Raw genomic sequence first — 72089 nt, 5'->3', positions numbered from 1 at the left:
CAGGTATTCTACTGGAGGTTTCCATGAGTTAACAGCAATAACTTCAGAAGGCATTAATTAAATTCAAAATGTAATAGCTTTAGAATTAAGTGGCAGTTTGGTAGATGAAGATTCACTGCAATGATCTTTTAAAAAAATCTGAGGAAATTAAGGCAACTTGTTTGATTAATGAGATATTAATAGAGCTAACTGCGGATTCTCTACCTTTTCCGCTATATTTGCATGGTTTTGCTTATGGCAGGACACACAAGAAGTCACTTTGAAATAAAAAAATACCTGGCTGGCTGCTGCAAAGATCATTTGTCAAGAGAAGAATGCTGTGGAGGGAAACTCTGACCCCTAAACCTGCAACAACAACAAAAGACAGTGTTTTAAAAAGTTATTCTGAAGCCTAAATAAACCTTGACAGACTCCCCTTAAACTTCTTTTACAGTGATTAACTTCCAACTAGGGAAATATTGACTCTGAGAGAAAATGAAAATATTTCCATCTTCTTTCTTTCTAACACTGCATTATAAGATCATTTGACCTACTAGATAGAGTGGAAAATCACTATCAGTCTTGATGTTATTAATGGATCGGGTTTCACATCTCTCTCCCTCTGTTTTCCTTTGCTTCCCCTGTATCAGCATGTCCTCTTCCCAGCTCCCTCCCTTTCAGTCTGGCTGGAGGAGGCAGAGCCCTTGGTGCTTGCCCCACCTGGCAGGACAGGGTGGCTGCTCTTTTTGTGGGGTGATTGTGAGGATATAGGGGCAGTCAGAGGCTTGTGGAAGGCTATGAGGAAGAAATCGGCCTTGCCCAAGATATTAAATGGACCTGGTTATGATTACTCATCTTTGCGGTGGTTATATTCCCTCTCCCTGTGGGAGGGAGTGCTCCATTTCAAGAAAGGCAGCCATTTGTATCATCATCCACACAGCCTTCCTGCTTCCCCAGAGATGTCCTCTCATGGGTTTGACTAGATGCTACAATACTATAGGAATCTTCCAGAGGGTTTTTGATCACATGATACCTGTGCACATACCTATACTTGAGCCTCAGATTTAATAGAAGGGTAAATAAATTATAGTCACCAACCCAAAATATTCCATTTTACATAACACTGATACTTTTGGGTATGACAGATATCCAGCATGGCAAGAGTGCCTCCATCCTCTTGAGCTGTGCTCTGAAGTGCATTTACTGTCCTCTGAACTGTGATGGAAGAAGGAGCAGAGTGCACCAACTGGAGAGAGAGACAGGGCAGAGGAGCAAGCTCGAACACAAGAGCTCTTCCATTTATTATATGTCCCGCTGAAAGTCTTCTTCATGAGGGAATCCACACTAAATTTCTTAGAATGGCTACAGGCATTGCTCACAAAATGTTCTCAGCCTGTATGCATATCCTATTACTTGTTTGGCTTCAGAAACAGCAGGACACAGAGTATCTTCAATGGCAATTATACGTTTGATCCTTGCAATTTCCAACAGAATTAGCCAATTCAAACATGATGAAGAACAATTAAAAAATTAATCTCGCTCAGATCTTTGTGTCAAAACAGGCAAAGAAAACATCAGTCAGTCCCATGGAATGTCCTCCGAACTTTCCTTGAAAGGATATGAAATGTAAGTTGCCCACAGTTCATTGCTTTAGTAAAAGTGGTTGTAAACTACTGTGTGCCACTGCTCTGAGGATTTGCCTCACTATGCATCCTTCCTGCAGCAAACCTCTGAAGGAAAGATCTGGTTTTGTATGAGTCAGAAATAAAAATGAAGTTGAGGTTTCTTGTAAAGGCAGGGGACATTAGTGGGCAATAGATACTGCATAATATATTCACCCCTTCACAGCAAACACAATTAGCATCCAACTGAACTCATGTGTAAATAAGTAGATTGAAAAATAAATATTCTTCTGTTACAGAATCCTTCCATAGGGCGAGGCACTGAGTTCCTTTCATGGCTAGCAACCAAAGCAAGGCTTCTCAATGCACACTACTTCCCAGAGTCAGGTCATTAAGATAGGGCATGGTTTATGAAATCTTCCCTTTGGAAACTTCCATCATTTCCCTTTGAAGGCAGAGTAGTGAGCCCTCAGAGAAAGCACTTCCAGAGCTAGGATCTGGTCTGACCTTCATACACAGCAGTTGACACAAACCCTTCTGGCATCAGCCATGACTCCAGCCTTCAGTGTTTGATATAATGAATGAATATGACCATTTAACACCTTTCATGAACAAGACACTGCAAGATCATTTCAGGTCTCATCTTGTTTCACATTAAAGCTTTCCCATTCGCATTTACAAGAATAAATAGGATTTTTTCCTCAGTCAGTTTTCCCATTTTGTCTGGAAGGCACCAGAGCCTTCTACAGGAGAATGGAGTAGCAGCCACTGCTTTGCATCACCTCAGTGTAGCTCAGTTTTGCCCTGACATTGATTAGCCAGGGAGAGAAATGTTTTACCCAAAACCAATTATCACAGAGTTGTCTGTTTTCTGGGATGAAGGTTCCCCATAACATATGATACTGCCTGGCAATACTGTGCCTTAATGGGGGTTTCAAGATGAGACAGGGATGAATGAGGGCGGGGTGGTCCTGCCAGACTGAATCTGAAAGGAAAAGGAGGATTTTCCTTTGTGGTAAGGAAATCAGAGCATGCCTGTTACAACTTTTCACTCTGCCTAGTTAGAGAGAGCAGCAGAGGCTGGTCAAACCAAAAGGAACAATGAGTATAAGGAAATGCTCGAAGTCGGATGCTGAGCTGGCAGAAAGCAGCATAGATCCACTGAAGAAAACCAGTTGATTCATATTAGGCCTGGATGCAGAATTCAGATGGAGTATTCAGAGCTGAGATTTACCATTGAAAATTGACAGTTTTGTGTGGGCAGGGGAAGAAGGCCTGCCAAATAATTCACAGAAGATTAGGATAACTTGTACTCTTAGCAGCGCCAAACTACACACATGTTCTGCTGTTTCAGATGCACCAAATTCTAGAGTTCTACATTTCCTATTGGCAAATGTCAAAACGTAGCAATGGTGCTTTTTCTTAATTAGCTACTTACGTGTTGAAAGCATTTGACAACTGATTTATCCTCCAAATGGCTGTCGAGTTCATTATCTTTCCACTCAAAACACGACATTTTGGTAAATTAGTAAATTACCTGCTAGGACCACACAGCAAGATGGATATTCTTATGTAGCAACAGGATGCTACTTCTTCTGGGCCAAATGTACCAGAGCATTGCTTTAGTGAAAATGTCACATGTGCACAAGCCCAGATATGTTCATGGACTGTTAACATGTGTAGCAGCTGCAGTAAGTGCCTCTTACAGAGAAGTAAGAGTAACCATCTCTCATCCATGTGTATTGCCATTATATTTTTATTGAAATAATCTTTGTTGCTCATTTAAAAAAATTAAGCACCTTTTACTAGGAGAAGTAATAAGAACTTTTCATAATATTGTTAGAAAAGGAGCTCCTGTGGCTGGAAAAAGCAGAAAAGCTCTTGAACACAGAAGGTCCTCTTCAGCAATGTGGAAGATGTATTTCTGAGGCAGACACAGCAGTCTCCAAGCTTAGTATATGCTAGAAGTTACTGCCCTGTCTTCTGAAACATAAAACCTACTGCTTGCTTTCCCTCTTCACTCCGTATCTACCTTCCAGCCTATTCCACTCCTGTCTTTACTTCTCCACTACCTATTCTTCACAGCCAGCTGGCCTTCCTTGTCCATCTGTTTCACATACATAGAACAGTCACACTGAAAAAAGTGTAATTTCCCTTAAGGTATCTAGAACCAATACTCCAATGTTTGCAGTCTACAGAATAATTTCTATCCAAGATTAGAGCATAGCTTCTCTTCCTGCCTCTTTCATAGGCAGCTTGACTTTCAGAGAGGGACCTTGTTGCATCTTCAGATCTGCATCTGTAGAAGCAGTTGAAACCCAAAAGATACCATTCCTTTTCAGCCAGTTTGTCACAAATCCCTTCCAAGGACTTGTACAGCCTGTGTGCTGTGTTTTTTTGGAAAACTGCTCTATGTTTTGTTGTATTATTACTGCTATTGGCACTACTACAGGAATTACATAGTGCATCCAAGGGCTCCAAACAGAAATAAGGGCTTTTATTTCAGTAGACGTTGTGTAGATAAAAATCAAAAAGGCTCTTGCAGATGCAAAATACTGTGGCTCCTTCATCTACTCGATAACAAGAGGAATAGCATGAAACAGTGACAAAACAAATGACTTTTTCATAAATTATAATAATTGCTCTTGTTTTCTGATCACTCTTATTGAGATATGTAAGCATTCTGGCATGAATGAGAGTGAATAAGCATTTAATGAAGAAAACCTCAAGCTATTAAAAGACATACTGTGTATGTAGCAGGGAAGATGAGGAACAGTGCATTCAGCTTCATGTGTCTGTTGTCCTACTGAAGTTGCTCAAAGAGACTGTCTTGACAAAAATAAAAGAAAAAAATAAAAATAAAAAGAAAAAAAACCTTAATTTCTCCCGTTTCCTTATAATCTAAAATTAAACTTAATAGTGATAGAAGGGTTGAGGTCCAACCAAACAGTGACAACGTGTCTTGTGCCATCAAGGGCACAGCTCCAGTCTGGAACTCAGGTTATTAACTGGCACAGCAACAGATCCTCCCAGGCAGGGCAACAAAAGGCCTGAATGACAAGAAAAAACAGGAGGGGAAAGTGCAGCAGTGTCTCCTTACCACCCCTTCTGTCGAGGAGAGGGGGATGCATGCCAAGTGGAAAGACAAGGGGAGGCCAAGTAGAGAAGAGGAGGATGGGTATCTCCTCTTCCAAGAGTATGGGTAGGGCAGGAGAAAGCAGAAGAAGCATTTGTAGAAGAGGAAGAATGAAAAGCCAGGGCATGTCATACAGGAGGCACAAAGTTAAGAATGGGACAGTTTAAAAAAAAAGGAAAAAAGGAACCCTTGAAGTCACCAGAGCTTACAAAGAAGATCATTACCCTGGCTGTGTTGTCGTGCCCACAGGGGTGAGCCCACAGTCATCAGTGTGTTTTTTTCCTCCGAAGCAGCTCCTTTGGCAAGGCCTTTATTTACTATTTTCTAAACCCATAAGGAACCTAAACGATGTCATTTCTACTTGCTAATTTAACCACACTAAATTCACAGAAAGCATTTTGTACGAGGGACATGACCTGACTTGTTAGCACCACATATTGTAAGATACAGAAAAGGATCTTTCATACTTCAGAAGTCTTGTTTCTCAATTGCTGGTCTCTTACTTTTTAACTTCTTTGCCGTTTTGAATGGATTTCAAAACAAATCAACAGACACATAGAGTCTTTGGTTATTTTTGGCCAGAGTTGGATAAATGAATGGTCCAGAAAATTTCTGACATTGTGCCAAATGTCTATGTGCCTAAAGTTTAAGAGTCCAGGAAACCTTGAAGTTTGCCGAGATTTATGCTTTTGATATTGTCATCCATTACTGTATTCAAAGGAGTTGTCTGCATAAAGGTTGATAGAGGGCAGTCAAACCTTTTGCACTGAACAAATTATATCATTAGGTGTCTGCCTGTGGGTCAACTTGTTCTCAAGCCCCAAAAACTAAACACAGCTGAGATCTAAATCCCCTGACAAATGAAGGCTGTGAGCAAGGATCATGAATAACATATGGCAAATGGAATTTCCAAACACCGCGCTGCCATACAATATACACCTGATAAATGGTTGTCTACAGTGATGCTGTTGAAAAAGGCACTTGATGCAAGCCTCATGCATGGCAGAGAAACATTAACAGAATTTTACAAGATATATCAAAGCTGGCAAAGCATTTATCCAAAAGTATTGTCTGGTCTTCCCTTCCCCAAGTAAGGATAGCATCTTTGTTTTCTTGTACACAGGGACAAAAATAATTTGACTTCTTGTGCCAGAAGCTGGTGGGCCAAGAGGTGTTCAAATAAGAACAAAAGATAGAACTATGGTAGAGACAAGAAACAAAAAGAGAATATGAAGAAAATGTCAGCAAAATATTACTCAAGATTAACTTTTAGGTGCATTTGTAGCCACAAAAATTTAAAGATTACACAGCACTGTCCTAGAGAAACAGCAAAAAATTTTGCCCAATTGAATAAAAATGTGAATAAAAGAACCACTTTCCCATGTCATCTAAAATGCAGCCAACTCTGGGGCAAACTTGAAGTTGGACAGCACAGAAATCAACTGGTTATGGAAATTTAAAAAAATAAAAAAGGTGGGATGCCGCATCCAGCCCCAAATGGGCAGCATCACAGCCCTAAAGTCAACATGTGCCACAAGGAATTTGGCCACGACCCTGGAGCAGCACTCAGAAAGTGACAAGAAAGTCTTTTGACCAGAAGCAAGTTTATATATCACTTGACATGGATAATGTGGTGGTGGTGTTTGTTTTGTTTTGGTTTGGTTTGGTTTTGTAATGATTTCTGGAGTTGTTAGTAACCTTCAGAAATTTATCTCAGTGAGAGCTCCTCCTCACAATAACCTGTAAAACCACCCGCAGCCTAACTATATATATGCACATGCACAAATATATGTGTTTATTACTGCTGGCTAGCCTATCAAGGTCCTACTAATCCATTAATGAGGTCTAGACAAATAATAGTAATACTTATAATTACATAAATTATGAAAACGGGCTATTTTCAGGGTGTCAAAAAAATAATAATTTTTCATTGTATCAAAGTAATTTTTTTAGCTAAGAAAATAAATTGTAGGATAATTGGAATGTTTCATTATCAAAATTCTGTGTTCTCAATGCTTTCTTTGGAAACAGTTTCATTTCAAACATGAACAAAATGTAATAATTAGAAAGTGATTAAACAGTGCCAAGGAGTGAAAATAGTCTGTACATCTATTGAAACTATTTTTTTCAGCTGCAAATAATTTTCAGTTTTTCATTACTGTGATAAAAGCAGATAATAGGAATTCCTTTTGTGCTGACTCCAAATTATAGTTCTTTTTCTGAGTGTATCAATGCTCCTTGAAGAAGGTCTCTCACTCTTTTAATAGAACAGGAGAATAGATGGATTTACTTCTAAACTTTATCCACTTTATTTCACAACCGTGTAAACAGCTGCTTAAGCACAAATGAGAAAGTGGCTTAAGGTGGGGAAGGGGAAGAGAATAGCTTTTCCTTAAGCCAAAATTGGCACCAAGAATGCAGGAAAAGGAACTATGTATCCACGGGTTGCCTGCACCAGCTAGAACTGGCCACTTAACTGAGGTTAATGGGTTAAAACAGCAGTCATATAGCAAGAATCACCATTGCTCTGAGACCAAAGTTACAAGTAAGTCTGGCTGTTCGGTGTCAAGTTCAGCTCTCACAGATTGCCCAGTGTGGTCTGAGAGCCGAATTTTCAGATGTTCATCCACACACAGAATAACGCACATGTCACTCAGGGTCTGTGCTTGCTCAGACAACACCTCCATTAAGGCTTCAGAAGAGAGATTTTCCTGCCTAGAGGTCATGTGGAGTCTGTAGTCAGGCTGGTGTGTAGTTCGGGCCATGGCTAAACCCAGCACCATTCACAAAAGGCAACGTGTTAAGAAGGTAACAGCTCAATATTCACTAATTGCATAAACCTAAGCCTAATAATTCTTGTTTCTGCTACAACCTTTTACAGTTTGAACTAAAATGAATGGACGAGAAAGTCAGAATTGCCTGGGGAAATTCTACAGTCTGCATTATGTAGGAAGTCAGATTAGATGATTGTAACACTTCCTTCATGACAGAAAAATTCACGACACTGTTAGATGTTTTGTTAAATTGGAGCCTAGGTGATAAGTAAAATTAATAGATTTTTGTATTTCTCTGGGTGGTCCATCCATAACATGGGAATATTTGTGTGTCTTTGCTCTGATCTGCTTGTACATGACATACATATGTGTGTGCATGGACCTAATGCTGATAAATAAATAACAGTTTTCTTAGTCTGATTGCTTAAAAGCTCCACAGGAGATGGAGGGGATATGCTTTACCTGCTCATTTTCTACATAAAAGTAATTCTTAATCCAATTAGCCATTCTAGAGAAAAAAGCAGCCCCTTGCATTTCAACAGGGACGTTCGCATGAGTAAAACTTTGCAAAATTTGTCTCTAAATGTTGCTTAGAGTTGCGAAGAACCCAAAGTGTTGAACATGTCTTCTGTGCATGTTTCTTTTTAGCCTGTTCCTGGCCCTATACCATCACATCTTCACAGGAAACATCTATGCTAAACATCACTGTCAATTCCAAGACAAGAGACACATTCAAAAGCACATGGAAGCTTTTTTTTTGTTACCATAAGTTGCCCGCAGAGGGTCCATTCATTCTGTTTGCTTGTTCCACTGTGTAATAGCTCAACTCAAGTATCAACAAGATAAGCTTTTAAAAGCAGAATATTCCCAGCTGTTGTGGTCAGGCAGCAGCAGCAGGTTCCTATCTGAGGACAGCAGTACAATCCAGTGCACTCGCAGCGATGGCAGTGTCGAGGGGAAGCATGTGTTCTCTGTACACAGTAGCGAAGGGTCCAATAGACAGCAATTAGCACCAGCAGAATGAAGATGAACGGTCATATACATAACCTTAATAAAAATGTCACAGAAGAGAAATCTCATACCATATGGATCCATGCTGAACTTTTTTTTTCCCCTTTTTTTTTTCAAGAAGCAAGACAGCTTCATTTCTTTATAGTCTTTTGCATTAATTTCTCTCCCTAGGTTTTTTGCAGCTTTCTTCCTCCATAAGCAATATAGGGCTGCTGTTTCATGTGATAACACCAGAAAATTACATTTTCATTTCTGTATTTTTATATAGCCACTCAGATTTCCATCAAAATTATCTTTTACTCATTCTCAGCAACCTGAGTAGATTACCTGAAGGTCATTTTATACCATTTCCATTCACTTTTTAAAAGAGCTCCACTATAATTTGCAAGATTTCCTCCCTGTCAAATTAGTGTAGCATGAAAGTGGATATTACTTGTTCTCAGGTCTGCTATTTGTGTTTTGGACATGGCAAAGAATATAAATTTCATTATTATAAACATAATTGTTAAAATTAATAGTTTTTAAATTATTTTGCCAAAAAGGTGTGAACTAAGAAGCTGCTTTAATGTCATATTGGTGATGTCATTTCCATTTTTCCACCTCCAGATAAAATCCAAAGATCAGGAGGAAAAATTATAAAGGAATGCTGGAGCAGGAAGAAAATCTTTTCCCGAAAATGTCACATTACAGTTTTGTGCTTATTCTTTTCAATTTGCTCCTTCATCTTTCACTAATCAAAAGAGAACATAATCAGTGCTTCATAAGATCCCTTTGAGGTCTGAAAACAGTGTTTTTGTCCTTTCTGCCTTTTCTCTACTCCTGGGAGTAAGACTTCTGCCCCTGGAATTTAGCTGTGAATTTTGTTGATGACAATATAGGACTGGAGAGGACCTCACAAGGTCTTCTAACCACTCCCTTGCCAGTACACAGGACTGGCTATTCATAGCTGGAGAAGTTTTTCTGAAGGCCTTCAGTGAAGAAGATTCCACCATCTTCATCCTTCTTCTCCAAACACAAAAGCTGACTGCTGTCCTATTTCTAAAACAATGAAGTTATTAAAATATTAAGGGATATCAGTTTCCTATTTTGCAAGTGAGGCTTCTCTCTTCTTGTCATATGCACATAGAGAACAGATTAAGCCTTTCCTCTTTGTGATAGCCCCTTGCATACTTGCAGACTGTTGTCATGCCTCCCTCTGTCTTCTCTAGATTAAACAATATAATTTCTCCACATCCTCTGCAACCATAGTGATGTCTTCTAGAATTATGATTATTTTACTTACTTACCTCTAGTCTCTCTGTTCACTTGATTTGTAGACTTCTTAAAGTATGATGCCCAGAATTGGGCACAGTACTCAAGCTATCAGTGCCGAGGTAGGATAGGAGGATTATTTTACGTCTCACAGGCTACATTTCTGCCTATACATCACATCTTTTTCAATAGACAAGAACAAACTTGTTGTCTCCATTGGCTCTCCAAGGAAAAGCTTGGCATGTCAAGAAAACGACAGGCAATGACTTGAAAACACACAGAGGAGAGAAAAGTTGTAGAAAACACAACCAGTTTAGACAGGATTCAGTTATTCCAACACTTAAGTTATAGGAACTATTTTGCTGATTCTCACTGAAGTTACTGATCATGCTCATGTGTACAACATTTGGTTGCATAATTAATGATTGAAGGATCGGGGCCAAGCTGTTTCAGAGGAAACACAATGAAAAAACCCAAATGGGAGTCAGGAATTCTCCTGTCTCATGAGGCAACCCTCTCCTGTTAATCTGGTGTAGCATTTCTAAGGACAAGGACATGAGTGGACAGGGAGGCCCTGATCCAGTTCCCGGAAGATTTCTTGCAGGAAAGCAAATCTAGCAAAACTTCATTTAGAGAACAAAAGCATTATTATCTCAAGGAGCAAAGTAGAATACAGAAATACCTGCAGGAACAGAAGTGTAGACAAATGCTAGGATGAATTCTTATCTTCTCCCTAGTCCCCCTAGCTCCGTTTTAGTGATGACAGCAATCCACTTGCAACATGCACTGAACCATGACTATCTTCTTTAAACTGTGCTCACTTGTAGTTATCCTGCTATATACTTCTTTAAACAGGAGGGAAACAGACACATGCTTACAAAAATTGTCTTTGACAATTTTAAATTGAGTGAATAATGAATCAGTTCAGTCTCAAAAGCCATAGAAGTTTCACTCCCTTCCCCAACCCCTTACTACATACTCCCTCTGTGATCTGAACATTACCTCTTAGGGACTATTGACTTAACATGGTTCAGGGGTGGCTGGTTTGCATCAATATTTCTAAAATCCATCTTATTATCTTGCATATGTCAAAATTTGATAAGAAAGAAGAAGGATTAAGCTATTTATAATTCAGAATGACTGTTACCAAAAGGTATTTAAAACCAAATCACAGTAAGTCAGAGTTTACTTTCAAATCAGCTTAAACAAAAGACACAGTTTGAAAACAATTAGTAAATCTGACAAAATTAACTTTGACCTTACAATCTTATAAATGCCAACACAGCTTTTCTTCCAATGTCAGTACGCATGTGTGTCTGTATGTGTGTTTTCAGCAGTGCAGTGATTTCACAGCAAAGAGCCATATTGAGGTTTAACTCTCAGGCAAGAATTGTGCTTCACTGCTCAGGAGCTTCCCTTGCAGGAACATGCTATTTCATTGCTCCTTTATGCTGGAAATCCATCTCTACAGACAAGTCAGATTAGTGTTTCATTATTCTCATTATTTCTGGTAAGCAGATATCACTTTCCAGCCCAGCCTTTCAGTCATCCTCACTCCTCAGCAAACAGACGAGCATCTTTTTAGGTTTCTTCCTAATTTCTCTTAGTCTTCCTTGAAACCAAACCAACTATACCAAACCAAAACCCACAAATGAAAATATAACTCTCTACCCTACACCTAGCCTGGGACAGGAGATTGCAGCATTTTGGTAAACACACAATGAACCAATGTTTCAATCATCCCTGCCACGCAGGCTTCAGTTCTCACCACAGCATTAAGTGACCGAGGCTGGAAACATGTTGTTCAGCTTTGGCTTGCTTGGGTGCAGATCAGTAAACTTGGTTCCCAGAGTTACCTGGTCCATTGTAGTTTCATTGAGTTATTTCCTTGTCCAGCCACCAGGCAGCAAAAACAGATAATTTGCTGGCATTTCAGGGGTCTCAGTTATTTGGAGCCAGTTGACTACTGGATGACACACATTTTTGCTTTCTGCATGTCTGTGCAGCTATTTGTGTGTTACTGGGTCAGTTCTAATTCCAAAGACTGGGTCCATGCCCTGGTAGTTTGTTTCCCAGTTGGGATGGCAAAGCCTGGGCAGGATCAGCCTCATCCTTGTAGTCTCCCATCTGCATGCCAGTTTTCCACAGTAAGGAGACATGGGGTGACAAGCCATAAGGGCACCAAACTGAATTCCCCAATGGAAGAGCTGGAGCCCAGATCTCTGGCCCTGCAGTGGCACATCGCAGCACAGGGGGTGTGACAAAACCCAAAAGCTATAGGTGAAGCACGCAGGCATACTCTTCTTGATGCTGTAGGAAGCTGTTGCTGCAGAGCTTCTGCTACAAATTTGCAGTTTCTCCTATTTTGCCTTCTCATCATGATCCTTCCTTGCAAGCTCACAGCAAAGCTCAGTGAATCCATTTTTCACAGGCTGTTAAAAATTTCTGGATGCTCAATGGACCATCATATCCCCCGATGGTCTTTTGTCCAGAACTAAAAGACATGACATGTTCTCCTGTTCTGTCAGTAGTTTTTTTACTGAGATAACACATTTAAATTCACTTTTTCTTATGCAGAGGAACCCACCACCCACCTTCCTAGACTTTTACACATGTTCCCTCTTCGCACACTGAAGGATATCAGGGATCTGCCAGCTGAGCTGTCTGCCATATGTCCCTAGCCATCTTTTTCAGCCTGCTCATAACATTTTGAAGTGTATTCCTTGATCATCACCCCTCCCTGGACATGCTGGTGAGATTACAGCAGGTGTCTGGACCTAGTTTGTCCATTGGTGGCAAGCAAAAGATGAATGCCCCAACCCCTTTAGCCTGAGAACTTAATCCTTGAAAATGCATGCGATTCATGCAGTCCATGAGAGCAAATTGCCAACTTTGATTTGTAATGGTTTTAAAACCTGCCCTTTTATAGCTTTAGTCCTGCTGACAATTGTATTCCTGATCTCTTTAGATAGAAAATAGTCTTTCATGTAGGTTTTAGAGAAATCTGATGTGCGGACTGTTTTTGAAGTTTATTAATCAATTTAAAGATTAACCTATTAAATTAAAATGAATTATACTTTGCTTTGAGTCCAAAACTACATTTATCCATGTAGTGACAGTCACTTATTAATGCTTTTGTTGAAACGTACTAACCCTCCTGGTATATTTATCTTCAGAAGACAGCTCCAGAATATGGGGTTTCATTAAAAGAAAAAAAAAAAAGTCACCCATTATGGCACTAAAAAATATTCTGAGAACCTGAACCAAAGTGTGATGGCTTGCCTTCCATAGCCTGGAAACAGCATGAAATTATAGCTATGCTGTGTGAACCTCTTCATTCATCTCTACCTTTACTTTGACTTTCTCATTTATTTACATGCTATAGGCTAGACTCTCCTGTGCCAGAGCTTCACTCAGTGCAGTTTGGAGATGGGTCATAAGGAAGTCATTACAGATCTCCCCGGTTTCATGAGTGCTGCTGGCCTCCAAGGGATTTCTCCTGATTGCTAGGCAGTCCTACATTAGACCTCAAGCGAGGCTCTTAACAGCACATTTACTTCAATGTCACTTCAGGATATGTCAGAATTTGTGGCACATGCATATTTTCCTGGTGCATGCAATTGTTAATAAAAGCGACCTGATTTTATGAAGACCCTGACAGCTAAGTTTTCTGAGCTATCATGGTGCTTGATACAGCAAAAATTAGGCCATTTTTAATGAAGATGCTTAATCCAAATAGAGATTCAGAATTATATGCAGCCATCTGTGATGGAAAATAATTCACAACTCTGTTCAATGCTTGGCGTGACCCAGATGGAGGCTTTGAGGAATACTTCTGTAATATAAATATCACTTGTAAAAAACGGCATTGGAAAATCTTCCCAAGATAAAAGATTAAAAGTCATGGCAGGACAGATACCACTACTGGAAGTCCTTTTTGGCTCCCTCTCGCTTGGTCATGGACACCACTGCCAAGGCTTTTCCCATACAACTGCAGGACGTTAGAAGAAGACACTGGAGAGCGGCTGCTGCAGCCTGAGCTCATCCCATCCATTTCAGGTGCTGCAGGCATGTGCCTGGTCACCACAGGCTCCTGCTGTAGTTGGGAGAGAAACATATCTCCAGAGAGCAACTCTGGCCACTTGAGAACATCACCTACTTTAAAGGGAGCTGAAAACAACTTGGATCCTAACATATGGGTTGCTGTGAAGGTTAAGTGAATGGGCATTTTAGCTATTTGTCTCCTCATCTGAATACACTGAATACTCTTTTGGAAAGATAATTATGAATTTCACCCTGTGACTTCCTTTTTGGATTAACTTAAATATTTATTGTCTTGATTGTTTATCATCCTACAAATATTGAATTATTCTTGCAATGCTCCTGTTCAGTGACAGGACCTAATGGACGGATAGGAAACTGAGGCCTCAGGGGATGAAACTCATGAGTTTCCACTCATCTTCAGGGCCTAGTGTGAAATACTTTTTCTGACTTTTTTTTTTTCTTCTTGACATTGCTCAGCCCACCTGTAGCTAGACCTGAGATGTCTCCTCAAGCAGCCCCATGCTAGAGGCTGGGGCAGAAACCACATGCTACCACAAAATGTGTGGAAAGCTAATATCTCAGGGGTACTGTCCCTCAGTCAAATATAGCTGAAATAAACCAATGGCCTGGAAAGTTACTGGGTAATTGGGTGACTGACCTGCATAAATACGGACAGGTGCACATGCACACACATATGCACATGTACATAGCATTCAGCCACCAGTCTCATTTACTCAGAAAACCTCATTAAAACACTACTGTGTATTTAGCAACCTGTCATAAGGTACAAGCACAGGAGCACCTAGCTGAAATTTCATGGGCCACCTTACTTCTAGAATTTTCTGCTTTCTGACTGCTTGATACAGTCACAATTTTACAAGTCTTTTCATAATGTTTAAGTAGGGAGGCATTCCTGCCTTACATTACAAAACCTCTGAAATATCACGCTGAGAGCAATATAGTTTGACACGTGTCTGCTTTTAGGAGACTACTTTCACTGTGTACGCTTAAGCCATTTGTGTTAACAGAGGAGCAGGCAGAACTTGTTGCTTTCTATTTTCCTTATGGACCACTGTTAGCAGAGGATGAGACAAGCGCTTTGCCATTGGGTTTCAGAAATACTTCTCTAAGGCAGCAGGATACTAAACCTCAGCTGGCTTGGGTACCAACCCCAGCTGCTGAAGTCCTCTCCTCCTGTCTGCTGCTTCCCTCCTGCTAGATACTCCTTTCTCCTGTACATACCTGCCTCCTTCTCCTCTCAGTTTTATTCTGCACAACTGTCTGGTCCAGATATCTCAGACCTTCCTTTCCTGTCCAAGTTTCTTTGTTTAATTAGTCCTCAGGCACTATGTCATCTCCTGCCCTCTCCACCTCCCCAGCCAATTTCCTGTCCACCGAGTCTCAGGCTACCTTTCCAAGATCCTTGTCTAGTCTTCCTGCAACAGTGAGATCCTGAGACACAGAGTGTCACCCCGCAGATCTGGTTCTCACCTGCTGCTCAGGTCACACCAGGCATGGGGCAGCATTGCTGGGCAAGGTCCTGGTCATACTGGGCAAGGTGCATGCGTCAGCTGGTCAGCATGTGACTGTTTTGCTGTGAAGAGGTCAAGAATACTTAATGAGAAGAGATTTCTGAGAAAATTTTAGGTGCTAAAATAAAAGTCTCTATTCAGTACACTTAATCTGATTTTCAAAGCAATAGAATCCGGCACTCCACACTGGGTGGGGATTCATATTGCTTCTTCTCATCCCCAGGCTTCTTCTCCCAGAAAACTTGAGGAAATGCAGTTAACAACAGAAGTTCAAAGAGAATGGACCGCACAATCTTGGTCTGGCTCAGAAGGGCACTGAGGTCCAAGAGAACGTAAGCATCCTTATTGCTTTAGGGTTTCTGAATCACAAGGCCAGTAGGAAAAGTGCTTGAGTGCTTCATCTTGAGATGGAATTGAGATCAGTAATACAGAATTTATGTTCACGTGCTTCCACCTTGTTTTAGCCATCTCACCTGGATGTCTATTTCTACAGCCAAAGAAGAGAAATGAGCTCCTCCAGAGGGTCATTCAGCCCAGTTTAAGCAAGAAAATAAACTAATCCCTCAGCCCAGCACAGGCAGTCCCACCTTACTTCCCACAGAGACCAGAGAGGGGTATATTTCTTTTTACGGTGACATTTGTCTTAGAAAGTTCAGTAAAGAGAACTGAATGCAAAAGTGTTTCTCAGGCTTACTCTTCCTGCAGGTGGCATTTGTACCTGGCAAAGCTCCTGCCATGTAAGGTGTGTGTCTCTCCACCAGCACTGTATCACTGATCATACCAGTCCTGTCTGGCTGGGTGATCTTGCAGACCTCATTAACCGTTCTGAAGAACTGGTTCCTAAGGTGGGAGAGAAACACTTTTGTTGCCTGGGGTGGCTCCTAGACTGTAAATCATACAGAAATCCCACGTAAATGCCTTATAGAGCTTTCAATGAACTGTGTCCCATAGGTGAAAGCCAACAGCAATATTAGAAATGGTGTTTATTTTATAGCCTAGAAACTGCATTTTAAATGGTAGTATAGATTTATATGACAGTTCTATTAAATATAAAATAGACCCATTACAAAGGAAGCCCTTTACATCTGCTTTTATCTGTGTCTAAATGGCATGCCCAGCTCTGCAATTCCTCAAATAAGACATTTTTAGAACTTTATTTATGTTACAGCCATAACAAACTAGCAACTAGAAAACTATAATGGGCACAAACGACTAATAAAAATGAGATTGTTGAAAAATACTTCTTAATAGCAATTTACAAAGGATCCTGATAAAACAGAACTGAGGCTCCATTTCCCTGGAAGCTTGCCACCTCTGTAATCACAGCCATTTGGCAACAGGTACTCCTCCTCTTCCATCTTCTGTGACCATTTCCCTCTGAGTGTGCTGAAAGCCAAGTACCCTGAGGCAATTCCCCTGCCCTGCCATTAGTCAGTTCGTGCCTACTGATCCAGAGACACCCGTAGGGAGTCCCCTTTACTCCACTCCCACATGCACCGGGTGACCTGAAGGAGGAGAAATTTCAAGGGCTTTGTCACTTGCTAGGTGGCAAGCAGAGCAGCAAGGCAGGATCTGTCCCACATGTGCAGAGGGTGCACCATTTCCTACCGAATTCTGCACCACTTCTCTGAGGAATTGATATGTTTACACAAGCCAGCTAAGATGAGCAGGTCAAACTTTCTGTTTATAGACTGAAAACTATTTTGCCCTGAGCTCAGTAACAGCTCCCCAGGAGAAAAATTGGGAGTTGAACTTATTTCTACTGCAGAACAAGTTTTGTAGGATTTTGACAATGTCCATGTGGCCACTCGTGTGATGTCAGGGGAAAACATCCTACCACCCAAGGGAAAGAGGCCTTCTTCCAGATGTGCATTTGTCTGCAGCTGACCTACTCACTAGCCAAGGGTGACAGGGGCAAGGCAGCATGTTCAAGTAGAGGTCAAAGTCCTTGGTCTGATCTAATTGCAGGTAGTGATGAATATCCCTGAATATAAATTGATGTCTTAACCAGTTCAGCATTATATCTATCGAAGGAGGAAAAGTTCCTGCTAATGAGTTTTTACAACAACCTTTTAGAAAAAAATCAAAAGGTTTTAGTAAAGAATCAGCAGGGGCTGGAAACACTGTGCAGAGCATTGTAAAAAAAGATGGTGATATTGAGGGGAAACAATTACATTATAGTGTCACTGAAGACATGCACTGGAAGTTGGGTGTTCATGACACTACTTTAGGCTTATAGAAGTAAGATTTAAAACCATGTGGGAAAGCTACTTACCCAGCCTCCCCAAGGAGGCTGCCAGAAGCACTAGAAATAGCACCCATGTGCCAGGAATCTCAAACCAGCTTCCTCCTAACTGGACTCACAGCTTTCTGCAGTCTCACACTCATCCATCATGCTTGCTCCTAGTGTGCTTTGCAGTGAAGGATATACATTATGTCCTTACAAACTCTGGTTTTACCACAAATAAGTTCAGCAGTACAACCTGAGCTGAGACTGGTGTTATGTGAGAAACAAAATATAAGGAGGTAGGAAAAGAGCTTTTTCAATACAGGTACAGGTAGACAGGCAGGTACACATTCAGATGCAGGTGTAAATGCAAGTGATAGCTATTCAATGCACTGTGAGGCTGTATCAGTCCTGGGATTTGCGAATGCTCATTTTGTTGCAGCTTTGTGGCTCTCAACACAAAGAGTCAGCCTTCAGACAGACAACTGTTAGCTTTTGCATTGAAAATGAAAAAAATTGGCCAAAGACTAAACAGAAGAGAAAAAAAAAAATAAATCTATTAAATTCCAAACAAAATCATGGCAGCAAAAGTGGCAGGAACTCCAAAGGTAGCATCTGTTTAGAGCTGGGTTAATCACAGCGTGTGGATTAGCCTGGCCTGTGGGCAGCAAGGCTTCCACTGTAAATACAGGCGAACATTTCTTCTTTCTTGTTTTCATTCTGAGAGAACCAAGAAAAATGACACAAGTATTTCTGCTGAAAAATTTTAGCTAACATGAACATTAGTATAGTTTCACAGCCTGGTAACTGATCTAGTAACATAGGACCCTAGCTTATTTGAAGTGATCCTAAGAGAATTAGCAAAACAGAAAGAGCAAGCAAAATTTGGGTTGCTTTATTCTCAGGGGTAGTCAACAAGAATACTTGTGTGAGCAAGACAAGTAAGATCTGACCCAAAGAAAATACATTTGGCAAATTCATGTAAACCGGAAAGTCAGTAGCAGCTATTGAGAAATCATAGTTATATTTTAAGTTGTCCTGCTGAGGACTGCCTTTAACCACATTTCTCCTCCCCTTTCTCTCTCCCCTTTCTTCCAGACTTTTGTCCCAAGTACTTAATTGTGAGTAAAATATTTGTACTGGGAAGACATCAAAGGCACTGATTTTAGAAATTCAATTTTATATAATGCAAGACCCTTGAACTTTAGAGAAAGTTCATTTCATCAGCTATCGCTAATCATCTGTGAGTCTGGTGCTCTACCAACTAAAACATAGTATTATGAATAATGGATTTTCCTCACATCTGAAGTGTAAGAATAATTAGGAATATGAATACAAGCAATTATAACACTTTGTGTTATTCTGTTTTCTGATTTGGCAATAAACTGCAGAAATAAACTGATACTTTTGCTTTAAAAAGGGGTAGCCTATAAAGCCAAAAAGTGTAAAACTAGTGCTTGGTGAAGAGGGGTTTTTTGCACATCTGTTCCAGCTGTTATTTGTTTGAATCTTCCTCCTCCACTGCTCTTCATCTCCAACATTTCACTCAAATTAAGGCATTGAAAAGTGCTGAGCACTCTAGCAGAGAAGAAAGGCACTCCACTCCTTCCTCTCTGAGAGCAAGGATGTTAACGCTTCAGGGAATGGGCCTTTGGTGGCAACATTTTCACCTTTACCTGAAGTGGTGTGATTAGAAGATGGGAGGCTCACCCTGAGCATTCCCCTGCTGCATTCCTGCTGCCTTCAGCAATGCAGAAGAGACGCTTGGTGACAAGGAAAGGAGATGCTCTTGGAAACTTCCATCCCTGTCAGAGGAGATCTTTCCGCCTCCTTTTCCAGCAGAAGAAACAGAGATATGACCACTTTTTGCAAATGCCATGCATACATACAGAGGATGATCCTTCAATGGCTGATAAAATTGCATTTAGGACAAGAGTAGCCATGGCCAGCGTCTCTCAAAATAGATAGAATAGGGACTAGTAAAAGCAATTTAAAATTAATAAGGCCATACACTTTATTTAATGAATGTTACGCAAGATTTCTGAAAAAGTAACAGTAGTGACTTAAAATACAACTTCGATCAGATGCTGGAGTGATATTTTCTATGTGTAAAGAGTGATCTCTTTCTTGGATGACAGAAATAAGAAAAATCAGTAGTGCAAGAGAGAAAATGAGTCACCACTGCAGAAAAGAACATCTTGCTCAGTTCTTGTCCATGACAGCCTGGTTTTCAAATGAAAACCAAACAACAGCTGCTCCCAGAAATGTAAAGGTATAATCCACAGTAAAACCAAAGGAAGACTCATGTATCTCCTGGAGATACGCCAGGCACAGCAGAAATGAATAGCAAAATTAGGTACCTGTCTCTGCAAGAACTGGCATTTTATTGGTCACCAATTGCTCACCAGTTCTGTCATATATAGTTGCAGATCTCTCTAGTTGTACATATCAGTTTTTTATAATCAACATCAGCCAGAATACATATCCTGAGAATGAGAAACTACAGGAAGAAAACTACACTCTGCATTCATCTCCCAAGTCAGAATCACGTTGATATATTTTTTTCCTGATCAGCTCTGGAGCACGTGCTTGTTTGCCTTCCACAAATTCAGAGGTCTCTGTTATAAAATCCCACTTCAAAGTAAGAGACATGAGTGAGAGATTTTCTATTAACATTTCTGCCTTTTGTTTTGTGATGCTTTTCCATTCTCAAGATATGCACGTGGCATGCACATCAATATCTTCAATATTTTCCAGTTTGTGGACCACTGAAAGTTTTTCTATGGAAATATAGTTACCTGCATAGATAGCTTAAACTATTCCTATTTGGCTGTAGGTTTGTTTTTCGTAGCTACCTTTTGCAGATCCCCCAGTAAACTTCTTCCCCATGGATCTTCAAGAGTTTTCTGACTTCCTGTTAAAACTCAGGTCTTACACTGGTAATAAACAAACCTCAAAAGATTTCAGTTGCATTTATTTAAGCACCATGAATCTGAGTATACTCCAGAACCTTTTGTTTCTGAAGTTTTTGAGGAAAGAATAGGTCATCACTTTTTGATTGATTAACATACGTTAGGGAAAATACTATTGGTCTTTTTTTTCTTTTAACTACAAAATACAATTAAAAAAAATTTCTCTCTCACTTGTGGATTATGAAAGGTTGCACAGACTGAGTTATCCTATCTTTTACTTCAGAATGGCTTCCAGTTGTACTATTTTTAGAAACTAGAGCTAGAATAAGAAGAACATTATCATATGAATACACTAATTTAGACAAACTCTCCTCCCCTTTTTGAGCTTTTTGAAAAGAGTTAGACATGTAGATCTTAGGTTGAGCATTAAGAGGATTAAGGTTAATCCAGGCCATACTGAGATCACTTTTTGAAAACAAGAATGAGCAGATTGGAGTGAATTTTATTATAAACACTTAAAGAGGATACCAGTGCAAGTGATACAGAATGAAAAAGGTCAGTGAGCAACATTGTAGCTCTAAGTTCTTCCTTCTTTGGAAACTGCACTTATATTGAAAATGTATAAACATACATCATGTTTATACAGTCAAATGACTTCCTACCTAAGAGATCATGGCTTATTTAAGGTCAGGAAGAAGTTATTAAGAAAAGAAAAGAAGCATCCTAGAAAGAACAAATCTCTTGACCTGGTAGCACATTTATGCATCTGAGACTTGATTTCAGCTCTCCTGATTCAAAGTACTGTTCCTTAACTCATAGATTGTACCAAATGTGTGCATTAGTCATACTGAGGCATTGTTATGAGATGAAATCACAAAGCTATGTGGCCAGGATGGTCCTACAGTGCACATTAGAGCTGGGCCTTTAGAGCTGCATGGTTAATTCCTAAAACCAACTTATCTGAAAGATCAGGCTTTCTCACAAGAACATGAATAAGCTTTCTTACAGGTTCCTGGTAGCAGTCTTCCTTTTCTGGATGCATGGAGGAAGAATCCAATGATATTTTTAAAATTCCAGTTCAGTCATGTGCTGGCTTATAGCTGACCCCCATAATGAAACAATGTTTGGCTGGATATGATTTGAGGACTAACGGAATGCTTTTTGACTTTTGCTTCTACGCACTTCACCTCTGTCAAAACTTCCACGACTATTTGTCTTTCATGCAATCCAAGCAGATGCTCCACCAGCACCCTTGTGGAGTAACTGTGTCACTGGCTGGGGCTCACAGCCTGGCTGATTGTGCAGGCATTGCCAGTGTCTCCTTATTCTCACCGCTCCACCTTTTCTGCTAACAATTAAAAAAACAAAACAAAACAAAACAAAAAAAACAAAACAAAAAAAAAAAACCAAAAAAATATGCCTTGCTAACTAGCTGGGGAAGATAATAAAGATCTGAACTGTTACTTCTCCTCCCAAAAGATGCAAACTAAACCTCCCATTGATCTGGGAGGAACTCATTAGGAAGCCAAAATGCAGTGCAACAAATCATGGAAAACATCTGCAAGTGACTTCAGCTGAAATACATGACGGGAGGGTTTTCTGTGTCCCAGATAGCCCTGAGTTCAACTTCCACCAAAAGTAAGGATTGCTTCTGCATGAAGACCACCACCTTTGCTTCAGTGACTCGAAGTATCAGTGGTTCAGGCCTCACGCATTAAGATGTCATTCTCTGTGCGTGCAAAAAGACTCTACTATTCTCTGGGTCACTGAGGAATATTCTCTCGATAGTGAGAGGCTGCGTTCCTTAAGAGCATTTTTAGAGTTGCAGAAAGAAATGCTGAAGGTGAGACGGTTGTATACAGAGAAAGATTATATTCCAATAATCACTTCAAAGAGAAAGAGGGGGAGGCATATTTTTAATTTCTATACAAAAACAAAGGAAGTAATTTCTTTCAAGGTTTTTTATTTGTTTTTCAAAATGCACAGTGCTCAGCTTTTAAAATAATAATCATTCTTGACAGGCATTTAATAATTGTTAGTGATCTATAGCTTTATTATAAAGTACTCATCTAATGATGTATTTCCTTTACCCTAAGGGCCAAGTACAAAGCAGGGAAATTATCTCGGTGATACTTTTAATAACTTCCTGTGGGATTGCAAACTCTGGCTGAAGCTGTCTCTGCAAAAGAGTTAATCATGTAATTTCACAGATTAGACAACACAGGGTTACTAATGAGAAACTTCAGTTCAGTGATAAACTCTTTTTTTTTCCAAGAATATTTTGAGAGGCCTGTAACCTTTGGCTGACACCCAACAAGGCTATTAGTTTAACCATGGGATGCACTACCAAATGTACAAGAGTCAGCAGAACTTTTCCTTCTGAAGATTGCTTGTAACACTCTGTGAAGAAGGCTTCAAAAACCCAGAAGGGATAGACGGAAGGAAAAAAAATCAGGCAAAAAGGGGCTGACTTATTGGCTTCCAATAATTGGCATGGCTTCAGCTTCCAGTTTCTTTTCAGCAACGTCCGCTCACTATAGCAACCCCGGATCCCATTTAAATGTCATGCTGCCCTCTGTTCTATAAACATGTATCATCCATCACTAAATATTTAGATCTGAATTGTTGGAGCTGAGTTCTGTGCCAGGGGTAGGGGGATTAATTCCTTTCAAGGCCCTCACATGATGGATTTTTCACTGAAGTAAACATCCGAGAAGAGCTCACACTACGGCCATAAAATATATAAATAAAGTTTAAAGTTTAATTAAGTCAACATTATTTAAAGTGGTTGTCATATTTTATGGTGAACTCTTTGTGTTTATTTTGTATGACTCCTCATAAATAGTCTCTCCCCTTCAGACAAAAGGCACGGCTGGGTTAAAGTTAAGGGTCCCATGCGTGGTACGGGAAGGAGGATCTCCTGGGCTCGGGGGATCTGAAACGCGCCGTATCGGGCCTTCTGCTATCTCGTGTCTTCCTAATGAGCTGAGATGTTGTGCAGACACAGGAAAAGCATGGCGGAGATTACAGCAGACGTGACACGGGGAAGTTCTTTGAGTGGCTATCTGGGCTCAGTGGAGGGAGGGCCTCATCCTCCCTGGTCCAAAGGATGCTGGTGCCAATGGGCAGGCAGCAGGGAAGGAGTCGGAGTTCGGAGGGGGCAGATTGAGAGGGGCAGTCCTTCCTGCCTCCACCAGCAAGGGGACTGCACTGAGTGCTGGGAGAGATCTGGCATTGCTCTTATTCCTCTCACATGCGTTCTGCCCCATCAACAGGTCCCCCAACAACATGTACTTTCAAGAGGCAAATGATGTGATATTGTTATGTGGCCTAATCCTTCGGAGCAGCAAGAGTAATTTTAAAAGTGAAATAAAAATAAGTGGATAAATTAATTGAAGTGTTTACTAAACGATGCTCTCCTGTGGGAAGGTCTTGTGAGCCCTTATAATGACTTCTGGATAACTAGCTAAGCACCCAGATGAGAAAGGGTGAACAAATGCTAGAGCCCCAGGTCAAACCTGGAGAAAAACCTGCATTCAAGTTCTGTATGCCCTCACCTGCTGTGGGCAGCTCCTGCCCACACTCTCTGCCTCCACTCCCCATCTGTACACCAGCAGTGGGTGACATCTCAGTTAAGGGCTTTGTTATTTGAGCAAACACAAAACTGTTGAGATGCTCGTATTTTCAAGGGACATGCTGTATAAGACTGAGACCACTTTTTTTCTGAGGATTTTCCGTATCTGTGAATAGGGACTAGAAATGTTGCAAGGACAGTAGAGCTCAAAGGCGAGACTAGTAGCAGAGGTGTTAGCTGTGATAGGAATTTGTAACTGATCTCTTACATGACTGAGAACAAGTCATTCAGTATTTCTGTTTCTTACGAATAAAACTGGAGTAACAGCATTTTATCTTGTTTAACCTGCTTCAACTTCAAAGTTCCTGCAGCAGGGCTGGTCTTTTACACTGTGTGTACAGTATTCACAAGAAAAATCTCCAGTCTCTGGAAATAGTCAGCTATAGTTGCTATTGTGCTACAAACACCGAAGCAGGAGAAAAGCATGTTCCCTGCTTTGGTTTTGTTATTCCTCGCTGAGCAGCTTTTTCTGCAAACATGTGAGAAGTGCCAGAAAAAATGTAGGTGAGCATTATTCCTGTACCTATTCATGGTCATTCACTCTATACCTGTTTATAAAGTAAATATGTACGTGTCCATCCATGTCTGTATATGTAGATGCACACACACAGACACTTTACTGATTCTTGAATATCCACGTTTTTAATCTGTGAGCATGGACATGTTCATTTGAATTCAGAAGCATAGGTCATGCAATCAGTTTGTGAGGGGAAATGCAAGGCATCCAGACAGGGCACGGGCAGAAACCCAGACCAGACTGAATTTACTAGACACTAAATCCTCTTTCTAGCAAATGAAGCCACAGACAGCCATATGATGAAAGATCCCTCTGCTTTCATTCTGTATCAGTACTGATTGTGTTGCCCCAAAATCTTTAACATTGGGTAACATGATCATGCTGACAGCAGTATGAAACTTAATGAGGTCTTAATCTACATGACAGGTTAAAAGCTATGAGAGTTCCTAAGGCTCTATGTGGTATAAATGAAGTGGAAGCTAATATTATTCGATAAGATAGGGAGAGGCCCAGCTGAAGGGAAAGCATTTCCCTAGAGGCCTGGACTTTGTTTAGAAGTGAAACTGTTAAAACTAAAAAGGAAGGAAGGAAGGAAGGAAGGAAGGAAGGAAGGAAGGAAGGAAGGAAGGAAGGAAGGAAGGAAGGAAGGAAGGATGAATTTCAAAGTACAAGAAAGCAGCTCCATCACTCTAGAGCAAGAGAACAGGTTTGGGAAAAAAAAATAGAGAAAAATGTTTAATTTGAACTTCATTTACAAGCAGTAAGAATTTGTCAAAAAGCAGTTAAGGAGTGACTCCTCAAACGGTTAATGGTGGTCAGAAATCACCAGTGCTACTTTTAATGGCATGTTGTGAAATTCAGCCCGTGCAAAGAGATAGCACTAAGCTTGTTCAGCTCACAGGCCCTGTCCTCTCTGTGTGCCAGACAGCAAATGCTCCTCACAGGGTCTGAGACTTCCTTTCTGAGATGACAGAACTGGGAAATAGGAGGCAGGTTTGGTTGCACAACTGTTTCTCACACTGGAGAAGTATTGCAAAGTGCAATTGCAATTGCAAAGTGACACTCATGTCTTATAGCATCTGCTACACTGCCCTTGAGGGGTTCCCACCTGCAGGGGCACGAAATCACCACCCTGGTGCTCACATGCTGGAAAAGTCCCACAGGAAGGTCTAAGCAGGACTGGCATGTAGGCATCATTTTAGCCTCACTTGCTGACAAGCGGATGGACTTAGATCCCAGCCTACTGGCTGCCCTTCTAACAAGTTGTGTTTTACTCTATCATTATTAAATTCCCCTTTTCTCAACTAATCTCCCTGCCTAAGGTGCCAGCTGCTTTGGCAAACAGCGTAGCAGCAGCATGGTGTTTCTTCTGTTCTTGGTCTTACATGTATGCATGTAAAAGGTTTGTGACTTATTTTGTATCCTTAAGTACCTTGAAAGCTGAGTACTTAATGAAGTATTAATTCAATTTCTGAAATACTGGGAGTGGGAAGCCAGTTTATCAAAAGTTACTGATATAGACAAAAATATGCATTTTCAAAGTAAAATCAAACCCAAGTACTATTTCACTAATATTTTAATGGGGGCGGGTGAAATTTACAGGAAAACAAATATCCTATCTCATGACCATTTTTGATGAGTCAAAAGTTTTCTCACTACTCCTTCTGTGGCAGGCATTAGATAAGTCAGTGCCTCATTCAATCAAGAACAACTGTCTGTAAAGAGGACAATTGCCTGCAAGGGAGTAGAGGTTCAAGTAATTACTTTCCCTGACAGGAACACAAAGCTAACAAACTGGGAAGTGATGATTGGGCAGTCTCTTTGCCCAATTAATTTTGAATTTATAGAACTGTGTGAAATAATTCCAGTGAAGGAGACTGATGATGATTTATCCTGGTCAAACAATACATCATGGACCAGGAGAGAAAGGAATAGGTCTAGGAAAGCAAAATGCGAACACTAGCTCTCAGTTTGGCATAAGTGCTTGTTGACTGTGCTGTGAATATTAGCTTTCTCTTTTTCCTTGACCAGAAATGCGATCGTTGTCAAACACGCTGTATATATTTGTGCAGAAATGTTTAGTTTTGACAAATCAACAGTTTTTGACAACAAAATAAAACAAAAAAAGCATTTTCACTGGCAAATTCTTTAGCAGCCCTAGCAGTCAAAGCTCTCAGAACTGCCTTTAAACAGCCAAATCATTCCCACAAGTATGAATATGCAGTTCCAGCTACTTTAATGGAATTTGCATGTGTATATCAAGGGGCAGAGTTTGGCACTTGGTCTAAAACACGTTGAGCACTTTTTAAAGAGCAACTCATTTAGAAGTGATGTAAGTCTTTGCAGTTTCCGTGTTATGTCTGTGCAAGATTCCAGTTCTATAAAATGGCTTGAATACATAAAATGTATTTATATTTGACTTTTATAGCAGTATGCAACTGTCTAACAAGCCAGTCGAGAACATCTCAGTTGTAATCCTTTTATTCCAGTAAAAATTATTAGGATTCTCTGTACTTGGATTTTTTTTTCCTGATTTGACTGCTTTCATTCCAAGGGAATTCCCGTCATTTCAGTAGAGTTACCCTGGCATACAACTGATGCAGCTAAGTAGTAAATCAGACTCTGTGGAAGAAATCCTAGTCCACTGAACTCAGTGGGAATTTTGCCACTGATTTCAAGGGAGCAACATTTTCACTGTATCTATATAAAATAATAACTTTTCTTTCCGTAGGTGTAAAATAAAGTTAATATCTCAGTTATAGTGATCAGATATGCACAGTATGCTTACTGCTTCTTTTCTCCATGTACAGAAAAAACAGACAACTTTCAGTCTTGTGTTTTGTTTTAATTTTCACTGATAAGTATACTCTGTGCTACAAATACTTCTGGAGAAATAATTCAAAAAGGTATAAACAAGGTAGCTTGAGAATGAGCCTTAACCAAGGCATCCTGAAGTCAAGGTTTGGTGTAGCTGACCTAGATGTTTCTTCAAGAGAAGTGTGCAAATAAACAGTGACGTGAAGTGTTTGGGTTTTACTGATTTTTGGCAAAAAAATCTGGTCCTGATTTACCTCTCACTTAATTGTGTAAGTGCTATAAGCGATAAAGTCAGATCTCATCATCTGGAAATAATCGAAGAATGAAAAAATACTGTGGAAACGGTAATGGGGTCTTGACCATGAGAATGCAAGCTTGCAGTTTATCGGTTGAAGTGTTTCTGGTAGGGACTGGCCTTCTACAAGGCAGTGGCAGGAGATTCTCTGGTGCACTTTGAACCCATCTTTTTTGACTCTCTGTGACCAGACTCACACACAAGGGATAAGAGCAGAGAAAACTCATAGAATCATTAAGAGCTCATTGAAAAGACCCACCAAAGGGCTCACTGGGGATCCTGTCTTGGAAGAAGAGACCAGAAGAGCATGGCACAGTTTAGCAATACAATGAAATCTGAGGGAGGAGAAGATTACTTTCCACAAGACACCAAGGAGGAAGAAAGGAAGAAATACTAGGAAGAGGAGAAGATTAAACAGATGGGAAATATTGTCACAAGGAGAAATGGTTATAAATAGTCCAGGAATTAATTTAGGCTTCGAGGCAGAAGGTAGTTTCTGGGTCAGGTTTCCATGAAGGCAGTAGATAAAAACAGGAAGGCTCAAGGTGGAGCCTGTTAAGCACTAATTGTAGGAAAAGAGGCTTGTGAGAACCAGGAGTTTTTCTGTGGCATAAGACCATCGTTTTAGTCTGAAATTCCTCTGCTTTAAATCAGGAGGATTAATAGTTCTGCAGAAGACCCTGTTTCACAAAGCTGGTAATAAGGAAGATTGTACCACCTACTCCCCTATGAAAAATCACTTGGTGACTTTGCTCCGATATCTGGGTAGCCTCAGAAAACCTGTCTACCACTAGATGGGTGAGCAATTCCTAAGGAAACAGGTATGTCCCACCCGCATGCATGCTCTGCTCCTTTCTGTATCTGGGATGCCTCATATAAAAAGTGTTGACAGTTACAGTAGGGATTTTACAAGGGATTGCCATTCATATTCCACAAGGACCAAAAGATCCACATGGGAATATTTAATATAAACAGTAATAGTTTCCCACATCTTTGTTTAGAGAATAGCCTGAGGATTTCTAAACTTTAGGATCATATTCATTCCAGAAGAGTGGTTTCACTTATAGCTGTATAAATCTTTCCTTTACTTAAATGATGATTTTTTTTTTGTTTGCTTGTATCTGAATATTTAAATACAATATTCAGGCAACCAGACTGCCATGTGTAGCACAAATAACTCTCAGCTCATCTAGTTTTACTTTACAGTGAAAGACCTGATCTTCAGGGATCTTAGCTACCTCCTGTTATAGTGTGAGACCTGCCAGGCTTCCAGGAAAGACAGTGAAGACAGTGTTGTTGTGGTAGTTGTTGTTTTGTTTTGCTTTGGTTTGTGTTGCGGTTTGTTTGTTTGTTTTTAATAAAACAAATCAGGAAAATATTTCTCTGAGATTTCAAGATTGGACTTGCAAAGAAATCCATGGCTGAAAAATTAAATTGCCACTTCCAGCTGGACTGGATTCCTAATCACAGTGACTGGGCTGTGGAGCTTAGCACTCTCAAAAGCCCAGCCTTGCTGTTCAGTGCCTAAGAAGGAGCTGTTAGATACTGAGCTGTTTGGAGTATCTGCTCTGAAGCGTCCAAAAGGCCATTTCTCTTAGCTTGCCTTTGGGATAGTTTGAATGCATTTTTGGCCTACTTAGTGCTTTTAAACATTCCTAACTTCCTTAATAAAGCCTACTGTTATATCACACTTGTCACTGCTAGCCACAATCTGATATAGCACACGCAACCTCCTTTGGAATTACCAAATGTAGGGGAGGGGAGGATAAGCTATCTTTCTGTTAAGAGATAATGATACAGTATTGCTGACTTCTAGCATTCATGTGTCAGTCTCACAGATGACTACGAGACTGGAATACCTTTATTTCCTTCAGTTTGCCTGCTGATCTCTGAGATTTTAATGCTCATATGTGTCAGTTATCTCCACAGACATGTGGGCTTGAGTGCACCAGGCATGAGCAGTTACTGGATAGTGGCATTATTAGCTATTAATGAATCATTTCCTCACTCACACATATCTGTATTCTGAGTTTCTATTTTCATATCTATGCACTCTGGATAAGTTTAAGCAACGCTGATGCTCTCTCCTGGAACACTGGTTGAACATATGTGTCCTGTTCTGTTCCTGGAAATAGAAAGGGTGGATGAAAAATAGAGGTAATAATGCACTGCAAAAAGCAGTGCCTGTTCTTTCACAGATATAGTTAATCCTTCTTCAGAAAATAACTGAAATCTGGAGTTAAAGATAGGAAATTTTGCTAAAATTTGCAGCCCATGAGTTCTGAAGAAAGTCTGAACTCAGGGAAAATTTCAGACAAAATTGAGACATCATAACCTTAGCAGCTGTATGTGCCCTGGAAGGGTTTTTGTAACACACAGTGTTCCTCACATTCATATATCACTGTTTCAAGAAATTAATGATAACATAGATTATGCTACAACAAATTATTCCAAAATGGAAAGTGTGTGTGATATCATCCAGTTCAAGAGTGACAGTCAGAAGCAGAACAGCCAGACACTCATCTGTTTGTACCTGAGATCAAGACAAAAATAAAGGGGGATCACTTGTTTGGAATACTGAGGGAGAGGTTCTTTTACATGCTTGTTGACTGCTATGTTTTCTTTCTGGGAGTTAATAGAAATACACTTTCAGGTCTGTGTTTGCAGCTTTAGTTTACTGCTACTGGGATTAAGTCTTTTATGTCAGGAGGAAGGGAGCAGAGGTATTAGGACATAAAAAGGCTTTTCCACTTGCCAGGTGACCTACAGAGGCTAGACTCACTTTCTTCCTTTCTACACAAATGTTATGTTCCCTTTGACACATGAAGGGAAAGCAACTCAGGATGACCAATGTCTTCCCCCACCAGTGCAATCATTAAAGACAACTAAATTTAAGTAGGTTACCTCTACCTAACATCAATCAGTAGTTCATTCTTTACAAACAAGGCATCAGTTTTTGTAAAAAGGAAGTTTTACATGAAGAGGACCAGAAATTCTTTCTTGAGCTTTAATACAAAGGGTGCATTTATCTGATTTATCCATTTCCTGGAATTCATGAAAAACAGGATAACACAGCTTTGTAGTATTTTGTAAGAACTAAAACCAAAAGACCGACAAGTAATTTAAGTCTATCCACTTAGAAGTTTAGACTTATTACATAATGTCAGAGTTGGAGGAAAAGAGTTAACTTCCAATTAATCAGTTTTCCAGTAATCAACTATGTCATTGGTGTAAAAGGCAAAAGGTCAAAATATAAGAAAGCATTCACCAAAGCAGCTACTTGGTAAAGCCCAGTCAATATCTGAAATAATTGGTGTCAAACTTCCTTTTTGAAGTGAATCACAGAAGATATATTCTCTTTTTGTATTTGTTTCATCAGCTGATATTGTGCTCTACCTGTGGTTTGCAATGGTTTAAGTACCTGTGTATTCAAGGCTTCTTTCTCTTGATCATGTGCTTGATAAAGTTTTCATAACTGGGCTTAGCTAGTTTGTTTGGTTATACGCTTCCCTTCTGCAGCCTCTCTTCTTATTCTCCTCTCCAGACTCTTAACAACTCTTACTGCAAGCATACCAGTATTTATGGAGTGTCCTAAAGGACAGTGCCCCTTAAAAACATATTCATAAAAGTTAGTACAGTCCTTAAGTACAATGAGTTCAAAAGAAAAACAGTCTGGAAATGAGCTTTGAGATGAATGCTTTGGAGTCATTATCTGAGGTGCACTGGCAGTCTCTAATGAGACATTTGTAATTTAATTGTGTCATGGAGAGACTATAAATTTCCCCCAGAGCCCACATCCAAGTTGTTTTTATAATGAAGATAAAGTAACACACATACCAAAAAATCTTTTGAATACACAATAACTTCTTCCAAAAAGATAAAGAGGGCCTATATCCTATTTATGTCACTACACTTGGTTGCATAACAGAGCTTACAACAAGTAGGACAGAGGGCAAGAGTCAGTCTACAATAATTTAATACTGTATAATTCTTTACATTTCTCTTTTAGTCACATGATAATATTTTTGGGATCATTTCATATCAGTACTAGAAAAGAAGAAAAATAACAGGATTGCAAATGGTTGTTTTACAGAATCTTTATAGGGAATTATGTTGTGTCTGGGGAATTAAATGTTCTAATACTGAATGACTAAGCCACTCCTACGTCAGATTTCTACAGCTTTGGATAGAGAATTGTAAAGATTTTTAGGCCTCAATCAATACTAAAATGCTGCCTACTCAGTCCAAGCTCCTAAATAAATTAGGACAAGCATGTCTTCCAGATACAGATGATAATATACTCATTTGAACATACCCAATGACCTCTCTGGGTCCTTTAGCCAGAATGGTGTATTCACTTCTGTAGATTCAAGCAGGTTTTTGTGCTGTGGTTCTGTTTATTAAATTGTGCTGGAGACAATCTCCAAAGTTCCAGTTGACTGGAACAACTTTCTCAAGTGTTTAAAGTGATTTAAAATGGATGCAGCTTTTAAAATCAAACTTAAACTTCAACAGATAGATATTTAAGCATTCATTTTTAGGCAAAAGTCGGGCATACAACCCAGGAACAGGAGATAGAGGAGGCTGAAGAATATTTTCTGTTCTAAGTCTATGGCATATATTACAAAAATACTGAGTTTTACAAGAACTTGGTTTTGACTGTTTTCCTCTGACTTGTTTCTCTCACTCAAGCTGGATACGTGAGAACTGTGATCTAAATACAGGACAGGGAGTGATCACTCCTGTATTTTGATTCTGTGTTCAGTATAACTTGTCTCTGCATTTTTAGGAAAAGATATTTCACACTGAGAGAGCTTCTCAAAAGCCATTCTGAAATTTCTCATGACTCTGTAATGTCAACCCAAGAATCTGAAGCTGTCACCCTTGCAGATGCTGTTTACAGTGCAAGGTGTCAGATGAGAGACATTAAACTCTTCCTCAGAAGCAGCTACAATATATATTTTTGCCATTTTAGAACTATTTTAATTTTTTTTTTCACTCTCAATAAATGAATCTTTTCATATGCTTTCTGCCATCTGAAGGTGAATATTTTCATTGATAAATAGTAATTGGTTTAACCAAAGAATCAGAAAAATAATCTCCATCTGAAAGCCTTTTTTATAAAAAATGAGGTTTAGCACGATCCTTTCTAGGCTCCATAGGTGGTCTGATAATAATAATAATCATATATCTATTTCATTTTCTATTCTAGAAATTATACACACAATGCAGTAAAACACTACTGCAACCTGAAACCTGAACTAATTAAAGCATTATGCATAGTGGTAGATGAAAACTAATCAGGAAAGACTGCAGCCATTTGACCATTTTGGTCTGATTCTTCCTTGCCTAATACCTTCTGAAGACATTTATGGGCACATATAGGGAATATGGAACTGAGGAATGCATTAAAGACCAATGTATTTCATATTACCTTTTAATAAAAATAGAAGAATATACATTCCACTCAGTGCAATGCATTTGGCTTCACATTGCAGTAGTTAAATGAAATTTTATAGCCTTAATTTACAGGAAGTTAGGCTAGACAATGCCATTGCTTCTTCAGGCCTTAAAAATCTAGAAACCATGGAGTAAGTGACTACATTGGGTTCAAGACAATGAAGACTGAAGTTCTGCTGCAGCTGGAAAGGATAGGAATTTGCAGGAAATACAATACAGTATACACCAGAAAAGGAATGGATTCTTTCAAATAAAAAGTTGTGTGACTTGTTGCTAATTCCAAAGAAAGAGGTTACAGCTTGCAGATGAGGCACGGGCTGTAAACTATTCAGGATGACTTTCATTGCTCAGAGGGTATAATTAAAAGTATGAAGCAAACTGCCAAAATCTACAATAGAAATGAATAGTGTACACCAGGTCAAAAGGGATCTGGACTCATTTCTGGAAGAAGAGACAGTGTACAGCTGTTAGCTTAATTTTTTAAGGGTGAAGATGATCAGTTACTATATTAATTGATTGGTATTTCCTGGGCATGTTCTGTTAGGGTTTAAAATCTTCTCCCAGACCTTCATGCATCATTATTTCTTTCTGGCAGCTGCATCCACCCAGGAGCAAATGTCTTCCATTGACTGGAAATGTATATTGTAGAATAAAATTGCTGTAGTTACCAGAGAAAATACCTTGCGGCAAAGGAATTTCTTGTTTTTGTTGTGATTCAGACCAGGAAAAAAAAACGAAGGGTAACAAACTCTACTATTGGGAGTCTTGTCCCCACTTTGATCATCATGAAAGTGTCTAGATCTGGATGCATGTATCTAACTAATTGCATACACACATCCATACAAATAATATCCTAACAACTGCATGCAACTTTTGAGTCTCATTGGCTTTATGGTCTCTGTAGTGTAATGTACCATGTAAAAACACGGAACAAGGGAGAAGTGGACAGGGCTGGAGACAATCTGATCAAACGATATTGCAACTGTTCATGAATCCCACCTCAGTAACTCACCCAGCCAAGCCTAAAAACACACTGTCTTCCAAAATGGAGAGAGGCAGGCATAAGTAAAACTGAAGAGTTTACAAAATCTGAGGCTCACAAACTTCTTGAATGCCGTAACCCTCCCAATCATATAGTACCACTCAGACATTTCATCATCTGTAAGAGAGGGGATTACCACTTCTGCATCAATTATGAAATTGCTACAACAACCGATGTGACTTCAAGGAGAGTATTTCCACACTGGTGGCACAGGAGAAGATGTGGTTTTAGACCATGAGGAGGTTCTACAGTGAAAAGAGTTTGCACGTATTTTTATTTATTGGAACAATTCTTAGAACCTTCTGTATTAAGCTGAAAGGGTAATGGCCAAGGAGCTCTGTCTGCTCCATAGCATGCCCTGAGCTCTCATTTATTTGGAGCTGCAAACAGCTGCTGCATGCCTTCAGCCAGGCTCTCTTCATGAGACTAAAGCAGCAGGCACAGAGGAGTTTCCAAGGCTGGATTGCATCCATTTTTTCCACCCTCTGTAACATGGAGCAGCAACCCATGCTCACAATGCCAAACCAAGGAGGCCCAGGGGGAAAGCTGAAGTTTTTTTGATCCTGGACAAGTTACCTGGGACACTGCAGTCCAACATAACATCTGTTTACACCAAAGCAGCAGCATGAAGAAGGTCCAAGGCTTTCTCTGTTCTCACCAGCACTGTGGATCCAGCCAAAGAGGCAACAGCTACTTCTGGCTTAGCCCCAAATTTACAGGGCCCTGGGAAAGAAAAGTAGCATGCAGAGACAGGTCCTGCAGCTAATCCTGGTGCCATGCAGCCCCTCTGATACTTCTTTACTCAGAGGAGTTTGTAAAATTTAGGTCATATTAGTATCTTCCCTATATATGGAAAAGGACCATGGATAACCAGTTTTGCTCCTAGGCTTTTTTCAGCATAGTCTGAGTCACCATCGTTAGATGTAGGCGCAACAGAAATAGAAACAGAAATTCTCACTGAAATAGACCCAGGAAAGTCGTCATAGCCTCAGTCTTCCCTCCACTCCCTCACAGGTTTTCTTAGGCACTGAATAAATACAGCAGGAAATCATCCATACCTCAGCGGGGTTTTAATCTAAATATTATCAGAAGTTTAATAGCTGTTCAAATGTTTCAAAATGTTCCAGCTTCGCATACCACATGCATTACCAGTGGTGCAGCTCTGTTTAGAGCAGCTTGAATTGCGCAGGTGAAGAAGCCTACAGGGCTGGGTAGCATGCGCAGCCACTGAATGCTCTTGGGGATTGACTTTTTAGGGACTTCCTGAAGTGCGTGATATACTGATGTCCCTATTTTTAACATCTGCCCACCAGCTTTTTAAACATACTGCTACTGACTGGAAGAAGCCACCTCAAAGGGGCAAACAACACTAATTAAAATTTGTGCTGGCAGTTCTCAGGTGGGTGGCTGACTTGTGACTGCTACCACTGAACACACCTACACTGGCTTTCAGCAAACATAGTTGCCTTGAATCAATCAGCCTTCTTATCCTTGCCTTATTTCCAGAATAACATCTGTAAACATGGCACCAAACAGTGTCTGGGTTTCCCTGATTTGTCATTCCTTATGTCCACAGTGTTTAGTGAATTACCTTTTGTGGTTCAGGACTGACCTCTCATGAGACAGATGAAATCTAGATTTCCCTGGAAATGTCTGGCAAACTTTCCACTGACCTGAATAGAGTTGAGATCAGTTTTCCCTTTTTGGGATTTTGAGAGGATTTTGTTTGTTTGTTTGTATGTTATTTGTGCTCAATATTTCCTGTTCATAGACTATTTATGTAACTTCTTAATAGAAAATAATGCCTTGGTATGAATCTTTCAATAAGCTTTGGTGCTTTCTTCAAGATACTGTTCCTTGTTTTGAGGAATGTGTTCAGTTGTGCAAGCCTCTCTTCTGTACTGAATTTGTCAAATCAGAGAAGAAAAAACCAGAAAATCTGTGAAAGACACTGAAGTACTCCAAACAGATTGAGCGTTTCACTGGTCTTGCTCTCATTTCAACTCCAAGCACTTTGGCAAACCTGTATATTAAACACCTGGCCCACTGCCTTGGCTGGAGAGAGATGTTTTTGTGTGTTGGGCCTCCAGGTTTAAAAATATATTTGTATCAGCACCAGATCGTTTTGGTGGTTCATTGGTCACAGATAGGAAAAGATCTTAGCAAGTTTTCTAATACTTTAGAAAACTTTGCAGTGAGTGGTTTCTTCATATGCAGTTAATGTTCAGATGTAGTGTTTGGAGGGAACATCAGTACTATTTTATGGAGCTGGTATTATGTAATAGTATAACTTCATTTAAAAAGTCTAAATTAATACTACTTGGAAGCACTTGATTTTGGTACTCCAGTATTTAATTTTGTAGTTTCACATATTTTTTTTTACAAATCTTCCTTACTTATTTTGTCCCACAGTGCTAGCGTATGGACAGTGCAGAGAAATTGAATAGTTCTGAAAAAGCAGTCCTGGGACCATTATCCAACTGGGTAGGGCATTGAGATTGGAAGATCCATAAGAATATTCTAATCTGCCTTTGCTTATGAAAGGCTGATGCCACTCCTCTTTCAGTTTACAGGGATATCTCTACTTGCCCGTTTTAACCATGATCAGGGCTCCTATATCCCTACCTGAGATTTCCCGATCTAGAAACTGTGTACAGAAGAACAGGCTTCTCCCAGAAGATGTCTGACCTGCAGGTAGGTTGCACACATGCACTAAACCTGAGGCTTTCAAAGTATACCAGACCTTGTGCTTAAGTGTAAACTGAGTTGTATATATCAAGCGCAATTAAATTCATACTGCTGGAGGCCGTTGGACTAACAGGGAGGACTGCTGCAACCAATCTGCTCTTGCACTGCCAAGGAGACCCAGGGCTCTGAAGCATGAAGCACTTAGGTAGGAGAGAGAGCAGATCTGCTTCCCCTGGCCTGCCAGATGGCCAGAAATCCTGAACAAGTCTAAAATCCCCTGCTGTTCTGAGTGGTGAAACAGTGTTCACGGTGACCTTGCCTGCTGCAGTGCTCAGAGGTCCCTTGTTGGACTGAAGTTTTTGAGGAGCCATGGGGCTGTGCCTCAGCTCCTCACCTCCTCCTGTGAGAGTGGGGTTTGCAGGTTTATGATGCTGTGGAGCAAAGTCTGCTGAAGCTCGTGGTAGCTTCGCAGTTGATTCTCTGGGGTGGAGATTAGGCTGGTCATCTTCAGCATGGAAGTTTGTCTGCTCATCAAAAGCATTGGAGGGCTGCAGGAGGAAGAAAGAGGAGCTAATGCATGTTGCTCTTTTTCTATGTTTCTTCCACTCGATTGCTGGCAGATATGACCCATGACAAATCCTTGAAATATGGCTGTGCAGACAGAGATGGGATAGATCCAAGGGTAAAAAGCCTGTGCTCGGGAGATGCTGTGCTGTGAAAGATCACGAGTTCAGATGTATCTCCCATCTCATGTTTGCCATTGCTTACTTAGAGGAAGGCAGAACTGATGAGGAGAATGGCTGGGCAGGGCTCATTTCCCTACTCCTGAAACCTATGGAGTGGGGAAACACATGGTAATCCAAACAATGAGGCTCTCCTAACAATATGGACCATTTGAGACTGAGGAATGGAGCTGAAATGACAGAGACAGTTTGTGCCAGAAGTACATTTTTTGTGAATGCTGAAATCCTGACATTCCTGGCTAGCCCAGTATAAATATGGCCACCCAAATGCTGTGGCATTATTCGAGTTCATCTGCTGAATAGCTGTTATGTGGTTTCTTTGGCAGCCCAGTGAACCACTGAACTGAGAGAAAACCATGGCCCTGCTCTCCATGGCTGCTGTGCGGGGTCCAGCATAACGAAAAAAACCCAAACATGCCATGACCTTGTGAAAACAAGGCATCCTACACTTGCCTCACTGTGCAGCTTGCTAGCAGAGCTCTCTGAAGACAAGGGTGTGCATGCATCTTGTGCCAGAGCCGACCTCTCTCCTCCCTGACTGTCTGGCTGTAGCGAGGCACAAGCTGGGAACCAGTTTCCCTGTCCTCCCTCCGAAAACACAGACGATTTCTCACAACTGTAACCAAAGGAAGAGGCAGAACATTTATATTAAGCTTGCACTTGGCTGGACGTGTTTATACTTTGTTTCTGAAGACTGCACAGGGTGCTGGACTACATTAGTAGCGCAGGACAAAGTTCAGTTTGTGTGATGCAAAGAGGGCTGTGGGGGAAGATGACCTGGAGGTTGATACTGTGGCCCCTCCCTGGGAATTTTTTTCTTTTAAATTTGCAGTTTGTTGTAATCAGGTCCCTCCCAAGGGAAATAATTTGCTCTACTCAAAGCATTTTATAAGCTCCAAAGAGAAGCCCTTGTTTTGCTAGGATACTAGAGAGGAAGAAGCACAATATCCCACAAAGGCAAAGAAAAAGTCATAACTTGCCCTTTGCACTTTTTCAAGAAGGGAAAAAAGAAGCCTCCTCTCTAGCAAGATATGAAAAAATCAAATACTGTCACCCTTCTTTGAACTGAAGAGCAAAGATCAGCAGAAATGCAGGGGAGACTGCGTGCTGAGAGCTTATGGGCCCTAGCCCTCCTTCAGATGCTCACCCAAGCTTTTCACACTGCTCAGGAGCTTTTTAGTCCCTCCAGCCATACTACAGGAGTCAAATATCAACCCACACAGTTTTTGTGGTTAGTGGATTGCACTGCTGCACTGTCAAACCCCATGGTTTTATGTACCTTAAGGCAGTGTAGAAGCATGGGAGCAATGGAAACAGGGGGTTTCACTGTCTCAGCCTAGTAAGCAGGCAAAATTTCCAAACTATCAAAATTATTTAGAAATGTAATCCCCATTTATTTAGACCCAAGTCAATTAACCTGAATGGAGCAGTGTGTCTTTGCAGCTAAACCACTATAGGGATCCGAAAGAAGATAATTTAACCCTAGTTTAGGTGTCGGCACTGCAGGATGACACTCAGATGCCCACCTTTGAGAACAGGGCTTACATTTCTCAGTCAGGGTTTGCCTGAGATGGGTGACAGATAATGCCCTGTGTTAAAGCCTCCGTGGGCAGGAAGGGATGCTAACGGGGAGCCAGAGTAGTGTTTGCATCCATTCTCACAGCTTCCCAGGCTGGAGCTGGGCCAGACTTTCTAACCTCCTAGTACCTTGCTCAGTCCAACCCCACAGCACTTTCTGTTTATTTAACACTGTCCGGCAGCCTTGAGGTAACTGGGATGTTGCTGGAGAGAATGCGGCCAGCTCAGGGCAGGCCTCGCAGCTTTCCAGCACCAAACGAATCACAGCCCAGGGGTACCTCAAACATGCTGGATCCCCAAGTGGGCCATGATGTCCAATGCCAGTGGGTCACAACTCAGCTTCAGGTTGCTATGCTGGCCACTGAGATCTTGGTTAGCATAGAAAATGCTCTTCGGCTCAAAAGAAATAAAAAGGAGCCTGTCAAAAATATCATATGCATGCATGTATGCATGCATGCACATATGTAAGGATATGTATAAACTTTCCCTTTGAGAGCCGTGTTGGGGATGGAAAGGTTTACAGGCCCTGCAATGGAGCAGTGTTGTCAGGCGAGAGGAAAATAGGAAAGTGCAGCAGCTGCAAATCCTCATACAACATCTCACTTAAAATGTCATGTGTGCTACTTGGTTTAAATTGTCACCCCTCCAGCAACCACAAACAATGCAGAAACAGCAGATGTGTTTTCTATTTAGAATTAAACAGTTTATCTCAACCACTGTCATTGTTACAGAGGGAAAATAAATAAATATTCATGTTAATGTAAACTTCAAAAGGTACTTTCTGGCATGAATGGCTATTCTGAATCCAGATTTCACTGAGAAAACTAGGATTTAACCACAGATTTTTTCTTTTATTATTTTTTTTCCAATAGGGATGCTGGCAGCTCAGCATGTAGTAAAACCTAGACTGGTCAAAAAGATTTTTTGGCCAGATATAGCATCCAATAACTCATGTCATTTAGACTTAATGGTCCAGAAAATTTAAGTAAACATCATAAATGTCTTTTGTTATTAAACTTTCCATTCAAACATTTTGTTTAACTCTTTCTTAATGGAGAGTAAAGATGACATTTCAGGCATATATTTGCCTCTGTGATAATCCTAGAGTCACCTCACTGAGATTTAAAGAGTTGCCACAGTCTCAGTCTAGGCAAGCACTCAGCAAGAAAAACAATGACCATTGTGAGCATGTTCTCTGAAGAAGCTGAGTTAATGATGAATTTGACCTTTAGAGGTCAAGGTCAATTTATTGTACAACTCTTCATTTTAGAAGTCTATGGCTTTGTACTTCGCAGGGGTGAGAAGCATCTTAAGCAAGAGTGACCATATCAATATTATTAGACACTTCTTTATTTTTATGAGGATACACTGTTTTTAAAGGGTGTTGTTGAGTGATGTGGTTGGGATGGGCCTTAGGAAAATTGTCTTTTTTGTACAAAAAGCGAATGTACAGCTTCATTTAGTAATCAATGCCCTTTTATGTTGATGCTTACATTTAAGATACAATAACAAAGCAGAAATATGTCTAGTTGTGAAGATATTTTGACTAAATGAAGCTTGATTTGTTTCAACAGCCCGAGGAAGGTTCCAAAGCTGAATATCACTGCGATCTTCTTTGTGTGTGACATGGCCTTCACCAATACCTTTCCTGTGTCTGATTTGTAGCCAGTATTTTAAGACCTCACAAAGTGAGCTTGTTTCCAGATTTTATGTTTTTACAAAGAGGTTTTGTCTTTAGGCAAGGAAACACAAATGTTCCTGTTACTCTTCCTGCCTGAAATGAGCAGAAGAAGGGTATATTATGGTCTTGTAATAAGTTCAATTCATTGCTTGTTTCTCCACAGTTCTCACAGTCCTGCAACTCTGCAGGACTTCTCAGTAGTTAGCTAGATGTCTGCAGAGAATGCAGTAACCAGGACAGGCCCAAAATCAGTGTTAGCATTTCAGAACGGCTACAAGATAAAGAAGACACTGTGCAACACACCATCCTCTGGGATCCCTATAAGAAAGAAGAATTTTGGGAGCTGTGCAGTTTCCTGGTGGTTAAGGCCAGAAGGGATTATTAATTCATCTGGTCCAGGGCTTGGCCACAAACACATGACCAAGATTCATCAAAATGAAATCTCAGTAACCCTTTTCACACCACAGAGAGCTGATCTACTTCAGCTGTCCTGTCCTCAGACATGATCAGTCTCCAGTGTTTTGGGGGAAGGAAGACCTCCCTCTGGACAAGATGACAGGCAACTGGGACCAGTGGAGGGTTGCAAGGGGATTCCCTCCTCACCTCTCTTAGCAAATGTGTCTAAATGTGAAATTAAATTGCAGCCTTCGATTACTTTAAGGTAGTAGTCAGTATCATTTCTGTGTGTGAGGTACAAGCATTTTACCTTCTCATCTGACTCTGCTAACTATCCTGAGGAGAGGTAACATGCAAGTAGGCAAGGGCAGAGCTGGTTTCAAGGAATCATAGTTCTGATCTTATCACTGGTACATGCTTGCTGCAGTAAATCTGTAAAAGATGAGTGTAATCCTTTGAAATTAAAACATCAAGGCCGGGCTGCGCATTGGGTATCTCTGTTAATGATTTTTTGTCAGCCTAGCCAATGTGAGCATCACAATATCTTCTGTCTGTCTTGGCTCCTCTTCTGGTTTACATGACTTGAATATAAACCAGAGAGACTTTTCCAAATGTGGTATCGCACCTAAGCAGTTTTTCCAGAGCAGCAATTCTGGATCAGCATTCCTGAATAATCTCATGAGCAAACAATTTTAATGTGCAGTAACAATATATACAGGTGGAATTACATAGAAATAGTTACTGTGTTTAGCTTCCCACCTGGATTTGTGCCAAGCTAATTTTCAAGTGTAAATGATCCCTAAGAGATTACATATTTACCCAGAGGAGGAAATACATTCCTTTATTATAAGACTGCACTTGTACAATTGAAGGAAAGTGTAATGCAAATGGAATGGACAGAAATCTGTTGCTAAATGGGAACTGAAGAGCTTAATTAAGTGCATCACTGAACAACCAAGGTCTTTACTTCTTAATATTGGTTTGCATGTTCATACCCATGAGCATCCATAAAGTCTCCCAGCAAGTGGATTATATATTTGCATAGATAATCTGTTCCTCTGAGTTACAGCTTGGATATATTTTTCTTACAGATATGAATATTATTCTGCCTCCCAGGCATTAGTTATTGACTAAGGTGTGCATGAAAGCAGACTGTGGAAATTACAATAGGAAATGTAGTTATCTTTTAAATGCTTTTACACAATTGAAAATTGATTTGCAGTAACATAGACACTTGAGTGGATGAATTTGAAGTCAGTATGATTTTCTTATTGCTTTCTCTTATTTTCAGGCAGCCTTATTTGAAATTATTTTATGGCATCACTCTTCAGGGATCTTGAGGTCAGACCAAGAAACCTTCCAAAGCAATAGGAAGTTAATGCTAAAACAATGCTATAAGATAGGAAAAGTAAAGGCTAATGTTATCTACATGTCAGAGAGCATGGATAAGTTCTTACAGCATTGCTCTAGCAAAATAGATTTGCTTCCTCACTACGGAAATCATGCTGTTGCTATCATTCTTAACAGAAGCAAAATAAGATTCTGACCCAACTATTTCGGTTTAATAGATGGAAAATCCTTTTTAAAAGCTGGAGAATAAGTAACACCAAAGCATTCGATTTGGTTCTTTTCCTTCTTGTGAGCTGCCTAAGAAAACCAAATTATTTGCTGAGGTAATTTTATGTTTTTGGCCTGTTTGCAACATTTAATTATGCAATTATTTATGCCTCATATAGAGCTTTGAAATATTTAAGCTATGTTGATAACATTTTTTTTTACAGAGATCATGCCAAAGTTTCGCTGTCTTGATTTCATTGAAAAACTCCCAGACTCCTGTTTCCAAGGCTGACACAACCAAATATGCGGTGTACTTGATTATTCTCTGATTTAAAATAAAACATCTAATATTGCCTTTACATCCTTTTCTCAGTGAAGATGTATTGTAGCAAATTTATTCAGCAGAAAAAATCATGACCATAAAGTTGGCCAGGCTTAGTCTCAAATTAATTCAGTTTTATCTAAGTGTCTACACAAGAAAATAATTGGTAGTAAGTCTGTAGCTCCAGGCAGTACTCCCTCTGTCTCAACACAGGGCATGTGCCTCTATGCAGGTCAGTCATGTTTTGCTGAAGTCATGCCAAATAGATAAAGGTATCTGTGAGGCAGACTTTAAGGGTAAGGCTACATTATTCAATTTCATCTTCTATTTATTTTATTTTTAATAATTTTACCTGTCTTTTAAAACACAGAGAAGTATTAAGATTCCCAAAATGCCTTCTCCAAATCTTTTCTTTCTGATAAGTGACTGTCCTAAAGTAAGGGTAAGAACTGCTTCACCACTGCAATATTGTTTCTCAGGAATCACAGGGTGATACCTTTGTTTTCCACCTGGGAAGACAAGTTCTGCGGTCTTACAGAAATAATGAAATAACTGCTTAAAATCCTGATTTCTTCTGAATCCTGCACCCTAACTCATCTTGCAGCCTCATGCCCAGATTCAGCCCTCACTATCTCCATTTTAGGGACTCTAAGCATCCCTCTCTGACATGGCTGACAACAGCCATCACACTTCTCGCTAGCCTGTCATATCCACAGGAGTTTTCCTTAGGAAAAGAAATTCCCATTCCATTGAAATGGCAAATGGCTGCCCAGCCAAACCAGAGAGACTGGAGCCCTGTGCACCTCTGAGCAGTGGGAATGAGGCAGGATAGCAGGTGGCAGAAGCAGCAGTCACAACTTAAGGGTATACTGGGTATCCACTCCCTCCTCCCCTCAAAAACCCCAGAAATCATATTTTGTTCCAATTTCCATTACAGACTATTTTAAATAATTTAATCCAGACATCTTCAGAACTTTTTTCCCTCAGCTGGTGATGGGAAACAAAAGGGTCATGACTACCTTTGTCTGGCCACTTGCCCTTGTCACAGTAAAATTACTGGGTTTGCAATGGAGGAAAATGCTCTTTTTGAGAAATGGGAAGGTGAAACAACTTGGAGGAGATAAGAGTAAAGAAGAAGAGGATAAGAAGGAAAGACTTTGAAGGCTAACAACTTTAAAAACATGTTCATTGTAGGAGGTGAAAACCAGAGATGATGCATATGATGATGTTACTTGCCACCCTAAGAATAATATATGGTTATCAAATTATCAAATTATTTGGTTATCAAATGATCAAATTACTTAAACTCCAGTGTGGCACGGGAACAGTGGTGGGATGGTTGTCTCTTGTGACTTTGACAGTTTAGGGTCATTTAGAAACGCAAGACAACACCTCCATTTTCCTGAGTTCTTTCACTGATAAGCAAACCCTATTTTGACTGCTTAGATTGAAAATAAAATAATTATTATGAAGAATAAATGATCACATCTCTCAGATGAAGGGAAGAAAGCTCTAACTGTGAACAGTAAAAAAATGAGCTTCGTCAGATGCCATTCAGGAAAGGAAAGAGTTGCCTTCTCCACTTTGGGTTTCTAGTGGCAGCTACAGGTGAGCAGGAGGTTGTTTTACACTAACTTCTGGTGGTTTGTTATGGGGTTTTCTCATTGATTTGCCATTCCCAAACCTTTAAGGGCATCTTTTGGTTGATACACTTGGCACATACTTATAGATACACTTCATTTAAGAGACAACAACAGCAGCATATATAACTAGGGAAGCCATAGACCTTTGTTTTACCCAGCTTACTGTATGGCCTGATTGTGCTTTTGTTCCTCAGCACCTAGCAAGCCACTGTCACTACAGGAAACATCAGCAGGAGCCACATCGGTTGTGAGAGATTATGTACGGTGTTAGGATGGTGTTTGCTGTCTCCACTTTCTGTAGGAAAGTTGGTCTAAAACTGAAATGAGAAGTATATGCAACTAATGAGCATGACAATGGAATTAAACATTTAGACTGCCTGGGCTGACTGGATTTTTTTCCACAAAGAATATCCGTAATTGGTTTTGTTATGTGTGTGGTTCAAATTTTTATGGCTGCCATTATCAACCGTTCCATCCGGGGTATGGCCATGATCCTTGGCATATTTTTGGTTGGGGTATTGTGCAACAGACCATAGGCTGCCAAGTATCTATGAACTTATAGTATGGATCCTTGCAGTGACTTCTCTGGAATATTCTCCTGGTTTGAAAGATGTTGTCTGTTCCCGATTTTAACACAAAGATGCTCTCATTAGAGCCAGTAAAATATTGGAAGAGTGAAAGGAGTGTTAAGTCCCATCTTGATTACCTCTTCTGCTTTAAGCTGGAGCACTCCAGCTGGGGTGGAAGGCCTGTTCAGTGTCCTGCCTTCAGAGCTTATTGGAACCTGTTCAGTTTTTGAAAAGCTCAGGGAAAAATACTGTTTCATTGCAAGTTAGACCATTGAGGGACACAAAAAAGATAAGATGAACTTCTGACTTTATCTGAACTTGGAATACTTAGCTCCCACACCTCTGTTAATTTTCACGTTATTATTAATTTCACCATTCCTTTATATACATGATGTTGAAAACTAAGTAGCATCATTAATTAAAAGCTAACGAAACCAATGACATTTCATACTCTGTGGACAGTTATCTGCGTAAGAATGACTTGTTATTTCCCTGTGCATATGAAATACAAATCATCTTTCCATCTGGGTAAAGCAATCAGGGACTCAAAAGTACAGAGCTCCTTGAATTGGCATGGAAAATGAAAAGGAAGGGGAGAGAGGCCAGAGGAAGTAGTTCGGTGTTGTTTAGTCACAGCGGCAGCAGCCATCCCACAGGAAACATTTCTGGCCAAAAGGGAGAGGGGTGGTCCCCTTTCCACTGCTCTGACCCTTGCAGTTTTGCAGACCTGTCTGCAGGGTGTTAAAGCCAAGGAATATGCTGCTGAAGAAAGCCTGAGACATTGGATCGAAGCAGTGAGTCACAAATCGTGATTGCATTTGCACCAGGCAGCAGTCCTCCAGGCCTGATGCTGTCTTTGAGGGGACTGACACGATGCAGATGGGCAGCAAGCAAGTAAACAGCTTTCAAAACCCCAATGGCAGCCAGCACTGCAAACCTCACTGTTCCTTCAGTTCACCATGATTTCTTCATTGCAGTATCCCTTGTGATTCAATCAGATACCATATGCTAACCAAGCAAAGAATTTCCGCTTACCACTTACTAATACAGCCAATATTAGACACAACAGTCGGCCAGATACAGATGGCTGCTTCCAACAAAATTTGACTATGGGCTTTGCTCCGCACTTAGAAGGAGAATTCTTCAGTAATGTAGCAGGGCCAAGCTAAATCTGTGTTTGGTTTTTAAAAGGAAAGCAAAATTATGCAGATGTAGAATTTTGTGAGGCCAGATGGATTGTATCTGGAAGTGTTTATCATTTTTAATATTTTGAAACCAGATGTTGATGCATGGACATCACTGGTTGCAGCCATAGGAAGCTGTGTTAGAAGGACACTCTCTAACCTTTGTTAAGAAATTACAATGTTTTGATCCTGTTAAGATCAACTATTAGTACAGAACTGGCCAACCACTGCTGTAAGCCGTTAAAAAAATAGGAAACAGATGCTCAATAGAAAGAAAGCTATCAGCCAGAGCATTCCTGATCTTTTTATAAAATGTAAACTTAAATACTTTATGTGTCCTTTAATGAGCTGCTATGGAACAACTTTAGTAGTCAAAACATTTCACAAGATTACACAAATGCAATTTGTCATTTATTAATATTTCCACAGAAGTGGTGTCCCTGGGAAAAAGGGCACAAAGGTGGCACATGCCAGGTGATAAATGTAAAGCGTTTCTGTGACAAGAACTCAACGCAGATCTGATACTTGTAAGACTGATGGCATTTTGATTGTAAGAAAGCAACAGCTTTTATCCCTCAAATAGACTGTGGCTGTGGGGGGAGGAACAGCCATATCTACATTATGTGGCAACATCTATAAATGTTAACAAGTATATGATAATTGATCATATTTGCAGGAAGGACAACCACAGCAGTGCTCAAAAGCTGTGAACAGTAGAGATTTTTGCTGTTGAAGCCCATTCTGCCGTTACATTGAAGGATTAGCTCCGCTTTTCAGGGCTTTTTTACCATCTTGCAAAGCTGAATGGTGTGGTCCTGCCCTGTATTCCTAGCTGAGAATGGTGATGAATGGCAGGCCCATGCTAGTGCAGCACCTGCCACCCTCCTCAGAGCTGTGACTTCTGTGTCAGACAAAGAAGAGCTCAGACCAAGACCCTCAAGTAAGTAAATAGTCTGAGTTCCCCATGTCTTCTTTTCTTTCTATAAAACAGGGATAATAATACTTCCCATCTCCCGCTACTTTGCCATTTTAAGACAAACTAATAATAGCAATCATTGCCAAGTCAGTTTGAAATTTAGTGGAACCAAACCAGCATCCTTTCCTTCAAACCCCATTATACAGATTGGTTTGCTACTTTGAGCACATTGGACAGCTGGATCTTCCCCTCATGGGAGCAACACAAGCAAGTTAAAAATGGAAAGATGTCTGGAAGGTATTTCTTAATGTGCTCTGAAAACTGAGGCAGAATGATTCTTCCTTACAGCCGGGCTCTTTTGCGAAACACTTCTGGGGAAGCGTTCAAAAGCCTATCCTGCCCACTTCATGCTCTGCCCATGCTCTCACAGGTTGGGGAGACAGTTGCCAGCAGGTAATGGGATGGAGGAGGCAATCTGGTCTACGTGGTCCTTCTTGATTTCCTTCATTGTCTAAATGCCTGGGGGAAAGGTAACCTCAACAGGCATAGGCACGGCTGAACATAGTATAAAGTGATTTGAGATAGATTTAGATTAAATAACAGTAGAAGAGAATTCAGAATAAGCATGTTTGTTCTGTTTCTCAGCCACGTAGGCTGGACTCAGTTAAAGTAGCCCTTGGCCATTTGTACCTTAGGTAACTAGTCCCAAAGTAAGTCAGGCCCTCCATCCTACAAGGTAATAATGGGACGAACTGGCTGTCAACATTCCCTACACCTAATGGAGGGGCTCTCGGAGCTGCTCTCTTGTTGTGAATCATCCTGGTTGATTCATGTTTTAAAAATGCAACTTCTCTAGCAGAGCAGCAGTAGTTTTTTAAAACACTGGACTCAATTGCTGCACAACCAAAATAACACTCCCCAAGCTCTCCTCCCCATTTAGCATGGCCTCCAGTGTTTATCATAAGATTTCAGCACAACCACCTACTGGATTATCTTTTTTCCTTTGTCTTTTCCCCAGATTAGATGCAATTCGCACATGGGGCAAAGGGAGGGGATACCTCCTTTGTGTGTATTTTAGCAACTGAATAGTTTAGTCTTTCGTTCACAAACAAGCTGCTGCTTCTCTTCTGTCTGTCCTTGTTTTTGGAGGCTATCCTGCATTTCAGCTCATGCTAACCAGAGCTATATTACATCTGGCACTGTCCCTGCGATTGCTCAGGCAGCTGGAACAAGTTAGATTGCATTGTTTCTTATGACTTCCCCTCACATATCAGTTGCCATTACTCCATCTCTGCTGGACTGCTTTTCCATCTATGTTCTCTCCTTCTGTTCTCTACAAACTTCCAGAAGTTTTCATCATTTCTTCATTTCCACTGTGAAACTCATAGAAGGCAAAAAGTCCAAAAGCAGATGCGAAGTAGAATATACTATAGCTTTTGGACAAAAGCAATGCAGATTACAATTAATGCTACTGTAGTACTGCATTTGGGCCTGTCTCTGTTAAATATAGGCACTTCTCTTTCACAAGGGAGAATAATGTGAGATGCTTTTCAGTCATTCTTTTTTCAGTTTATAAATCTGAACATTTCAGCTGACGTTCTCTCTGAGAGCTGGGAATGCATGAGAAAATTGGTTCAGTTTCTGTGATGAGACACAGCCACTAGTTCATGTTTCCCTCGTGCCATCATGTGCAGCTTGATCCTTCCCTGCTAGATGTGTCTGCTGGCCAGCAGATGGTCCCCAGACTGGGTGGGCTTTGCAGCAGATGCTGTCAGAGTTCAAATTGTCGTTGCCCTGTGGCATTTGTCTAAAAGCCATTTCATCACCCTAATTCACACCTCTGGATTATGGCTGGAGCTACCATGAAGGACTGTGCTTTTTCCTGGCAAACCCATGAGCTGTGGGCTGGGGGCTGTATTTTCTAATTGCCATGATTTATGGTCACAAAGAAAGGCAGCATTGCATTTGATGTATACATTTTCTGTAATGTACAGATACATTCTAGCCATTAATTCCTGATCCAGATTGGGATGACTATTGTTTATTTGTTAAGTGCCAACAATGTGCTCAGAACTGTAGAAGACTCAAAATGAAGACAATCCCAGCCCTCAAGAACTTGGATCGGAAATTCTCCAAAGGTCAGAAAAGGGTTTAGATCAGGTGTTCCAGTTCAGGCTCATCCCCATTATGAAGTGGTGCTGAAAAAATCCAGATGCTTAATAAGTAATCACTGTGTTTCTTGTAAAATTGTAACATTTATTGTAAATGACTAATTTTTCTAATGAATATTTTGGAAGTGACATCCATGTGGAGAAACTATAAACTGCAATAAATTGCACAGGGGTTGCCTGATGTTTCTGGGGGCTAAAGAGAATGGAAACTCTTGGCCAAGATGCTGAAAAACTTTCAGACAAGCCAGAGAGTGAGTGTCGACATGGTGTAATCTTAGGCATCCATTAAAGGTTTCAAGCTACATTATCTCTGTAAGTGCTGGACAGACATGGACTGAGGCACCAGAGACTGTTAGAGCAAATAAATGTTAAGGCTGTGAGAACAGCAAAACTCATGTGTTGGTATACATTGAGAACTGCAGATCTCTCTCTTTCTAGCCATTGTCCATGAAAAAAAAAAAAAAAATGCATGAGAAAAGTGACCTAATAATTCCTGCTGAAGTACAGAACAAGGTCAAAAAGGAAGAGATTAACATTCTGGTGTGTTTGGTTGGGCTTTAGGGCTCAGTTCTTTGCAAGCACATCAGTCCTGTGGACTGCATTGGTCATGCTTGAGATGAAATCTGCAGCCAAAGAAAAGTGGCACACAACATGTCTGTGTTTGTGTGTGTGTGTGCACCTTTTACTTTCCCCTAAACTTGCACCTCCTTTCCTGGGATGGGATTCAGGGCCTCAAACACCTTGCATTTAACATGGAGAACACTCATGGTAGTTGACAGGAGGTGCACATTTATTAGATATGTAACCTGCTTTAACCAGAAGCAAAGCCCTCAGTATTCTAGCCTCAAACAATCTATTCCTTATGACTACTCCTATGACAAATAAATCCGGCTAACACATGTGGCATGATCTGAACCCCAGGGAAAGTTCCCATTGATTTCCATGCCTAGATCAAACCATCACCAGCTAGAGAATTACTTAAATTTTAAATGAGAATTATTATTAAACCCAAAAATCAATCACTATTTTGTATGTGTCAGGGGAGAAAGCAAACACCTGTTCTTGGTAATTTTATTCCAAGTTTGTGTGGACATTTTGTTCAGCTTATTTTTTCCTCCCATATTCTCTCCCCATCTCCCCATCTCCCCAAACCAGTCACCTTTGACGTTACATTAACATAACTAATCTCTGGGTGGAAAAATTACATTCCATTGCAGATGTCTCTAGCCTGAAGCAGGGTGAGTGACACACCTGTGTATTAGACCTACTGCATTGTTTAGCGTGGATAATAAATGAGTGGACGTGATTTGTTCAAGGAATGTGTACAATTACAGGCAAATATTGTAAACCACTCAAAAGCCTTTCCACCGGGACAGATCCTCCTGTCTTCACTCACACAAAATTCCCACCACTTCCCTGTCTAAACACAACCTTATTTGCAGTTCAGGTTTATCGTAGGCAGTCGGAAGGGAGAGGAGAAGGGGAGAGGCGTTGCTAGTGCTGCTGTGCTGAGAATTTGGGCTTAAAGTGGAGATAAAGAGTGGAATGACCCCTGGTGCTTTGGCTGGGAATTACTGGCCGTTAGCTCCGCACCAGGCTGCACTTCCCCAGCCTCCCACACACGGTGCGGGGTGCTGGAGTAGCGGCAGGCACAGAGGTTTACAAGAACCGGTTTTCGCAACTTTGTCTCCCAAATTCACTTCCAAAAAAGTGGGATGATTTACAAACTTTGGTTTGTTTGATGGGGAACGCCATTTTTAGCAGTTAAACGTGAAGCTGCATGAATTTCTGCAAGTTTCCATCAGATATTAGAGTTGTTTTAAAGGAGCAAATGATGCTATTGCCTCCTTTAAATGTCTCCATCAGGAAAGATATCTAGGTGAGTGGTTAGAGGGTGCAGGCAGGAAGACACAGGCAATTTACTGATTCCTGTCTACCCTGTTCTTTACGGTGGTGCCTGGTAGTGCCTGTGATAGCTTGCTCAGTTTTCAGCTACAAGCCCTTTTGCGTGCCTCCCAAGCTCCCTGCTGCATTTGGGCTTATCTCCCTGTATCGCCTCTGGCGCACTGTGCTAACTGTACATCAACCTGTGACTGTCTTAGCTGCCCAGAGCGTGACCTCCCACCTGCTGCTAGGCTGCATCGGCCAGGTCTCCAAAACCCCCCTGCAACCAAAATGAGTGAACCAGCCTTGGGGCCCCAGGCCCATTAACTCCCTGCAGCTTCCCCAGGAGATACGGGTGCAGAGAGCTCCATCCACCTGGGCCTGATGTCAGGAGATGGCAGTGTCTCCCCGCTGATGCAAACATGGTTTTGGCAGCACAAACCACAGTCACAGAGAACATTTGTCTTGTTCTCCTCTGAAATACACTCAGCTGCATTTTTGTCCTCCCATGCTTGACAAGCTGGCACTGGAAGAGAAACCTGGTGGCTAGAGGCTGTAAAACAGCAGCAGGACCAGCCTGTGGCACTCACTGTGCTGGAGTGACCAGTCTGAGCTTTGACATACAATTGGGCATCGCTCCATATTCTCCAGCCTTCAGGACACCTGCCCACCCTGCTGCCACTGCCCATGGGATGGGGACAAGGTCTGGCTGCTGGAGCACAGGGATCTTCAGCTGCCTACTCCTTATGCTCATTAGCCAGCTGGGTCAGGAGCTACACAGGCCCCAAAACAGGCTGAAATGGCTCCTTCTGAACCGGTGACACCAGTCTCCCTGAAGAGACCAGTATCTCTTCCGACCAATGTAGAGAGCTTTAGGAATTCCCTTCTGCTGGTGAGGAGAAGGCAGCAATTACTGCTGCACAGGGCACAGAGAAATGAGAAGCTGGTGCAAGGCAAGTGGCACACAAGCATTAACTTCTGTCTGTTGCAGCGGGCAAGGTAAAACTGGTTATAAATACTACATACAACCAGGTAGACACTTGAGCAGCAGAAGTTTCACATTCCCACACAAACCTCCCCATAGTTCAGGTATTGAGAACCACAGTTTCAGCAATCCCAGTGATATCTGCTTGGGATCAGCCTATATGAAAAAAGGGAAAATATGGACAAATATTGTACTGTCAATATTCATGGGCTTCACTATTACAGACAAGAACAATGCATACCTGTTCATCTGTCACCTGTAATGGTTTATCAGGGGCTGAGTAACAGGAGAAATAACTGATGTTTTTCTGGGGGCTTCAATGTGAGGCAGAGAGGGAGGCTGATGTTCTCCATCTCAGCACAAGCCCATGGCTGGAGAAGACAACTGCTTTCCAGCAGCACAGCAGCTCAGGAACAGCTCATACCTCGAGCACTGCTGCAATAACTGTATGTATGTTACAACAATGTAACTATATGGATCTCACACCCTGACCTGCACAGGACCCCAGACCTGTCCCAGCTCTGCTTTGTGCTTCTCCCATCCCAGTTTCATCCTCAGAGCTCTTTGTGCACCTGGTTCAATTCAGCAGTGAGGAAGGGCCACCTCCCAACCTCTTCTCCCTTAGAGTCTCTCCAGTCTCATGTCACATCCTCTCCCCCAGGTTCCAGAGACTCCCGGAGTGAAGGCAGGAGGGTCCCTAGGACCCCTTAGTTTCTCTTTTCTTTAACAACACACACAAAAAAAAGGTTTCTACAAAGGTCTTTCCTTCCTTCCTGAAATTATTTTTCAAAAGATGGAAATTTATCTCTACATTTGTCTTTTTTTATCAGTCCCTATTCTCTCCCCAGACTTTTCAGCACTCTCCTACAGATAGTCCAACTCGTCTTTGAAACCAACGTTTCTGACCAAAATTAGTAACATGTGTCTGAGGCTACTAGTCTGCCCAGAAAGTGAATGGGTGCCTTAGTCAGTGCTTCCATTAATGCTTTTTTGGTGTCTGAGTGAAGCATTTCACAAAATCCGGTGCCAGAGCATTACATTATTAAGATCAGTTCTACTTCAAAAATGAAAAGTTGTGATTTGCTTGCCATTTGTGTCAACCTGTTTTATGTCAAGGGCTGAACAGTGGTGAGGCCAAAGGATTCATGGACCGGTAAAACTTTCATCCCAAACTTGTATGGATGCCTTCCCAAACTTGTGTGGATGTCTTCCATTGAGGCAGTTGTTGAAAAGTTTGTTATATCCTACAAATACAAATTCTGTCCTATGTTTCAGAACATTTAGATTTCTGCTAGTACCAGAAAGTTTCAGCCAGCTCCTAGAATAAAGTGGGCAATGGAAAAACTTGGTGACGACTATGAATTTTTTAAAGGAACCTTGGAAGTATTATCATTGTAACACCTCAGCTCACATTGGTTTGCTGTTCTTTCGACCAGATTTACCAAAATGCCGAGTAAGAAAAAGTAAGAAAAGACTTCAAGAGTCATTATAGCTAGAAACCTTTGGAGAAGAGAGGCATTCAGCAGTAACCTATCTTTTAGGAAATGAATATATCTAGCCCCACATCTCTCCTCAGCCCAACAGATGCTCTCAATCAATTGAACAGGAGTGTGCTGAAAGATCTAATAGCACTGGCAAAGCCTTTTGGAGACCATCAACTACTGTGAATAATGCTATGACTAAGCCTACTATTTAAATGGCTGAGGTCCAAGGAATTTGAGGGTATCATATGCCTATGAGATTGGCCTACCAGCTCCATTTCAATTGCTTCTCCTAGAATGAATCAATACAGCGAAAATTTGTGACCTCAAATAGGCATCTAAAAGAAGACAGGGCCAGAGCTTGCTTAAGGTTGCTGGCAACTTGTTTGCTACAAAGCCTTTCTGTGAGGAAGGACATGGGAATGCTCGTTCATTCTTTAAGCCAGGGAGAGTGCAGGAACATTTTGCAGAGAGCTGAATTACCCACTCTCAATATGCTATGACCTTAGAAGAAAGGAAACTCATTCAGTGAAAATACGGCATTTTTCTCTTGGCTTCTTTGAAAAATTCAGTCCTGGCTCCAGAGATCTTATGGAATGACTCCTGGGAGTGTCTCTGTGGCCAACTCTTTGCCTTGTTAAGCATAGGGTGATAAAGTTAGAGAGATCCCAATCTACCAGTTTATCTCTGCCTGTTTTAACATGTTGAGAGCTAGAAAAGCCCCACACATCGAAGTGCAAAGTCTTTGGACCACACTCCTGTCATCTCTGAAGGCTCTTTCAGTTATTTGTATAGGCAACAATAGGTCTGTTCTGTTCTGCTGATAAATTACGCGATTCATTTGAGAAATGAATTTGGCTTACAGCAGAAGTGTTTGCCTGGCTGAGAGGCATAGTGTAACAACAAATGTGCTTATTGGATTGTCTACCATCACTGAAGTAATTTCTTCCGGCCAAGGCCAAATGTTACTGTGCACGTCTCCTCTCATCTCTCAAGCAAATCACAAGACTGCTTACACAATTCTGAGAAAACTTAACAGCAGATAGCATGCTATGGAGCTGACACTGCTGTAATGCTACACATGTGTGATCTCAGTTTATTGGATGACTGTCAGCTTTAGAGATAGCAATTCCAGGAGGTTTTCTCAAGAAACTCCCTCAGACACTCACTGCCTCTCAGTAAATGGGCAATGCGGTGTAATCTTCCCTTTAAACGGTCCCTGAAATATTATTGCCACATCCTAGGGAGATGTCCAGCTAGTCCCAAAGGCAGACTAATTCCAGGGCAAAATCTATTTTTAATATCTCAACCCCAAAACTTGCTCAACCATTATGAAAAGTTTATCCCTTGGTGTCCCTCAAACTTAGGCTGCAAGGGCCATCATCATGCAGCTGGAATTCTGTTTAAATCCCTGGATCTAATGTACTCTATTGACTGGAAGCAGCTAGCGCACACATCAATAGAAAGAAATGGTTAGCATTGTTTTTAAAAGGAAAATAATCCTGAAATAACACAAGTGCTTGATTAGAATTAAGTAGGAGAAAGATAATATTTAATGCCTTATAGTTACAAAATGGACTAGGAAGTGTGTTAGGAATTAGCAACAAAATTAATTATAAAAATAGCGTGTGAACAGAAATACTCCATCAGCAAGGGGAGTGAGTGAAGTATCTAACTGTTGTTTCAGCTATCCCAGGCATCTCATAATTAATCTCATAAAAGGTAGGAGTAGAAAGAAGGGGTCAGAACAAACAGTGTGTCATTGCCGAGTACTACTACCCTTTTCTGATGTGCCTTGCCCACTTGATAGAAGTAGACAGTAATTTTTGTTATTTTACTTGCCCTATATTGCACAATTCTTCCTTCCCTGTATTATTGTGAAGGTAATACCTAATGAAATTGAGAAAACAAATTCATAACAGAAAGAGATAGATTTTCAAAATGGTTATAGTTGACTTGTAATTTTGACTGCCAAGTAAAGTTTTAAAGGAAAGAGCATTACAAGTTTCAGAAAAGTCTGGGTTTTTAGATGATGAATAGTAATACCATCAATTCCATCAGTGCAGGTAGTTAGTTATACAAGTTGCCAATCTGCTTTCTTAAACCAGTAGCTACCAGAAGAAGCCTGTTCAAGATGAGGCAAAGCATTTTCACCTTTCCTGAAAAGTTTTCCTTTTTCCTTGAAATACCCAGTGCTGGTGCCTGCCAGAGACAGGCTAGACCTGACGGACAGTCGGTCTAATCAGATCTGATATGACTTTTCATAAAACACACGGTGCCTACCTAAGTTCTTCTGAATAACTTTGGTAGAAAGACTGAAATGACTTCCACTTGTGAAAGCATCCAGAGAGCCTCAAAACAGGAAAACCCCCAAGGTGGGACAAGCTTTGAACATCTGGGCCACAGCAGACTGCAACAAGCTGGTGAGGGAGGGCAATTCTCAGTATATTATATACAGTATTGCTGGCCCTGGGTTGTAAGCTACTGAACTGGCCTTTTCTTTGCCCTGTTGCTATGCTTTGTCCCTCATTAGAGATGGTTTTCTCAATGGACTGTTGATGTAATGTTTTATGTGTTTTTTAAAGCAATAACAGAAAGAATCTTTTGCAGAGGATATCAGTTTATCTGGAGAAATGACTGCAAGTAAGCAAGTGGAGAGCAGCCATTCCCACAACTACAGTTTTGAGGCTACCGGTGATGGTCCAAGCATCTGCTTCATGTGTAGAAAACAGGGCAGTGTTCTTTTCTTTGGTCAGCCTTACTACACTGAAAAAGCCAAACATACATGATTGATTGTGGCTTTTCCAAACCAGACATTAACGTTACATAGCAGCAAGATGCTGTGAAAAGGGAAGGGAGCTATGTGATCAGGCATGGAAAGGTAAGCCGGACCTTGAGAAAAGCTTTGCGTTGGGAAGTAATCTACACACTGAAAACCACAAAGGAACTTTGGATTAAGTGCAAAGATGGAAGAACAGGAAAGAAGCATATCAGGCGGGATCACATTACAGGGTCTGCATACTCTGTTATTCAGTTTGCTGTTTTTAACTTAGCAAATATCAACACATTTGTTTTGTTCCCGATTATTCTAATAAATCCCAACAGTGTGACAAGGGTTTTGGCTTCTTCTGTTCACTACATTATCCTGAAATCCACAATGATAAAAGCTCTGAAAGCATTGCCTCTCTACATAAGCAAGCATCATGGAGACTGATTGTGAATTCACTACTGTGAAAGTCAAGAAAGAAAATTTAGCATCAAATAGGACTTCCAGTTATGAAGCTAGGAGTATAATGGGATGATTTATCATGACAAATTTTTTCTTATAATATCTCTCAATATTGAAATCAATTGTTACCAGAGATAAAGAGGTTCACTATCTTTTAATTCAGAAATATGCCGAAAAAATGTCATCCACTTATTTACATACCTCATCCTCTTAAAACCATTTACAAGGAGCTATTGTTACAAGGTTCAGTGGCTGCTTTCTGTAGCCGGATGTTTTGTTCCATGTTACTATTGTATCACTACAGAGATCATTGCTATTGTGTCACTACAGAGATCATCGCTATTGTGTCACAGCAGAGATCACTATTGCAGAGTCTTCATAGCAGAGACAAGATTTTATTAACCTGAGCAGTCAGCTTGAGTGTCAAGTGTCTGTAGCTTTGTGTACTTGAATGCAGGAGCTGCTGGCTCTGAGATCTACAGGTGTAAGGAAAGATATTAAACTCAGGACTACCAGTGGAGTTACAAGGAAAGTTGAAATTAGTCTTAGCTGACGGAAGTAAGGGACCAAATGTTCTCCAGATGTTTTCTATCATAAAACCATAGAGTCTGAGACTGGTTCAGCAGGACAGGGGACAAGAGGTGGGTACCAATTAAACACATATATTCTACCTACCTCTATGAAAATGCTTGAATTACTAGACAGAAATTCAGTATCTCCTTCAGCAATTCCTCTTAAAAACCAGCCTGTTTTAATTTTAAACCTATGCCAATCTCTGCACATTGAGTAGAATAAAGTTCAACAAGGGTAAAAGAAGTCACACGGGGCCTTGACCAGAGAAGAATAGTTATTGAATTCAGTAACAGGTATGGGCGTAGAGATGAGGTTAGTCTGGGACGTGTGGTTCATATCCTGCCATGCTGTGCCACCATAAATCACTCAATGCCTCAGTTAACTATGTGTTAGAACAAAACAACAGCGCCTTTCCACTTAGCAGGGAAGAAGCAAGATGTGCCTCTCTCCCTGAAAGGCTCTTCCTAGGTTTTCTCAGTAGTAGAGCACCGCATCTCTTGGTGGGGAGTCCCACGAAGGGCTTTATCTTGTTGGGAGACTGGAGGATTTCCTTTTCATGGTAATTTAATACAAAGTGAAAGAAATTAAAATAAAAATTCTGGTTGTTAAATACCAACTATTAAGATTCCACCTGCCCACTCTGACTGTTCTTTTCTACAGGATTGTGAGAATAACCATGCTGGACCCAGCATGTGTCAGGAGAAGGCTAAACTCACCCATGCCATTAACACCTCTGAGCAGATCTGTGTGAACATGGCGATGGGTGATGGTGTTATTTCAGAGTGTGGGAACAAGTGACTTGTAAGCGGTAAGCAAGGTATTTCTGTTGCAGAGCAACATCCTGAGTGCAGCGTGTTCAGCCCAGCTGCAGTGAGGTAGGAGCTGACCTGGGAAACCACATCGCCACCATAGCCTGGCAAGTGTCACTTGCCAAAGGGACTCTGCTGTTATCCACTTTAATGAAAGTGACTGAATCTTCTTGATTTTTCACTGAGAGGTGCACACCTAGCCATTCAATTTACAAACTAGATTAGGAGATTAAAAACCTTTCTTCTCAAGAAGAAACCATCATAAAACTGGAGGTTCCCATCACCTACATTGCCGCTGAGGATGAGATAAGTTCCTGTCCTTTAAAGGAAGTCTCCCAGGCAGTGTGGACACTTCTCACTTGGGCCAATAATGCTATTTAGTGTGGTGGACAAGGTGGACAAAGTGCACACAGAGCTGGGAATGGCACAGCTGAACACCAGGAAAAAGTGTGACGGTGCTCACTGCCCCTGCACTAGCGGCAGCACTGGAGACTGGCCTTCAAAAGGAAGAGAACTCACGTAGGTGACCCAGGAGCCCAGCAAGAGTCCAGGCTTTCTGCTTCCAGCAGTGAGACCAGTAGCACAATAGGGACCTGCAGCACTTCTGTGGTGGGACCAGTATCAGGAATGGGATTTGCCTGAGCACAAGGGGCTCGTAGCAGTGGTACCCAGCTGCTAGTGGGTTTCCTTTGCTCCCTCCATGCTGCCACGTGCCTGGGGCTAACTCTTTCCCTACGTGTGCCCCACTGCCACAGCTGCCAGCAGCAAGCGGGGGAGGCCACTGGGATACATTATTTATGGTGAATTTGGGCTTATTATTGCATGGCATTCCAGCACGCAGTCTCCACAGCATCTTGTGGGGAGATTGCTGTGTGATGAATAGACTGAGAAAGGCCAGGCAAATGGTATTATTATAACACTACATAAATATGTTTTTTTTTCATTTAACATTAAAACACCTGATTTCCTTTAACATTGTAAACATGTCACTTTATTAGGTCTGGGTGAGCTGATGAATTTAAAGTCATTTTCAGCAAACAAGTGGCAGCCTTTCTGCTTTTTAAATGAAGGTGAAGGAAAGAAACCTTTATCATGAAAACATATGGGGGAATAAAAGGGACAGGAGAAAGCTGTCACCCGCTCTGAAGTTTCCTGTGGAGAGTGGAAGAGCCACCCAGGTGATATTGGTGGGAAACAGAAAATGGGGGAAATACGGGATACAATCTCCTTGAAACAGTTGGCACAGTCTCTGTGTTTCGTAGCTAATAAATTTAGCTTTCAGGAAGAAATTCAAACAAGCTGCATTTACTAGTTTTTAAGAATTAAAATGAATGCATTATGTACAATGTTACCATCTGCTAAAGGAGGCAATTTTGGCCAGGGCTTGGCAATTTCTTCCTGGACGTGAAGTTTAAAACCAAGGCTTTTCAACCATAAAATTACAGCCCTGTAAAAGGACAGATAAATGCCTAAGCAAGCGCCACATTACTGTCAGAGCAATGATTTGTTGTTTCATTTTACTGTTGTGTTTTCCTGGTTATTAGAATGAAGGTTGAGTCAGCGTTTCCATTACAAATAAACTGCTTTTAAGGAACTGCAGTTTAACCAGAGAAGGAAAGTCACTGTGAGCATTTAGGTAAAGTGAAAAAATAAAAACTTTGGCAAGTGCTTGGACACCCTTTAGGCTGAGAGGTTCTTGACTTCTTGAGGACCCCAATGAGGCGTTTTGTTTTGTTTGTTTATTTGTTTGTTTTCTCTTGCTCTGTGAATAGGTTCCCTCCACTGGGAACCAACTGAGTCTTAAGGAAGGTGTAAAAAGAGATAATCAGTAAAGCAATGGAAGCTGCATTCCTCGCTCCCTAGGGGCTCACCTAAGGGGAGATGCTGCCTGGGCCATTGCTCCCTTCCCATTGGGATGGTGACAAGTGAGACTGTGGTGGGCAAAACAAGGGCCCAGGCGAGTGGGGTGGGCACCCTCCTGGAGAAGGGACCTGGACAGGTTCAGCTCTTTTCCCTCTCATTTGGCCATGGGGGCCAGGTGGCTACGCAGCTTCTGTTTTTACCACCAGGTAATTCCATGTTGAATATGAGTATGTTCTTCATCATGACTATTCAGGGTTTGTGATGAAACCCTCATTTTACCTCCCAGTAACAGAAGCTGGGCTTTGCCAATTACCTTACCTCCATCAGCTGCCATGTGTCAGTGGCCTGTGGTGATTGCTGAGAATAGGATCACATTTCATCAATCACTGTGCATATGCTGTTCGAGTGGAGCAAACCCCCACCCCACCCCACGTTCCCCTTCCTCCCTCTCTTTCCTCCTTTTTTTTTTTTCCTTGTTTGCTTTAAGTGTGAGTGATTGTGAGGCGCAGGTGTCATTAAGGGTTTCTGGTAAACGCCCCTTTGCATGGGCTGCAGAAGAGTAACATGGGCTCCAGTCATGGTTTGTACTATAAAACCAAATCAAACTAAAAGGTTTCCATGAGTGAAAGACAGCATTTGATGTACTTTTGTAAAGATTGCATTATAGGTTGTTCATGCGGTATGCTGGTGCAACGCAGGCAGTGGCCTCTCATGGCACCAAACTTCCCCAGCACAGATGTACAGCCTTGCTCTGGCAGGAGAGCTGCTCCTGGGCATTCTGGCAAGTGCAGCAGTGAGCGCCTGTGAAGACCTTGCCCTCCCTGAACAGAATTCCTGAGTAAAGGCAATGGGATCAGGTACCATAGAGATATGTGAAGCTACACTAGCAGCTCCTATATTGCAGCTGTAACAGGAACAAAACAGCATTTCATTGTTGCTCTCTTGTTTCCTGCCAGCAGGAATGAGCTGTGTATGGAGCAACTCATCCAGCAGCTTAACCAGCACCTCCAATCCGAAGCATTTGCTATACAAAGTGCAGCTTGAGGATGACAGGTCAGGACTGTCTGAAGGAGATGGCACAGAGAAAGCCACATGGGGTCAGGGGAGATCCTGCTGTCAGAAGTAATAGCTTTTACGCTGAAGCAAGTTTCACAGAGCAATATGCATGCATTTGTCATTACTGGGACAGCACTCTGCATGGGTGAAAGAGAAGAGTCATACGTTGTTAAAAACTACACTCAGAACATATCCATTTCAGTCTCTGTTTACTACTGTTCATTCCCACCAAATAAACTGTTTTTTTCCAGAAGAGAAATAATGTATATACACACACACGCAGATCAATAAATGAAAACATATTTTTAGCCCATTAGTTTGTTGCAATGGCAATAGATTAAATCAACTGTAGCTGATTGTTAGTAAGGTTTCACCACAGCAGCTAACTACTTCCTGGAGAATTAGTTTGTGTAACTGTTCTCATGTGGCAGACATCATGTGGCTGTGAATTGTCATGCCCTCATGGGCTGCTGAAATCAAACAGCTCAGTTGACACTGTCTCCCATAATATACTCTTGCAAAAGCTGGTAGCCCATGGCTTGGACAAGTGTACTCTACGCTGGGTTAAGAACTGGCTGGAGGGCCGGGCACAGAGAGTGCTGGTGAATGGGGCTGCATCCAGCTGGCGGCCAGTCACTAGTGGTGTTCCCCAGGGGTCAGTGTTGGGTCCAGTCCTGTTTAACATCTTTATTGATGATTTAGATGAGGGGATTGAGACCATCATCAGCAAATTTGCTGATGACACCAAGTTGGGAGGGAGTGTCGACCTGCTGGAAGGCAGGAGGGCTCTGCAGAGGGATCTGGATAGACTGGAAAAATGGGCTGATTCCAATGGGATGAAGCTCAATAAGGCCAAATGCTGGGTGCTGCACTTTGGTCACAACAACCCCCTGCAGCGCTACAGGCTGGCCGCAGAGTGGCTGGAGAGCAGTCAGACAGAAAGGGACCTGGGGGTACTAATTGACAGGAAGCTCAACATGAGCCAACAGTGTGCCCAGGTGGCCAAGAAGGCCAACGGTATCCTGTCCTGTATCAAAAATAGCGTGGTCAGCAGGACAAGGGAAGTGATCCTTCCCCTGTACTCTGCATTGGTGAGGCCACACCTGGAGTATTGTGTTCAGTTCTGGGCCCCTCAGTTCAGGAAAGACATTGAAGTGCTGGAGCGGGTCCAGAGAAGAGCAACACGACCGGGGAAGGGACTTGAACATAAGACCTATGAGGAGAGGCTGAGGGAGCTGGGCTTGTTTAGTCTAGAGAAGAGGAGGCTTAGAGGTGACCTCATCACTCTCTATAACTACCTGAAGGGAAGTTATAGCCAGGTGGGGATTGGTCTCTTCTCCCAGGCAGTTAGCAACAGGACAAGGGGGCATGGGCTTAAACTCTACCAGGGGAAATTTAGGCTGGATATTAGAAAGAAATTCTTTACAGAGAGAGTGGTCAGGCATTGGAATGGCCTGCCCAGGGAGGTAGTGGACTCGCCATCCTTGGAGGTTTTTAAACTGAGATTGGACATGGCACTTAGTGCCATGATCTAGTAAACGGACTAGAGTTGGACCAAGGGTTGGACTCAATGATCTCTGAGGTCTTTTCTAACCCAGTCGATTCTGTGATTCTGTGATTCTGTGATTCTGTGATTCTGTGATATGGCTGGGATGGCTCTTAAGCACTCGGGTGGCAGTTTTCAAATGGCCTGATAGGTTCTCTGCTGAACACCCAGATCCTGATGCCCTGGAAGTGGGGCAGGGCATGAGGAGGTCCTTGGGCACATGGGCATTTTGATGGGACATCAGGCCTGCCTGGTGTCTTGGGGCAGGTGAGATGCTGCCCTGCAAGCTGTCTGCGAAGGGGCCAGGAGTGGGGCTGGAGTGGGGGTTGGAGATGGGATGGGGCTTGCTGTCAGAAGGCATGTATAATGGCAAGGAGGTGAAAAGGTATGGTGATGCCTATCTCAGCCAGATATCAGGAGTTAGACCTACTGAGACCTAATCTAGCAGTTCTCCAGCAGCAGGTTCAAGACATAATGGTACCTCTTCATAGGCTCTGGGTAATTTCAGAACCAGCAGAAGACTCTGTGTCTCCCTCTCTGCTCTTCTGCTTGCAGTTAGGCCTGTGTGTCTCCTCCTGCTAAAACTCATCCTCTTCTAGGGGTCTTCTACCATTAATGAGAACCATGCAGAACTAGAGATTTGACACTATTGTTGGGGTTTTTTGAGATACACCTCCTCTCCCATCCCATTTTGTGTGGAGGTGCCCAGGTGCTGGCACTGAGGGGTGGCTACAGGGCGGGGAGAGGCTGGTGCTGCCCTGTGACAGACTCAGATGGTTCCAGCTGGCTCAACCAGAGACACCAGAGGGCACAGGTGAGCCCTGCAGCTAAGATGGCAATGCCTCGAGGAGAGTGTGTGCAAGAAAGAGCAGAAAACACTGCACAGGAGAGGAGAAGGAGGGAACAAAAAGAGAAGCAGCAGAAGGAATGCAAAAGCCAGATGTGAAGGAGGAAGAGGAGAAAAAAGGAGCTCCATGGCAGAGCAGATATCCACACCGCAGCCCATGGAGGACCCCACACTGCAGCAGGTGGACATTCTCGTAAGGAAATGTGGTCTGTGGAGAGGATCCCACACTGGAGCAGAGGAGGAGTATGAGGAAGAAGGAGCAGCAGAGTGGAACTGCTGTGTACTTACTGACTGGAGGTGCTACACTCCCCCACACCGCCTGTGCTGCTGCAGGGCTATAGAGGAGTTGGGAGTGAAGGAGTGAAGCTGGGCATGGGGAGAAGGAAAGGTGCTGTTTTAATGCTTGCCTTTTTGTTTCCCACTACCCGATGCAAAGATTAAATATTTATTTTAATCATCAATAAATTAATTTTCTCCAGGTGGAGTCTGTTTTCCCTGTGACAGTAATTGCTAAGCAATCTCCCTGTCTTCATCTCCACCCACAAGCTTTCTCATTATTGTTCTCCCTATTTACCTGCCCCACTGAGGGGAGGAGTGAGGGAGAGGGAGTGGGAGGTCAGTTTCCAGCCAAGGCTAACCCACTGCGTCCTCCCCCAAAACCCTGCAAAGAAGTCCTGTGCTAAGTTCCAGTAGTTTGCTCGGCTGTCCAGGAGCTCACAATACCAGACGTGATCTCCTTACACTAACCCAGCAAGCTGTACAATGCGCCACACCCAACTCCATGAAGGGACACATCCATTCTTGGTGCTTCCACAGACTTTCCACAAAAGATTTTTGTGGACAAACCTTTGCTGCTGGTTTTCTGCTTCTGTTGCCACCCTGGAAGGACAACTCTACTTGCCTTGTGTCCTGCTACTCTGTAAAAGCATAGGGCATCTCCTGCCCGCTCCTCCCAGAGCGAGGGTTGCTCCCTGTCATGCTGCCTGTAAACAGTGGCAGAGGGAAGCGTTTGCAGCCCTGCCCACCACAAGGCAGTGGCACGTCTGGCTGGGCTGCTGCTTGCCGCTAGTCCCATGTGTGGATCTTGTTTTCCTACAGCCTTGGTGTGCCGCATGAGCAGGAAAGCAGGGATGCAGGTACTCGCTCACCCCTGGGGCCCAGGTAGTGTAACACTGCTGGAGGACCCCCTTCCCCCCATTTTTTTTTCTTCTTTTTTTTTTTTTTTTTTTTTTTCCTGCAAAAGTAAGGAGCTGCTACACTTGAAAGGCTCTTTGGGATCCAAGCAGATTCACAGACAGCAAAGGGCTGCAGATGCAGTGAGGTAATGGAGAGGTGTAAAAACCGGAAAGAAACAAGGAAGCAAAGAGATCAGCCTGCAAAAACCCACGGACCGGAGCTGGTGGGACAGTTGGAGGGGGTAGCAGTATGGGGCAGGAGTTCAGAGCACAAAGAACACACATGAGGCTGTGCTGTAAAACAGGAGATGCCCACAAGCTGTCCAGGGAAAAAGCCCTTTCTGTTTGCTGGTCTTTTCCATGTCTTGTCTGCCCCCCTGTCATCCTGCAGCCAACTGACCAACTAACCACAGTTTCTCAGCTGCTCAATCCTTTCTGGGAATATTTCATTTTCCAGAACTCTTCACAATGGGCATAGTGGTTTTAGTGCTGGGTAAGAAGGGAGATTGTTTTAATTTCTTCTTCCCTTCTCTTATTTCTCTTTTTTTCTTTCCAATTTCAGAAACTTTCCTCTTCACTATTGGGACCAAACTGGGACCTTCTGAGTCAGAAAGCTAGAAACAAGATTCTAACCCAGACATGCTGAAAACAAAGAACAGGAGCTTGATATACCAGCTGAGAGCCATACTCAGCAGGCTACTTCAGTGGCTCAGACTTGTTTTTCTGGCTGATCTGGGGGGCTCCTGATTCACTCTTTTCTCCAAACAGGACTAGAAATGTTCCATTCATTGACACTGGTGTGTGCAGTCCCAAAACACATTTTGGTTTCAATGAGTCAACAATTTCTAATATTTTCCAAATAGCTTCAGTTGTGGCCTTTTTTTTTTTTTTTAATGTTGAGAAGTGTGTGCTTCTTGGTGAAGGGCATACTAAGTTTTACAGTAGCCTAGGAAACATGAATCACTTTCCATTTGCCGCTCCTCTGCAGCACTTCATTTTCCCAGACACTGAGAGCACAGCAGAAAAATCAAGTCTAATTAACCTCTATTTTCAGTCTGACTCCTGGATATGATATAGTTCATTTAAATCCTGTCCTTCATGCTTCTCTGCTCTCTTGCTTCATGTTTATTGAAGTGCATATGTGGGTTTCCAATAACCCATGTTTAGATGGATGGTTGATGACTAATTCATCTGGCAAATTGAGAAATGGTGCTTTGTGCAATGAAGGATTTTCTTTGCTTGTCCACTTAAAAATGAATATGTGAAACTTTCTGGCATTTTCTCCCTTTCTCCGTTTTCTTCTCAACCAGAAAAATAATAATTCTTTCTTCATTTTTATTAGTGGTTTCAAATCAGAGATTCGGTTATTGGAAAATTAACCCTTGAAATGGGTAGAGAAACTACCCAGACTATTTAGATGTTTTGACTTTCTTGGTATTCCTCCTGCTGCCTGGGCATTTGGCGACTGAAACAATTGCCCCAAACCTAGAAACATTAGCAAAATGTTTCTGAATCCATTATTTATTTGGAAAAAAGAAAATGGATCAAACAAGTCAACCCTAAATGTCTATCCCCTAAAGACAATAATACATCAGCAAACAATGGAAGAGAGTCATAAATAATTCCATTCCAAATTTCTGCTTGGTTTTCCTTGGGTATTCTCTGCAGGTAGATAGCGAGGATAGTGAGAAAGAGGTATTTTTGCACCCAAATGAGGAAGAGTTATTTCTCCACCCATAAATGCTCTCAGTATAACGTTTTTACTGTAGTTCAGTGCTGTGAATTGTCATTTGCAGGACGTATTGACAGCCATTTAGAACACAGAGTTTCTCAGCAGTGAGAAATGAAGCTAATTCTGTGCAATAACCCAGACAAAAGCTTTTAAATAAAAGCCACCAGTATCTCATTTTTATCCTGATGTGAAAAGGGAGAAGTTCTGAAATCTCTCACAGCTTTAATGGGGAGGAAACCCATTTTCTGACTACCTTTTATCTCATTCCCCTGAAATGGTACCGAAGGGTTCCTCTTTTCTAGAGTTACATGCAAGCCTGTCTGAGTGACATAATGTTAAAAATACTGTTAACTATGGGCCAGTCTGCTCAAGTAGATGGGCTTTATTTATGTCTACTCTATTTTTGATCTTCCTTTTCATTCCTAAAATTGGAGTAGAAGGTAGAAGTACATGCGGAACAGTTACATTTGTAACAGACATACTTTAATCTAGCCCCTGGGAAAAACCATCCACTATTTAGAAGCTGTCTCTCATGGCTGAAGCACTGTCATTACCAAGGCTCTGCAACTTGCTATGTTGTTACCAAGATCATAATGTCATATTTAAATGCACTGATTGTCCTATGGTCCCACTTTTGCGTTAAAGCCTGCACAGGCAGATTGTGGTGGGACTGCTTCCTTCAAACCGTGGTTAGCACCCCACTAAGACATGAAGCACTGCTCCCAAAGACATCTACAAAGTTCTGCGAGGCTCAGCTTCGACTGGAGTGGCTGCTTCCCTTCAGAAACCCAGTCTGTCTCCTGAAGGATCCATAGAATCAGAGAACGTCCTGAGTTGGAAGGGACCCACAAGGATCATTGAGTCCAACTCCTGTCCCTGCATACAACAACCCCACAGTTCACACCATGTGTCTGAGGATGTTGTCCAGTCTCTTCTTGAACGCTGTCAGGCGTGGGGCCGTGACACCTCCCTGGGGAGCCTGTTCCAGTGCTCCACCACCCTCTGAGTGAAGAACTTTTTCCTAATATCCAGCCTAAACCTCCCCTGGCACATCTTCCTGCCACTCCCTTGGGTTCTGTCATTGGTCACTAAAGAAAAGAGTTCAGTAACTGCCCCTCCTGATCCCCTTGTGAGGAAGCTGTAGCCATGATGAGGTCTCCCCTCAGTCTCCTCTTCTCCATGCCCATAAGGACATTAGCATAGCATTAGTGAGTGAATTGGTAATGAAATTTAAATGATTATAGTATGTGTCTAGACCACAAAATTGGATTGATCTGTATTTTGCCCCAAGGACATTGCAGCAAAGGTGTTAGCTGTTGCTCTGGCTGCATCTAGAGCAAGGCACCTTGAGTTCTTGGTAAGGAAACCTCCTTGGTGCAGGGCAGATGGAAGTTCCCTCTGGAGCCTAAACCCTGCCAGCAATCTGCAGGTGAGCCAACCTCTGCCAGATCACATGGCACAGGGTTTCTCCAGGCATGAACCACAACAGCAGCATGGACATACTTAAAAAGAGTCCATGGTCCCGCTCGTTTCCTGTAAGAGACATTGTGTATAGAGGGTTTCAACCACAAACCAAGCATCTTACAACAAGGTATAGTGCAGAAAATGACATTTCCAGGTGTATTTATTGAGAAATAGTAAAGATGTACATAATTTTACAAGCTTTTAATTTTAATTTACATTTTCTTAAATTATGTAGGCCCTAATAAAATATAATCTGCTAATACATGACAGAGACCCTTGGCTTCAATTATATCTCCAAAAGGCTGCTATTGCTGGGATTTTGGCTCATGTCACTTCAGCTCCTCTTCTAAATATCACATTCATTCAGAGAATATGCCTGGTGTCAATCCTGTAAAGCATAGATGACTTTTGAACCAAAACCCTGGATCTGGATACAACCTCACAGCTAAAATCTAGTCTTCTTATCATGGGCCAAGTCCACATTCTCCATAAACTCTGCAATTCTGATTGGCTGCAGGATTTCACCTGCCCCGAGATGAAGTGTGCTGTATACAGGATTTTGATTTGGCCTCATCTCCCTTGTCTGTGCTTATGTTGAAACATGTGTTGCATCTGCTTTAGATGCGAACACTGCTGCTCACACTGGATCCTAATAAAATCAGATCTGGGAGCTGGCTGCCACCTATATGTTTGCGCACAATCTCCATGGGCGTCTAAAAAGAAGCATCGTTTTTCGTTTTTCCTGTTCTCTTTTACTGATATACTGAACTGCATGGAGTTATATCTATTTAAGGTACTACCCTGTGATTGTCACCACACTGTATTTGTATACTGCAAGCTGACTATTCAAATGCCTACTGAATGTTCTGTACAGACTGAAAACTGCTAGAATATCAGCAAAAGGTATTATATTCTATACTTCATTTGCCCAAAATACTTGCAAACATGACATTATGCCCAATCTTGGTTGTTGAGGAGAGGCTGAAGGGAAGGTGGTTTCTGATTAATACGCTGTTGAATTAAAATGCACTCCATGTCAAAATGATCAGCCTTCACTTTAATCTACTTAGGCCCATCTGGAACAGTCTGGCGTGACTATGTCTCTGCCTTGGTTATTTTCTGTACTGTTCATGCAGCAAAATGTGTCAGAGTAATTTCTCTCTACAAGGCAGGCATGTACTATACACTTTTATTTAAAGATATATAACAATTTTTGCTTAGCAAGTTGACATTTGCACTCTGAAATTTCCTTTTAGAATTTTAGTATTGTGAAGGCTTTTGAGCTAAATCCTTGATGTTTATATGTACATTTTTGTGGATTATTTATTTTTGTAATTCACTTCTGCAATGATAGCACATGGAATCCAAGTTAAAATGTGAACTTTGTCATGCTCCGTAAAACTTCCCTCCATTTGCTTCCATCTCCTCTCTAATTGAGCCATACCTGCCAGAGAGCTAAGCACAACTCCAATGAAGCCACTGCAAACCCATTATAAGAACTGACGGTTGTTGCTGGGCTATTGTTTGTTCTTGCATCTGATTAGGAAAAGAACACTGAAAAGCTGAACAAATAAATTTGAGAAATAGTATTGCTTCATGCATTTAAATAACACTATGACTTGTCCAAAAAAAAAAAAAAAAAAGAAAGAAAAATAAGCTAGTTCACCATACCAATTTTTTGTTTTATAAAGGCTCTTACGTTGAGTTCTCATGCAATGTTATGATGCTGGAACTTGAGAAGGGCTTTATTTGAACTCTTTTCCTATTCCAGTAGAAACTCTTTTTTTTTCCACCTGAAAAACCACAAATAGCTGGTACTAGATCTTTTTATGAAAAATGTACTTCCAGGCCAAATTTGACTAGACAGGTACTGTAAATATGAAGTACGCATCATTTTTACTTTCTGAACACACAAATCTATCACCCAAATAGCTAGTGTATAATGTTTTCATGTGTGGAAGGTCTCGTGTGATGGCTTTAAACTGCCCAGTGATAACAAATTATCATTAGTTCATTGTGTGGTGACTTGTATATCCAATTCCTACACAGCAAAGAAATTCCATTTTTATGAATTTATAGAGGAGTTTTGCCTTGGACTTTAGTGGCTCAGGCTTTCACCTACCAACTAATTTTCATATAACCTACAAATTTTAAATCAACAAAGTTGATAGCCAGGCATATGGTGGCTTCATGGCACAGAGGGGGAACATCTTCACCTCACTGCTGACCACTGTGCTGGTGTAGGCATCCTGGAGTTCACATGTAACATCTTCTCTTGCACACACCTCTTCACGCAGTCAGAGCACTGGAACCTCAGGTGTCTCCATGTACAGTGTTAAAAATCAAAAAGCAGTTTCCATCTTCTGCCATGAGAGACAATCCACTTGCTGGAGTTTCAGAGTGCTCAAGCTGCACATGGTGTGCTGGGGACCCTGTGTGCAATGTGGACCTTGCTCATTTATCAAAGCTGAAAGGTAGCATGTTCAAAACTTACAAGGCAATTATCACTGTATGGACCGTAATTTTTAATAGAAATTATGAAGATTAAAGTAAGATATTTCTTAATATTTCTTCATGAAACCTCCCTCATTATCCTCTCCTCAGATGCCTGACATGCTATTGAAATTTCTGATTCAAAAACATGTAGAATTAATCCTGTGTAATATTGTCATGCAATCAAAAATGGGTGAGGAAAATCATATTGATCCAAAACAGAAGGCACATAAATGTGGAACAGAATGGAAAAGCTACCAAAACCCTGTTGTATTTACCAAAGTGGATTGTACTCCTGAAATGACCAACGTCATCATGTCAGAAATTTCAGCAGCTTGTGTTGATCCTGAATATGCTAAATGTGGCATCATTTGTGCATCTGACTGGTGAGAGATTCTTTAGTAGTTTTTTAGTAATTTTTCATTCCTAATTAACTTGTGTTTTATTCCCCATCTGGGTTTAAATCCACATTTTCACCTTCCAGTAATGCCACCTGCACACTTTGTCTGCTGGGTAGGAATTTGTTCGTTTATACACAACAGATGTATGGCTTTCAATGGACTAAGTAATTCATGAATATGGCTCTTAGTTCTATTGTTGTAGAATAAGGAAATTATGCTGAAGGTGTTAAATACTTTTTTTTTTTTTTTTTTTAGCTTTCAAGGTAACGGTCCCCAGTATCAACCTCCCAACATACTTTTAACTTTCCTCAATCAATCAGTGGAATTATTCGGAATCCAAATAAAAACACAAACTTTCCTTTATTATTTTTTCTTCCTGCAACAAATACTTAAATGCTTTGGTGCAGCCCTGATCTTTGATTTCTTTGAATTTCAAATTTGGTCATGTCAAAAATTATCACAAAGGTTTTTTTTTTGTTGTTTTTTTTTTTGCTTATCTACATAGTTTTTAACCAAAATTACATTATAACACACAAACACAGTCTTCTCTTTAAGGCACAACACATCATTATGCACATTCTGTTTGCCAAACTTATAAAAGAGACAATATTATATAACCCTCCCCCTCCCTAGCCCCTCACAAAAGAAAGAAAAATTGCATCCACTTCCAAAATCAGCTGCTAATAAAGTCACAGTAAATTATTTTCATCAATAATTTACACAAATTACAGGTCTAGACAGGATTGTCATTATACAGTCTGAGTGCATTCCAATTCAGATTTTCTGGGTTAGGTAGGCTAAAGTCTGGTTCAAACCTCAGTGCTGAGAATATATCCCATTTTGAGGAATG

The 72089-nt window shown here is 41.3% G+C and overlaps 1 protein-coding gene and 1 long non-coding RNA gene across 28 annotated transcripts in view; one reads left to right on the top strand and one right to left on the bottom strand.

Moving 5' to 3' along the window:
* Positions 1–27673: 27673 nt before the first annotated feature.
* On the top strand, positions 27674–62765 carry LOC110363927 (uncharacterized). The gene is made up of 4 exons (XR_010471374.1): positions 27674–28572; positions 36666–36737; positions 36820–36947; positions 61485–62765. It is a non-coding gene; the product is annotated as an uncharacterized LOC110363927 (long non-coding RNA).
* Positions 62766–71580: 8815 nt separating this feature from the next.
* The window catches only part of EYA4 (EYA transcriptional coactivator and phosphatase 4), a 155693-nt gene continuing 155184 nt past the window's right edge, over positions 71581–72089 (bottom strand). For 19 of the 27 annotated variants that reach the window (XM_065057029.1, XM_065057047.1, XM_065057038.1 and 16 more), the window contains one exon: positions 71706–72089. This exon is cut by the window's right edge and continues 436 nt beyond it. The gene's annotated coding sequence lies outside the window, so the exon portion shown is untranslated. The other 8 variants (XM_065057037.1, XM_065057027.1, XM_065057033.1 and 5 more) reach the window with 1 other exon arrangement.

The sequence above is a fragment of the Columba livia genome, chromosome 3 (assembly GCF_036013475.1).
Source record: "Columba livia isolate bColLiv1 breed racing homer chromosome 3, bColLiv1.pat.W.v2, whole genome shotgun sequence".
Classification (NCBI taxonomy): domain Eukaryota; kingdom Metazoa; phylum Chordata; class Aves; order Columbiformes; family Columbidae; genus Columba; species Columba livia.
This window is presented reverse-complemented; position numbering and strand designations above follow the sequence as displayed.